Raw genomic sequence first — 64,481 nt, forward strand, 5'->3', positions numbered from 1 at the left:
CTCCTTTTCTATTCTCTCTCTCATTAGAAGTATTTTGCATTTCTCTATTTTCAGGGCATTGATTTCTAGTCTCCACAATGCTGAAAGAAAAATGGCAAAATGGATCTCTGCCTTGGTGTCAAATGAGTAATGTTAAACCTTTCGGTCATCATGCAGGAGGGATTTCTGTCATTTTGTCCCAAAAGAGATAATAACCACTGGGTAAGACAGATTTTCCAGCCATTACAGCCTCCACCTCAGCATCTGGTCTTAGCTACAAATCAAAGTCTTCTGGCAGGTAGAGCTTAGCAGTTTCCTGAGCCTGCGTTCACCAGTGATTTTCTTTTTCCTATCCTTACCGTCATGTATTGAAACTAGCTGTGGTGTCAAACGTTGCTGGCTAATGTATTGTGAATATACACATGCGTGTTGATCATATCCCCTCATATTCTTGCAGAGGGCCTCCTGAGACTGTGTTCTATCTCCAATCCTTAAATAGCTCCATCTACGTAGATAGTGTATCTCAATCAGTGGGTCACTGCTCTAAAGTGGGTCATAGGGCTGTTCTGACAAACCTGCCCGCATGTACCCAGAGCACTTAAATACATGTCAGCTTTTAAAGACTTCAGCTGTGTTTTCAGGTAATTATGAAAAAAGCTTGGGGAGCATCTTACCACTGCCAGTTAAAAAAATAGTCCAACATTTTTCGAAATACGCTTATTTGGTTTTCTTGCTTAAAGTCAAAAGAGAAGATCAATACCACTCACAAACTCATACGTTTGGAGGAAGTGCTATGCTATGTTTTGTTCAAAGGTAACAAAATCCACCTACTAGCATTTCTTAGGCTCATTGATTAACGTGTTTTATTACACAGCTTTGTTGAATACTCGATTCTGATTGGTCGTGTAATAAGCGGGATAATGTACAACTAGCAGGTCATTGTTGTGAAATAAACCCCTTCAGGGCGATGCAACGATGACCGACTCGCTGTACATTATCGCTTACATATCTCATTTGTTTAGTCTGTGCAAAAAACAAAGTGTAAAAACTAAAATTTGACGTTTTACTAAGAGTTACAGTATGTGTGGGACTATAACTTGGCCGTGAGGACTGACTTCTGGTCTCCTCTGGTTGCCTTAAGCTGCCTTCACGTGATAAGAAATTTCCTCTTGGCTCACCATGAGGTAGGGCGTAGAGTCTCACAGAGGCAAAGCGTAGTGCAGGTATAATATGACATCAAAAAGTGTGCAAGGAACGCCATTTACTGCAACAACAACAGTTGCAGCTGTAATCTCATTGCTTGTGCTTTGAAAGGTCAGCGGCAACCAAGGTCAGAGTTGAAATAATTTGAACTTTGAGCGAAGTGCTCAGTAGCAATTTTGAGCGGTGCCCCACGCCAAGTGTAGCACTTTCACCTAGTCGGGCAGCACCGCTCTCCACGTTGGAAAACAATGGCACAGCCAGAGCAGAGCGATTTTACCGCTGATCATGTGTGGTCGTCTTTAGAGGGGCTGGTAGGTGGATTTTGATACCTTGTTTCTTGTCTTTATACTAAGATAAGCTGATATCTGACTCCTGGCATTCTCTGCTCAGGTAGACATTACTCCTCTATATCTTTACATTGCAAATAGTTGTTTGATGCTATATTAACGCTCTGATCGTCGTATATAGAACCTTTAAGGCTCAAAATACAGTACTTTCTTTCATGAAATAAAAAAGAAGAAATAAGGGGAGTGAGTATTTTTTTATAAACGGAGCAGCTTACTGTGACCATTACAAATGAATACCTTCAGGGCTCTAAGATTTCACATCAGGTGTGACGCAGTTGTATTGTCAATTGTGTGTCAGTTGGAAATCTATGGCTACATCTGAACAGAATGTCATTAGTACTGTTCAGCCACATTAACCATCTGTGTAATGATGTGGCTGAACTTTACTTAGCCTCTGTGTTGTTTTTCCTCAGGAAAAGCTGCTGACCAAAGTACTGGATTTTAGATCTGCTCAGTTATGCAGCGGGTTTCAGTGTGTCATATAAAGTATTCAGGCAGCAGCCGACACTCTTTTAGTTATGCACTGATCCAAACAACGTAGCTGTGTTAAATATACGCTTCCTCTTTTATTTGCATTAGCTGATTTTCTTCATGCACTTTTAAACGATGCTTGTGTGACATAAGGTCAACAGTGACAAGGAGGATCTAACAAATGCACTCTGTTTTCTATACTACCCTCAGTTATCTGTAAACAATAAAGTGGTAACCTTTTGGCCATGTGGATGTCATTGTGGTGACAGTATCACCCCAATAACAGCCAAATGCTGGGCCAGCTCTACCAAATGTTCCAACAGAGAAGTCCACAGGGGAACAGTGCCAGGAGAAACACCGGATGGTGAGTTAATTAAGAAGAAAGGAGCCTGTGCTACTAAATTAATACGCTTAACATTTAAGGGAGGAAGAATAAGGAAACCAGGCATTTTAGATAGAGACGACTCACTTCAAAACACACTTAAATGGATGTTTGAATGAGGAAAAATGAAGAAATGATTCAAGTTCGATTTCCTGCTGTGACAATATGTCAAACACTGCCGTCACACCACTTAAAGCCTCGGGGGACAGCGCTGTCCATTTCAGAGGACTAGTGATCTCTCTTTGCAGTGATGTTACTGTACTTTCATGGAGTGAAACGATGCAAATTCTTTCATTAGGGGCTTTTCCACAGGGCTCCCAATTAGCAGCGCCTTCTGAACAATTTGAGACTGTTCGTGGAGGTCTCCTCTGGGAAACAAAGAGCAGTTTAGACCCAATTAAACTCGGGGGTTTGTTGGTGGCCCAGGCTCTTTGCTCTGGCTACAGTACAGAGACAGTGAGAGAAAATCTTTAGAGGTCTAGAAAATGGAAAGAGACGAGTTCCAGGCAAGTCTGAAAAAAAAAAACCTTTACTAGTAACATATGTGGTTCAAAGGGCTTTAAAAATTAAAGGGGCAATCAAAGAGGTTAAAGAAGTAATTTAGCTTTGCTTGAAAGGGAGTAACATGCAGTCGAGCTTTCGTCACAGCAAGTGACATGTTGGCTAAGGTCTGTTGAGGTTGGCTTCAAAATGTGCGTGTTACATTTACAGGCCAGTAAAAATCCACGGAACTGGGTCAATTTTACTTTAAACCTGCAGAAGGCAGAATGTTTTCGGCATCATTGGGGAAAAAATCCATAATAACCTTTCAGCATATTGTAATTCAAGTGTTCTGAGAGACTTCTGCAGCTCCTCATGGCTCTGTTTTCAGGCTTTAAAAAATCTGACCAATCACAGGTCATTTCAGAGAGAGAGCGTTCCTATTGGCTGTGCTCCGGCTGGTGGGCGATGCTTGGTATTTCCTCAACAGATCTCAACATGGCTGCCAGGTTACAAACTTTCTCATTTTACAGCTAAACAGTACACTACAAGATGTTTCTGAAAACATTTGAGGTGAGAAATAGGCATTACAGTAACAGAATATTGATTCATATTTGATCAGCGCTGCCTAGTTTGACCGTTTTATCGGAGTACACGAGTGATTGACAGCTGCTCAGAGACGGCAAGGCTCCAGCTTGGCTCTGATTGGTTGTTTTCCTCCGGTGTGTGAAATCTTGCAGATGCCATTAGGAGCACCGGAGGACACAGAGTCACATGATTTTTTTTCAGATTATGCACTACTATCAGGATATAGTGACCATTTTATAAAAATAACTTTTTAAAATTATATTTGCTCCAATTCTGCCTACAGCTGCTTTAAAGCATGTTTTTGATCCCTTGTTGTTAAATGTATATGTAGCTGAATGATGCTTCATTAGAACAATAATAGACCGATCTATGTGGATTGTATGGTCACAGTTAGTTTCCCTCCATAAGCTCAGATGTGTAGTGGTGCCAGCACTGCGTCACTGCTGTGTATCAGTATGATTGTTCAGCTTATCACCTCGGCTGTCTGTACAGGCTATGACCCCCTGAATACCAACAGTCATATTGTGATCTGCAGGCAGATAATAGTGAGCGGTTCAAAACAGCCCCCCCCCCCGTCGCCCCCCCGACCCTGCGAACACACACCGTCACAGACTGGAACAACTTCTGGAAACTATTAAGCCTCACAGTCCCACTCACGCGCTCCTCTGTTTGGTAAGAAAGGAAAAGGGCGTTATCAAAGGGGGAGACAGATTTGTTAAATTCTTTGCAGGTGAAAAGGGGAATGTGAGCTTATTATTGTTTGCAGAGGTTAAATGCTTCTCATTCATCTGGGGAATGTCGGACTTCTGTCAATGAACACTTCTACTGCAAGAAAATGTCTCCAATAAGGAGTACTAGTCACTGCTGTAAAGATAATCAGGTTTCTAAATTTGACATTTCATTAAATTCAGTACGACTTTAACACGCATGACTGACTCAAACCACAAGCTGCATTTTGTGAGATTCATCGTCGAGCCATAAAGGCTTCCCTCTAGCCTTTGAAGTCATTTTGTTGCACTTGGCGATCCAGTGCTGTGAGGTTCTTAGGGAGTAAAATCCACATAAATTACCACCTTGAAGATAGACTTGGATAGCCTGCAATCACCTGCAGTTTCTCCCTCCTCCTCCTCCTCCTCCACCTTCTCCTCCTCCTCCTCCTCCTCCTTGGTCTACAGCAACAGCTGAGAAATGCTGCGTTAAAACAAACTGTGCTTTGACACACTGTTATTGTTTTAGTGAAATTTTCCTCTGCGTTGATTTGATGAGTCAGCCTTGTGCAGTATACCAGAGGAGAGCTTAGCTTTACTTGAAAACCCAGTGGGATGCAGAGGCTGCTGTGCTTGACAGAGCCTCTCAAGGAAACATATTGAAATTTGTATTAGACTTAAAGCAGCAGTAGGTAGAAATGGAGAAAATATGATTCAAAAAAAGTTATTTATATAAAACGTTCACTTTATACTGACAGTAGTGCATGAGACAGGTAATCTGAAAAAAATCATATGCCCTTTGTGTCCTCCGGTGCTCCTAATAGCATCTGCAAGATTTCACACACACCGGAGGAAAACAACCGATCAGAGCCGAGCTGGAGCCTTGCCGTCTCCGAGCAGCTGTCAATCACTCGCGAACGCCGATCAAACGGTCAAACTAGGCAGCGCTGATCAAATATGAATCAATATTCTGTTACTGTAATTCCTATTTATCGCATAAAATGTTTTCAGAAACATCTTGTAGTGTAATGTTTAGCTGTAAAATTAGAAAGTTTGTGACCTGACAGCCATGTTGAGATCAGTTGAGGAAATACCAAGCACCGCCCACCAGCCGGAGCAAACTTTCTCATTTCACAGCTAAACAGTACACTACAAGATGTTTCTGAAAACATTTGAAGCGAGAAATAGACATTACAGTAACAGAATACTACTGTAATTCCTAGTCTGACCGTTTGATCGGAGTTCGCAAGTGATTGACAGCTACCTCCGTTGAATGAACAGCCAATAGGAACGCTCTCTTTCTGAAATGACCTGTGATTGGCCTCCTGTCTCCTGTCACGGGCTAAATATTTTAAAGCCTGAAAACAGAGCCATGAGGAGGTGCAGAAGTCTAGTTTTCTCTCAGAACACTTGAATTACAATATGCTTAAAAGGTTATTAAGGATTTTTTTTTACCCAATGATGCCAAAAAATATTCTGCCTACTGCAGCTTTAATTGAACTAATAGAAATACAACAGTGTTGTCATCACAACCAGACACATTATATATACACACTACAGCTCAGCAGAAGGCTCCAGAAGCTGACATGACACCCATCATGCCTCTCTCTCTGTCACTGAAAAGGTAATGTATCTGATTGCTTTTAAATTGATGCACTGATGTGTAAACAAGTGGTTTAATAAGCAGGTATACTGGGGCCTATATATGCTACAGTTTCCATCACTGAATGTGAGTGTGTACATCCAGAAGAGAGCATGGAGGAAATGTGCTGCTGTGACATTGCATATAATCTTCCCATGTGGCAGTATAAAACTGGGAGACAGAAACAAAAGAGCGCTTTAATTGTCTCTCCTCGGTTTCATCTCCTCCACGTTGCTTCATTCCTCCAGGGCTCAGACTAAACAGCTCTCATGCAGACACACAACAACACAATACATCCTGCTGATCACCAGCATCACACACTTGTTATAGTTTGTTTTATATCTGCTTACCGTCAATAGCTCTGGTCGGAGGAGCGAATACTTCCAAACTGTGCAACAATCCCAAGAAAAGCAATCCTGTTGCCAACATGTTGGCCGCGGTGCGCAACATTGTTACGTCTTTATCTTGGGAGATTATTAGTCATCAATCGGCTCTGTTGGTTGCTGTCAAAGCTGGAGGAGGTTTGCAGACAACAAGGCGACGATCAGGCGGTGATGCTCCTCACTGGAAACCCGCTTTCTGGCTGCGCAGTGACAGACAGGGATGCTGCTGTGTGTGAAGGGTTTTTTTCCTGCAGACTGTCAATGCAAAAAAAAAAAAAAAAAAAGGCTTCTCCCAGCCCTGTGTTTGCTGCTGCTGCTGCTGCTGCTGCTGCTGCTTTCAGGGGCTCCTCGGATGCATGCACAGCCCTGCCACAAAGGCTACTAGCAGCAGGCTGAACTAGAGCATCAAGCTAGCCTGCCTGGCTCGCAGTCGAGATGAAGGAGGAGGTGCTGCTGCTGCTGCTGCTGCTGGCGCCTCCAATCATGCAGTTTGTCCGCCTTTTGTTCTCCCCAGCCTCAGAGAAAGAAGAAGCCACAGGAGGACATAAAGTAAAATGTTGCTCTTCTCTCCTCCCCACCACCTCTGCTGCTGCTGCTGCTGCTGCTGCTGCTGGCTGCAGATTGAGCCTGAAGCCTCCAGGAGCTCAGTCAGTCAGTCAGTCAGTGTGGCTGAGTGACGTCGCAGCAGCAGCTCGGCTGGCCCTCCCCTCTCTCCACCCCATCATCCACACCATCCATCCACCATACACCCCACATCATACACCAGCCACCTCCACCATATTAAATCACACTGTTATTTTACTGCAACAATGCTCTGGATGTTCTGTCTCAGCACCCAGGCTTCATTATTTCAGTGCATAGCCCTATGCCATGATTCTTTTATGTATTTATTTTACTTTCTTTTTCATTTAAACCTGCAGTAGGCAGAAAGTTGTTGGCATCATTGGGCATCATCTGTCTCCCAGTTTTATACTGCCACATGGGAAGATTTGCAATGTCACAGCAGCACATTTCCTCCAAGCCCCTCTGCTGGATATGTACACTTTTACACTCACACATCCAGTGATGGAAACTGTAGCATATATAGGCCCCAGTATACCTGCTTAAACCACTTGTTTACACATCAGTGCATCAATTTAAAAGCAATCAGATACATTACCTTTAGATGCTTCAGTGACAGAGAGGCGTGATGGGTGTCATGTCTTTAAATAATGTCAGCTTCTGGAGCCTCCTGCTGAGCTGTAGTGTCTATATAATGTGTCTGGTTGTGATGACAACACTGTTGTATTTCTATTAGTTCGATGAAACCTGCAGTAGGCAGAATATTTTTGGTATCATTGGGTAAAATAATTTCATAATAACCTTTCAGCATATTGTAATTCAAGTGTTCTGAGAGAAAACTAGACTTCTGCACCTCCTCATGGCTCTGTTTTCAGGCTTTAAAAAGTCTAGCCCGTGACGGGAGACTTTGACCAATCACAGGTAATTTCAGAGAGAGAGAGAGCGTTCCTATTGAGTGTTCCTATTGGCTGTGCTCCGGCTGGTGGGCGGGGCTTGGTATTTCTTCAACTGATCTCAACATGGTTGCCGGGTCACAAACTTTCTCATTTTATAGTCAAACATTTGAGGTGAGAAATAGGCATTACAGTAACAGAATATTGATTCATATTTTATCAGCGCTGCCTAGTTTGACCGTTTAATCGGAGTTTGCAAGTGATTGACAGCTGCTCAGGGACGGCAGGCTCCAGCACGACTCTGATTGGTTGTTTTCTTCCAGTCCAGGCCAAAGGGAGTTACTCTCCCCCAAAGAAACACTGAACTGCCTGAAACGCCTTGATTGAAGTTTCGCCTTTTCTTCCGTAACGTGGTGATGTCACAAGTAACTAATCTGCATAATACCCCTGTAGCGGCTAGTTTTGCACGCCCTCAAACAAAGCTAGTTAGAGCGGAGCTGGAGCGGAGTCTGAAGAGTTTGGTTCGGTCGACCAATAACAACAGAGTTGGCCAGCTGACCAATCAGAGCAGACTGGGCTTTTGAAACAGAGCGTTTCAGACAGAGGGTGACAAGAGGTGCTGCAGCACAGCTGGTATGAGAAAAATTAAGCGTTTTTTTAAACATTAAAGCATGTAAACATGTTCTAGTAGAAACCCAAAATACAAGTAAGCACCTGAAAATGAGCATAATAGGTCCTCTTTAACTTACAAGTAGGCTACTTTGAAACTTTGTTTGTGGTGCTAATGTTGATCATGGTTATATGTGGGCCTATCATGATTACCGAAACAACAACAATAACAATGATGACAATGATAACAATAACTAATGACAATTGCTTCTCCCCTCCAGAGCTTAGCTAATGGTTATAGAGCAGCTAAGCAACTCTAATCAGTATTTAATTAGACACTAGAAATTGGGAATAATTAGAGCACGTTACAAATGAAAAAACAAACAAACAAGTAATCAAATTAGGTATCCATCAGACTGGTCAATAATTAGATGGTTTAAAGGTTATATTGATAACATTTTTACGTAGACATATATATTTTTTTAAATAATACATCCACAGAGCTTTTAAAAAGGTGCTGAAGAATAGCAAGGCTTTTTCTAAAAAAAAGTCATAATGACTGTAAATTAATCATTTAAAAAATTTTGAGGGGTGCAAAATGAATATTTTGTTTATCTCCATGGAAGATATCTGACGTTTGGTTCCCTCTTCTAACAAGGCATGTCGGTATCTCAGGGTCATAAGCGATCAAGTTGCCCGTTAGTGTGGGGAAAAAAAATGGATAAATGGCATCTAGTGGCTGAACGTTATCAATGTTATCAATTGCACCTTTAATAAAAGGTCTCTTAAAATAGATACATTTAACAGTTTATGTGTGAATAGCAAATAATTACAATATGAAGAAAACTTAAATGTATATTAATTGATACAGTGACAACTTTAAATCAAGATTAATCGAGAAGATTTTATTGCTCCCCGCAAAATCAATTTGAGTGCACAGCCTAAAAATCTGGAAATCATTTCCTGTATTCAAAAGTAATTAAAACACCATTTTAAAATGTAAAGTGAAAGGTGCATACTTAATCCAATACACATTTGCCACCTGGATCCCCATTTATGTTTCCATTTGGCAGTAATACTGCAGGTAGTGGTGGATCCATTAAGCTTAAATTACTTATGAATTCATGATAGGGCACTATAATGTGAAGCGGCAATCTGGATTCATTAGGCTTCCTTTTCCAGCCCTCCAAGGATGCAGCCTTCATGTGAGCTTCAGAGGACAGAAATTTGACAAAATCATCATCACAAAATCCTGCCCTCAGTCTCTGGAGGACCAAAACTAGTGACTAACATGCAAATTAATTTTCGGATATTGATGACCATAACTAGGTATGTCTTTCAAATTCTGCCAAAAGAAGGCTACATTAAGTGACATTTGGAGGAGCCTTAGGAATAGTTGTGTTAACCCATCATGATGAATATAATCTTGAAATGAGGACGCCATATCACCCACTTCTACTTGTAAGTGATCTACTCAAAATTTTCAAAACTGCTGCATTGTCAAAAGGTGCCAGATGCAAATGGTTTCATAGAGAAGAAATTAAACAAGGCAAGTTTATTTGAAATCAACAACAAGGCAATTCAAAGTGCTTTACATAAGACATAAAATAAAAGCATCAAGACAAGATATAAAATAATCCAGCACTTCTCCTCCCAACTCATCACATACTGACGTTTTGTTTAGACCTCTCGGCGTCACTTTTCGGTCGCAGTAAACACATGCTTAACGTTGTGTATTAAACAAAAACTTGCTTAGGTTTAGGCACCAAACCCACCTAGTTAGGTTTAGGAAAAAACAACATGGTTGGGCTTAAAACTACTATGTTTGTACGGTGAAATTATGACTTGTTGTTACATTGGTTTCACACGCCAACGGCCATGACAAAGCCTTTGTATTTGACACCCTGGGAATGAGAACAGGCTTAAGAATCAAGACAAAATGTTCATGGAAGAACTCATATAGATGTGTGCTGCCTCCTCCTGCTTCATGGAAGGCATAATGAGAAAGAGATCAACCTAGACTAATGCATGCAACGACTGACCGCAATGATCCCTCACTGGTTTCCCAGCCCCGAATACTGCAGATTGTGTTTTTTTGGAATGTACTATATGATCAAGTCAGCGATACCACAAAAGCATCTTATCACCCTCCTCACCTTCTTTAACGACAAAATGACAGTTTACAAACTTTACTTCCTGTCTATCCTTCATGGATTATCTCTACTGCTATACTGATGACACCCAAGTGTACATATAAGCTACAAAGAGGTACAGATACTTCCAACTGAACAGCTTTAAGGGTTAGTTCAGGTGTTTTGAAGTGGGGTTGTACAAGGTACTTATCCATGTGTGTTACTTACAGTAGATGATGGTTCCCCCAGGAAGTGCTGGAAAACGTTGCTGGGGAGAGGGACGTCTGGAATTCTCTGCTAAGCCTGCTTCCCCCCCCCACCCCCACCCCCCGACCTGGCCCCGGATAAGCGGAAGAAAATGGATGGATGGATAGATGATGGTCGGCACGCCCCCAGCATCGTGAAACAGACAGGAGTACCGACACAGGAGCAAAGCAATACAGTACTGTGGACGGGGCCGGCATTAAAACATATTTTAACCACCTAAAATAAAGGCACTCCTAAAAAAATGATATCTAATATATATATATTTAATTGTATGCTATATTTAGAATATTTACCTACAGCAAACTAAACTGAAAGTGAAACGTATCTATACTGTTTTTGTAATTTGAGTCTACTGGCTTTGGAGAGAGCATAGGTAATTTTCAGAAAGGAGAAGGGATGGGCTGTCTGATGGCAAGATAAAGCGGAGAAAATATTCTAAATAATAAAAAAAAGCACTGCATTACTTTGCTCCGGTGTCAGTACTCCTCTCTGTTTCTCCAAGCTGGGGGCGCACCGACCATCATCTACTGTAAGTAATACACCTACTATGGATAAATACCTCATACAACCCCACTTCAAAACACCCGAACTATCCCTTTAAAGACTTAGGCTCTCTAGTTTGTACAAAACAGTAGGTGCAACATTTTGTCCCATAACCCACATACCTGAACAGCTCTCCAAATCGGTCACAAATCCTGGCATAAGGTTTGGCTCTTTACTAAGTCTCCCGAAAGACATTGCCAGAAATACTTTTCACAAAACAGAAAAGCTTCTCCGCTCTATCTTATCAAGTCTGCTGCAGTGCACTGTTAAGATTCATGGCAGGAGGCTGCAGACACTTCAGGGCCCTATTGATATTATTATAGATTCACCATCACTTTACATTTACCCTGTACGCTGCTTGTTGCTGTAGGTAAAGAAAAAGTCCAATCCAGTAAGAAATGACATGGAATATACTGTAGTCACTGCTGTGCAAAGAGTAGAGCATGGTAGGTAACATATAACTTCATTTGAGGACCACAAATTCGCAAAAAAATCCACATTTTATTTCATTAAAGAGCCCCCTGGGGAGCAGAAGCTATTCCACCAAAAAATACATATCATCTTGTGCTAGAAATGGTGCTAGATCTTCAAATGTACATAAATGTCTTTGACAAAAAAAAAAATGGTTTTGAATGATACAACATAGTGTGCAGTAAAGCATATGAAGTTATCGCTATAAAAGTGGAATCTTACAATGCTTTGATTAATATAATTGCTTTGATTATAGTTTTATATACAGCATATTATCCATCTGAGCATAAGTGGGGATGTGAGCTGAAGCCAAACCATGAATCTCAGAGTAAAACAGTGCTGGATCAGAGCAGCAGAGACCAAATTATGTCTTTCCACACAAATTGTTTGTTTGCACATAAGGCCAAAGTGAGATCATATTTCTCTAGAAGCTCAGATACATGAAACCTAATAATGAAAGCCTTGGCAAACAGCTCGTAAGAGAAAAGGCCAAGGTCACATTCTGCTGGTTTTTAGAGTACTTATCACAAACAGCAGACACTTATCCTCATGTTGTATTATTTTTTTGACATTATATAACAAGACTGTGCTATAATCGTAAACAAGCTATCTGAAAGAAGACTGTTTCAAATCATCCTGGAGATGGAGGAACTGCATTGATAATACGCCCGTTGTATTGTTTTTTTGTCATTTCTTTGATAAGTCTCGACACCCAAGTCACAAGTCATGTCCAAATTTCGTGGCCTTGACTTTCAAAATTGTCATAATGTGTTTTCACCACATGGAATGTCCTTTCAAAGTGTAAATACTAACAAAGTATTGGGAGTGACCTTCAGCCGTTAAGTTCTCTGAATATTTTGTTGCTCTTTGGGAGAGAAATAAGTCATTCAAGGCTCAAGTCCAAGTCAAGTCACAAGTCAACGGTGTCAAAGTCTGATTTGTGATTAGAGTTTAATCCAAGTCATATGACTCATCCATACCTTTGGTGACATTTATCTTTGAGTCTTCACATCTCCTCATATCCTGGTGAGGTTAATTTTGTGCCCACGATACGAAACAAAATACTTTATTAATTATTAGGAGGGAAACTGAGTGCCACCATACATAGAGGACAGACATATGCATTTCAAAACAGGACAAAATAAGGGGATAGCACAGCACTGTAATAAATAGTGTAAACATCAACATCATGTGACTGCATGACATCATCACCCACATATTCATAGACACCGACATTACTACAATCCCCAGTGCAACCACCTAGTCATCAACATTAGATCATCATCATTATCATCAACAGTACGAATGAAAAGAAAAAACATTTATACATTCAAGAAACATCTGATATAACCCATCAGAGATGGAAGGAACATGGTGGCAGGTTAATGAACAGGGATTTTAATCAAATCCTATTTACATGTTCAAGAAAGCACAAGTGATTTTTTTTTATTTAAAGACAGCAACACATATGCATACAGAAGCATCCTTATCATGCAGATTTTTTTTACACTTTTATAATTTATACAACAGTGTAGAGTGATTATACCACCACAGCCACCCAGACATGTCTGAGAAATGCTGCCCAGCACTGACACCTAGTGGGTCTACACTGCCAGTGTTACATTTCCAAGAACAATAGGCTCTTTGTGTGTCAAAAGAAAAAGAAAAAACACCTATATTTAACATAGCACCAAAGTGACTTTTGGTCTTAAGTATTCTTTTCTGTCTCCCAAGCCAAAGTGTGCCTCTTTCAGAGATTTTTTTTTACAGTGATACAATTGAATAGAGAAATATGAGTCATGATCTAAATATTATCCAGCAAACCACTTCACAGAGCTGTTTAGAGAATGATAATGTTATTCCCACTTGTCAGTATAATGGCAACAATCGCCACCATTATATATCTATTGAGCTCACACTGTGCAGACGGCGTGAAGGGAAACGGATTTTCATTTTCTGAAATGAGGCTGTGGCAGACAAGACGCCACTTTAGACAAGCTTTGTTCTGTGTTGATTCAATCAGGATTGTGGTTATGTCCCCCAATTCACTCTTCATCCTTTAATGTTTTTATTTGTACTGAGGTGATTGGCAAACCTTGAGCAATTCTTTACCAATCAAATGTTGACTTCCAGTCCAAAAATGTCCTCATACCAAAAGCTTTTACGCAATCCTGACTTAACTAAAAACAGACATTCAGTGGAAGAAAAAGGAAAAACAACTACAAAGACTTTCAAAATAAAGACATCACCACACACACACACACACACACACACACACACACACACACACACACACACACTACAGGCATGCACATGTGTGATGCACACACATTTCCACAGAAGCATTTTACATAATTCTTTGATCAGTTTGCCACAAGCCGGCACTGTTTTCCCAATTTCTATAGAAATTTGTAACAACAAAATGTTTGTCGAAAAGCATTTCTGTTTTGTTTGTCTTTATCTCTGTTTTCTCTCATCACGTCCACCATTCAGTGAGAATGTCATCATGCTTATTTCATTAGTGGTCAGTTTTCATCACCGGCTTCACACATTTCTTTGCATTTTGAGCATTTATCTGGGTAGTTTGTTCAGATGGAGGAGGAGAGACGTCACAGTGAAAGCGAGAGATGACATGCAGTAAAGATAAAATGAAATGCATCTGGATTTTTGTTTGTCCCATACTTTATGTCTTTCACTCACCCCCTTATCAATGTCAGTATCAAGTTCAGTCAATTTATATAGCCCAATATCACAAATCACACATTTGCCTCAAGGGGCTTCACAATGTACAGCATTCAACACACCCTCTGTATTCTTACACCCTTGTTTCGGATAAGGAAAAACTTCCCCCAAAAATGACTCTAACGGGGAAAAAATGGAAGAAACCTTAAGAAAAGTAACTGAGAAAGGATCCTTCTGCCTGGATTGACAGACATGCAATAGATGTCCATAACTCTGATGTTGAGTGTGTATGATTTGTCCTTTATCTGGCATAAAGGTTTGTTACTTAATGTAACGGTTCCCAACCTGGGAGTCGGGAAGCCCCACAAAAGGGGTGACAGATGAATCTAAGGGGTCACAGTATGAATATCGAGGTAGAAAATAATGAAATACAAAATTCTTTCACACAAATCATTATTCTTTTAAAAACCTTTCTCTAGTCTTTGCTTTTTTTCTTGTAAAAAAAACCCATCTTTTTATCTTTTCTCATGTCCAAAAATTATTAAAATGAAACAAACCTGGGAAGGGAAAATCACTCTTTGACTGAACAGTCCAAACCTCATGGACATGCAACACCTGTGTCGAGGAGTCACAATTAGACATGACTTCATGTTAAGGACTCACAAACAAAAGGAGTTGGGAACCACTGACTTAAAGCATTGTTTAATTGTTAGAAGACACATATACTTAGCTTTTACTGAGCACAGAACTACTCAATGATACTGCTGTTTTTACAAATATTCTTTTGGCTCATTGAAAGGGAAATGTTGCTCTGTGATTAATGTTTAATATCATCTACCAGCAGGTGGAAGCATAACACAGAGGACAGACATCCTGATGGAGAGCCATCCAGAGCCCCTACAAACATCACTTTCATTTTAATCTTATTTACAAAGGTCAGATCTCAGACTTGTGCGTATTCAACAACAATATGAAACTGAATTAGCGTCTCTGTTTGATATATTTTCGAAAACAGAATCTCTTTGCGTCACAAAATGTATAAAGCAATAAAAGAGAAAAAATAAAGAAATGAAAACAAATGTATGTACATCTGTAAGAATGTTAACCATTATATGCAATGTCTTCTATCACTGGCAATATTTCCATTCATTTCTCATTATAATTCTGTCTATAGCCTCTTCACAGTGAGAGTTGAGCATGTTAAAAGATTGCCATCATTTGTGGCTATCTCATGTTACACATCAGACTTGATGTATCACGACTACTCTACTTTTACGTCATCTTTTCTCCTCTCTTTACTAACTAGTCAGGTGTGTGTATGTGTGTGAAATAGAGACATAGAGAGAGAGATCAGCTCTAATGGCTTATGCTGATATTTGACCCTGCAGTCATTAGGATGTGACTCACCGATACTGTATAAACACTCATTATTCTGACATTTTGCGCAGCATTAAATGCCTCACCTCATCCATCTCTGAGCAATTTTCTTTTTCCATCTGTAGCCCTGACGTATTGATCTGGGCCTCTGCAGCATCATGGTGTAACATCATACTCTATCTGTTGAATGACTCACGTGTTACGCTGTAGTTTAGAAAGTTCTCAAAGATTCAGTCATGCTTCTTTGGTGAAAACTCATTCTCTTTTTCAGGATTACTGTCTCGATTGCCAGCTAAATCATTATATCCTGATTACCTTGCCTTGTTTGATAGCAGAGAACTTTCAAATTATGGTATGATAGTAAATGAAAATGCTGAATAGAGAATGTGAAAGGTGAAGGAAAGAACTTTTAAAATAAAGCCAGTTGTGAGATGTTAGTAGGTCCCCAATATGTTGCAAGAGAAGATGTGTTAAAGGAACAGTGTGTCACATTTCGAGGGATCTATTAGCAGAATGGAATATAATATTAATAACTATGTTTTCATTAGTGTATAATCACCTGGAACTAAGAATCATTGTGTTTTTGTTGGCTTAGAATGAGCCCTTCATATCTACATAGGGAGCGGGTCCTCTTCGGGGAGTCGACCATGTTGCTCCGCCATTTTTCTACAGTAGTCCAGAACGGACAAACCAAACACTGGCTCTAGAGAGAGACTTTCACGTTTTTACGTTACCTGAAGGCCACCGTAATTCTCCGACATGCGCCTGAAACTGTGAGCCACAGAGTCAAAACCGTGTTACCGCCAGCCACCGTCTGACTCATTGCTCCTAAAAGTAGTGTTATTATGGTAAGGATGGCCTCTGAGCGAGGCGAACGGCGTTACCGCGGTTTTGCACTCGACAGCTCACATCTGCAACCACACCACTAGATGCAACCAAATCCTGCACACGGTACCTTTAAAGTGAGGCGTCAATGAGCAAAAGTGCAGCAGCAAAAGCACTTCCTCTTTACAAGTCTATCTCAAAAGTCTGACACTGCCCGAGTTATTCCTCTCCTTGTGAGATTGATTTTCACGTCATTAAATATCAGAGAGCTGCTGGTTATTAGTCTCGGGATAAAAAAGACCACTCCTGAGCTGCTGGGGAGTTTCTTTCCAGGGCGATTTTTATTGTCGGAGTAAGTGAAAACACCATTCATCTGGTTTGTGTCATGACTGGAGTAGAAGTATTTCATGCGTCATTCTTTCATCCACAGCTAAGGCCCATGATGCACCTCCGCCCAGCTCGCTGCAGCTGTGATGGAAGCCAGGTCGAAAGAAGCCCAGAGAGGGGAAACAGGTCGGTGCTGGTTCTCACACTGCGTTACTGTTACGATACATGACGTTTCTACTAATCCAACTAACCGAGTACGGACAGTTTAAAGAAGTAATATCAATATGTGGTATTTTCAGATGAAACTCACCCTCCTGTCTGCCTACACACATTCATAAATCTCTAAACTGCATCATGATTTGGGCCTACATCATCACTCATCTTCCACACTCCTTCTCTCTCCCTCCCTTCGCCGGTGCTCTCGTCCTCCCCTCCCTTGCTTCAGAGCCAGATGGATTACCTCATCAATCAAAGTTCCCAGAATCACGTCCTCTGTGTGTGTGTGTGTGTGTCCCACCAATGCAGTGTCTCCATTCAGTAGGAAAACAGTGTGAGGTATACTCACTGCAGCCATTTTGTAATGACAAAAACAAGATATTTCAAGTAATTACTTTATTATTCCTCTCTATTCAAATGCTCATTCTGTGGGGGAGTCGCACAGGAAACTGCTAATCTCGCCCAAAGCCTTTTTAACGAGAAATTGCATTATCAAAATGTCTTGGGGTGGCCGTGACATATTACGGATGTCAGTAACCTTTTACGGTTGCTGAGAAGGACACACTAGAAGAAATCTAAAATCAGAAAAATAATCCAAGACATCACATGGCAGGGAGGAAGAGCAAGACAGGGGCTTTTACTTTGACAAATAAAAGTACATTTTAAATAAGTTGTTGCAAGTATATGTCCAGTCATAAGAAAAAAAATACTTTTAGAAGACTTTTTAAAGTCATAATATTATATTATGTTTTTATTTTTTTTAAAGGGTGACCAGCGCCCCTCAGAAGGTGGTGCCCTAGGCAACCGCCTATATGGCCCATGCCTTAAGCCGGCCCTATTACAATTTTAACAATGCATTAGTGATACAAATTGATTTTAAAAAAAAAAAACAGACATATTCATTGATTTTAATCAAGAATAGCAAAGTCAAAAATGGCGCTATCAGAGTTCAAAGATCTTGCCCCCCCCCTTTAGGTTTTCTAACAGAGAGGAAGCTTCACAATGTCGTACAGTCTCTGTAATTTTCTTTCCTCCTCGAAAGGAACAATTATGGAGCGGGCGATGCTGATAACACCTAAGGAATTCGAGGCATGCACAAACAGCCCTTCCCCCATCCGCTCAGCTCTCTCTCCCCTTCCCCCTTACCCTCGTCCCCTTCTCTCCTTCCCTCCTACTCCATCACCGGGCTTCGCTTTCTGCCTCTTTACACTCAAATCTGTTGCTCGGATTACTTCCAGCTGGAACATAGAGTAAATAGAACACTCAAGAGATTCTTGAAAAGTAATTTACAAAAAGAAAACAAAAAAAGACGTAGAAGAAAATCTGAGTTTTTTTTCAATCAGGTTCTGCTGGACTCGATAGAAATAGTTGTGATATTGTGCCAGAAGACGTGTTAGGGCCAGAATTGTTATGCCTTTTAATCACAAATACAAAGTTTCTCTATGTGTTCTATTTGTTTTTGAGGGAGACCCTTACACAATGGATGCATATAGATCTCATAAACAAAAGTCATTAAACTGGATGTATAAACTTTATAGGCTCTGTAGGTTCAGCTCTAATTTGAAGAACCTATATACTGGGGATGAATTAAAAAAGTTTGAGGCTTTTGGCAGTCAGGGGTGCGATGCACGTCTTTGCCAAGGGCCCCCAAAAACCTCGACCACACTGCTTTTGTTTGAGCTATAAAAAAAGGAGACAAAAGTAATGGTATGGACATGATCTCACTACACATATACATATATTTACCATGAAAATACAAGAGGGATTTATCCGTGTGGACACATGCTACTGACATTTATTTGCTTTTTGTTCCCCTCAAGCCTTTCTCACCAAAACTTCCTCTTTCACACTCTCCCTCAAAAACACATTCCAACCACAGGGAATGCTTGACTGATTGTCTGAGTGTGTGTGAGGGTGTGTATGTGTGTGTGTGTGTGTGTGTGTGGTCTGTTCAGCAGACGTGTAAAGTAACTTCTCTCACGTGAAGCCAGCCCATACACCCATCTGTTTGTCTGTGCTGAAGAACACATCATTTTACTGTTTCTGACTGTATTTACTACGACAGGGATATAAATAGCGCCAAAATATCCTGCTGATTTTTTCCCTGTTGAGTGAAAGCACAATTATAATTGAACATATGCAGGTAATAAAAAGTCATTAAAAAAAATGCTGTTTGTGAGCTCAATATGTGGTATTTTATTGTATGTTCATTATAGCCTGAAAAAATAGTTTATTTTGAAATTCACATCATTATTTCTGACACTAACCAGTCGAGCAAATGCCAAACGAAAACTGCTGCTGCTGGATGAATTATGTGAGATGTATATATGGTTTATGTCTTATGATAACTACCATGGATAACATTTATAGTTTGTTTAACTTGAGCTACATGCATGTGCAGAGATTCCTTCTAGATGTAGTTTCTGATGAAGTCCAGGTCCGCTTTGTAAGAGTGTGTATTATTTTCTGCCCTTCTCACACAACTTCCAAGTGCAAACTTTTAAAACTGAACATTTCCCTTTATCCTCTTTTCTTTTTTTTGCCCGCTCCTTTATGTTCAACCGCTGTGAGCTGTCCTTCCCCCTCTGTTAGCCATTCTGACCTTGAACCCCACACTGACGGTCTCAATGACCGAGCCCCTCTCTCACACATGAACTCCCTGAACCCGTCCACGCCATTCATATCCACTTTCCTAAACACACACAAAGGCTCTCCTTCCTCCCAAACAACAGCCCACTTTGATGACAGAGGTTCACCCCCACGCCATTGATGCTGTTGTGTGTGTGTGTGTGTGTGTGTGTATGTGTGTGTGTTGGTTGTTCACGTAGGCAAAGGGTGGAAGGGTGGAAGGGTGGTATTTCCTCAACGGTGTTGTTCTTAAATAGGTTGTATATACGGGTGGTAACGGTTTTGTTGTTTTTTATGCTAAAGTTGCCCATTAAGATAGGATAAGATAAGATTATTTTAGATAACCCAACCGGTTGAGACAGATGGCTGCCCACCCAGACCCTTATTCTACCCAAGGTTTCTATCTGTCACACCTAGTGCATGCTCATGGGGGAACTCTTGTTGGTACTCTAGATCAGCGGTCCCCAACCTTTTTAGCGCCAAGGACCGGTTTAACGTCAGACAATATTTTCACGGACAGGCCTTCAAGGTGTGGCGGATAAATACAACAAAATAAAATGATACGACCGGCATAAAAACAGTGGTATATTGTAAATATAATAATAAACGTGAATGCACTGTGTACTCATATGCAACTTTATTAGCAGCGTCCTCTTAACATCGCGCCAACAACATAACATGAGTATCATCCTCTCTGCTCCCTAACGCTCTCTGGTCGCTATGGTAACGTTTAAACATGCCTACAAAAATAAGATACAGATACACCACAAAAACGAATATAAAGTGCATGAAAAAATTAACTCACCATAACGCTAAATCAATGTGAGCCCTGAGCTTGTTTCTCTGCAACGAGACGGTCCCATCTAGGGGTAATAGGAGACAGTGACACCCGAAGTGTGTTGCTTATGTCCAGTCTACTCCGTAATTTAGTTTTGGTTGCTGTCACTGCAGAAAACCCCGCTTCACACAGATAGGATGTCGGAAATGGCAACAGGGTTTTCAGTGCTGTTGTGGCGATCTCAGGGTATTCTGCCGAGACTTTAATCCAGAACACCGGCAGAGTTGTTGTCTCGAACACACTTTTAAGGCCGCCGTCATTTGCGATCTCCAGCAGCTGATCTTCTTCTTGCACAGACATGCTGGATTCTCCTGGTTTGTTGACAAATGGGTCGCGGATCCATTCCTTGGCAGTTCGTGGGTCTTTTGTGGTTGGGAAGTAGCGCTCGAACTCTTTTAAAAGCAAAGACAGGTGATCGTGCACCAGCTGGGAGAATGAAGGCTCGGGCTCAGTCTCACCCAAAATCCCCGCTAATGTTTGAAACATGTCCAATATGCCTCTGTTCACGCGCCGTCCCCACAAATCCAGTTTGGCTTTAAATGCAGCTACTTTATTAACGTATCACTACGATGTAACGGAGAGAATCCGGTCATTTTTCAAAATAAAACATCATTCAGATTCAGATAATAAATAAAACGGAAATAATGTAAGTTATTTATTCTTTCTGTGCGGCCCGGTACCAAATGACCCACGGACCGGTACCGGTCCGCGGCCCGGGGGTTGGGGACCGCTGCTCTAGATTATAGATATACGGTCTAGACCTGCTAAATATGAAAAGCGTCTTGAGATAACTTCTGTTGTGATTTGACGCTATATAAAAATAAATTGAATTGAACTGAATTGCATTGAATAACGACAAAAAGAGGGACCATGTTTCAGCACAAATCTGGACCAGATGAAGCCAAGGTTTTATGGAATGACCTTTGACCTGTGTTTTGAAACACGGGAATGTTAGAGTTCTCCCCCACATCGAGGTAAATTAAACTGAAAGAAATTAGGCACCACCTCTTCTATCCCCAATGCAGATCATTAGGCAGTTCAGCAACTTGCACACACACTCCCACACACACACACACACACACACTCACACTCTCCCACACACACACACACACACACACACACACACACTGCTTAGCTACCCTAGAGGTAATAAGTATGGATTCACAGGCCAGAACACTTGGGATGGAGGGGGCCGGGTTACTTAGCAACGAGCCTGTTGACTTCCAAACAATGTTCATGTCGTCAAAGCGGCTGGTCGAGCCAGACGGAGGTTCTGCTGAGTGCAACAATGTCACTGGTGTGTTCCTAAAGGCAGACAGAGGAACAGCCAGCAGACGGGCTGCCGGACTGAATGACACAGAGACCAGCGCAAAGTGCTTACGACGCTAATTCCTAGAAATGCTGCTCACGCCGCTGTGTTCGTCATGTTTACGGTGCATGTAGAGGGCATCCCAGCTAGAGTTGTCTGTGAAGAAAAGAGAAAGATGTGCTCTCCCAACACGTTCTCATCTTAACTCGTCACATACTGACGCTCTGTCCGATCCCTCTGCGTCACTTTTCGGTCGCAGTAAACACGTGCTTAATGTTGGGAATTAAACAAAAACACTTACTTTGGTTCAGGCAGTAAAACCACTATAGTTAGGTTTAGGATAAAACAACATGGTTGGGATTAAAACTACTACGTTTGGACAGTGAAAATGACTATGAATGTTGTGAATACGGGAAATGAACGAACAGCTGATTAACGTGATGCACGGGACACGAACAATCACCTCCCTGTGTTTGTTGGACCCATCCACCTCCCCTTCCCTCCGCCCTGTGTGTCTCTTTTGCTCTATAAACTACATCACCACACTCCCGGCGCACTTTCCCTGAGCGTTAATATTGGGTGGGGATGGGTTTACATTGTAGTTAATAGAAAGCCCGGTACGTCTCATACCAACTCCAAAATGTGCCTTGTGCGTTGGTATTGAACGGCGACGGCAATTGTTGGTATTTGGCGCCCTGGGAATGAGAACGGGCTTGCTCACCAGAAGACTGGGCAGGGACCTGCAAATTTGACAAATCCTGCAACTGTTTCAGGTCTTTCATGAAAGCTAATTAATGTACAAATGTAGAATATGATACTTCTTTTGTCAACTTTTTAACTTAAATTATAGTTTGCATTTATCTGAAAAAAGAAATGTGGACAAATGCTGTTCGGCATCACTTTTCCTTTGATGAGTTTTGAGGCTTGGCAAAGTCGCTCAGCTCCCTCATTTGAATAACAGGCATTCTGAGGAGAAGTGTAGACTGCCCACAAAAAATACGATTCATGTTTTTTTTTCTTGCAGGGGTTTCTGCATATATCACGAAATTACATTTGCAGTACTGAGCAGTCTGTCAGTGCATTGATGGAGCATTTGTAAGTTGCATAATTCAGGCTACATCCTGAGATATTGAAAGTGGCAGAAATGCTTTGTAGTGTAATCAATACCCGCTGCTGTGTTGATTATTTTGAATGCCTCTGCATTTTGGGCATCAGGTTTCAGCTGCCATCTGTGTTGGGAATTCATCGCTATTTATACAGCAGAAGAAGTAGATAAGAAGGCTCAAAAGGCAGCCGTGGATAAGATGTGAAAGGTGACTTCAGGACGCCGTTCATTCACACTCTGATGGCAAATGTTTAGGTTTAGTACCCTGTCTGTGTGTGTGTGTCTGCTGTTTAACAACCTTCGTCTGTGACCTTCACAGGAAACTGCAGGACAGTGTTAGCGTGGGCACCAGATGCACTGTGGCAGCTGCATTACACCAGGAGTCCAGTCCACGTCCCAGGATCATGCAGATGTTTCTATTTTGGGCCATTTACAAGAAATTATCTCCGTAATGGGCTGTGCTTAGCTGATGGTTGCCTCCGACTACACCCTCAAGACTTTTCACTTAGTCTGAGTCAATATGTCTGTGTGTGAAGCTGCTTTGCATCAGTGTTGTGCTGCATAATTAATCATCATGTTAATGGGAGGAATAATGGGTTGCACGGGAGGAAGGCAGCAGCAGTTTAAGTCAGATGTAGGGCAGCACAAACCAAACCATAGGATGGACCTTTGATCATCGGCTGCTCCTGTGCATTACGTAAGACGGGGAAAAAGTCCAAACTACAGTGTTATTCTACTTAAAATCCCAAATTAGTTCTTTTACAAGTGTATTTACATAGATACATGTAAATACTATACACAGGTATATAATTGAAGAGTTTTAGATTAAAAAAATACAGCTTTTTGAGTTTTTCTTTATACTGTATTGCAGGAAGTGCCGGGGTTAACATGAATTTACATTCGCTTACATATGATGTTGTTCATACTTATTTCATTTCTACAATGTTTATATAGTTCATAGTGAAAAAGTAAAATTGATAGTAAGTTAGAAAAAATAAAAAAAATAAAGGAAATAACAGGAATAAAAACAAGGGAGAGATTAAAGGATAAAAATTAGACTAAAAAATAATAAAATAATATAAGATAAAATAAAATAAAACAGATAAAGATAGATAGAATAAAGAAATAAAATAAAGTTAAATAATAATAAATAAATGTATAATTAAATAATGATAAATAATAAGCTTGTATGATTGTGTGCATACATATACATATACTGTATTTATACAGGCTTTTTGAGTTTTTCAACAGATCTAATAAGAATATAGGCTGTTTCAGTCCTGTTATCACAGACATCACTGACGTCAACAAGCTGTGTCATCTATTGCAAGGCAAGTTGGCCATGACGAGGTGGTTCACGACACAAACAAGAAGTAGATCATATCTCCCCACATACTTTCTCCACACATGACCAACATTGCTCAACATCTCTAAACCTTGATCTGTGTACAAGATACTCTGCTGGATGTGTTTTTTTCGCAGCTTGCTTTATTTTCATGTAAAAAGTACTGTTGATGTGACGACTGGAGCAGAAGTGGCCGTGGTGAAGAAAAACCTTAATAATGACATTATTTCTATGAAGCTCTTCTTTTGGCCCGTTTGCCAATGTGAACATATTTTAAAGGCTGAGTACAATGTGCTACCTCCTAGGTCTTAAAAGTGAAGCCAATGAGGAAGTGCCTTAACCTTGCATTCTTTCTAATAGCCAGCAGGGGGCGACTCCTCCGGTTGCAAAAAGAAGGCTGATTGTATAGAAGTCTATGAGAAAATGACCCTACTTCTCACTTGATTTATTACCTCAGTAAACATTTTAAACATGAGTTTATGATCTCAATCGCTAGTTTCAAGTCTTCTTCAATACAGCATGATGTTCATTTAGTAAATTATGGTCCCATATAGAGTGAAATAGGCCTGGGAGTTGTCCGTGTTTTCGTCTTACAACTTTAACCCTTTCACAGTGTGCTTTCAGTTCATGAAAGTTAATTATAACCTTTTTGGTCGCCTAAAAATGTCTTATTCAGCATTTGGTTGTACTTAGCTCCACCCTCTCGTTTAACTTCTGGTTGCAAATAACCAAGATGGTGACGGCCAAAAACCAAGATGGCCAAAATGCTGAACTCGAGGCTTCAAAACGGCAGTCCACAAACCAATGGGTGACGTCACGGGGACTATGTCAACTGGTTTAGTAGGTCTGGGACACAATCTAATTTTTTTCTATTATGGAGGTGCTTTCTCATTGACATTCATCATAGAAACATCTGGTATGTATGCTATCTTTTGAAGCACTGAAGTGTTTCATAACCACACTGACAAGTAGAATCCAAACATTTACAATATGTTTGTTGAATAAAGAAGATTTGGATAAAAAATGAGTCAAACCTCAAGCTGACACAGATGATTTGTGACATAAACATCGGCAATCAGAGCTCATTGGAAAAGTTTGATTAAAACAGAGAAAGAATGTTCATAGATGTTATTTTGCTTTTTATTAAGCGCTTTAATAGAAAGCAGAGAATTGTTACTGTAATATGAGATGTTATCTTTGTACTGGAGGTGCTCTATATGCAATAAATACTGGTTTTGCTTTTATTAACTGTATGTTTACCAAGGGATTTATAATCATACTGAATTCCTAACGACGACGTGTTATAACTTTTATGTGGATGATATTGTTTGCGTAGCATATTTCTACAACAAAGTTTAAAGAGTGCATTGCAATCAATACAAACAAACATGAGAGAAGGTTACACAAGCAGAGAAGAGGACAGCGGCACAACCAAAAAGGGTGCACGTTCTCTAGTTGGGTTAAAGGGTGCTACAGTTGTTATAGTATGCCCTTATCGCAGATAAGGAGGCCAAATGCTGCCATCAGCAGTTTTAGCACCATAGACCTGCGTTGATTTAATATCAGGAGGCAAAGCAAAAACATGTTGTTGTCCTACTTAGATCCTTGAATGCCCTTACATTCTCAAAGCTTTTTATTTTTTTTAATTTATCCTTTATTTAATCAGAAAGGTGTCAATGAGATACTATATCTCTTCTGACAGGGATTTCATATACGAGTACAAACAGGGACAGATAACATCCTAAAGAAAAACACACCAGAACACAAGACACAAAACATACAGGAATCAAAGACTAAAATAATCAAAGCAAAATAATGGCCCTTGTTTGGTTTAATCTTATTTTATTTTGGCTGTGAATTTGTTTTTTGAAAAGATCTCCTCAAACTCAGCTGTTTTTGATACACATACAATCATGTCCAGTAACTCCAGTAATTATTTGTAAATACACTATTATTTGTATTTTTATTCTATTTTATCTTTTGCTACTTAACTTACTTAATGAAGCTTCCCAGCAAAAAGTATTTCAGCAGTCCTAGTTTTGTCTTAAAAGAGTCACAGTTTTTATATATACATGTTTTTTCTAGTTATTCTCCCCTGGTGAGAGAACTAGCAGTGGGTGGTGAAGCTAATCTCCTCTCTGTAGTGTGGACCCCCCTGTAGCCGGTGTGAATTAAGGACCCCTGAAAGCAGCCCCAGGGGGGCACCAGTGATGGCCCCACTGTGGCCCCATGTCTGTCTGTGCGTCCTGCAGCAGCAGCAGCAGCAGCAGCACCACCCCAGTCTAGCAGCAGCACCACCTCAGTCTAGCAGCAGCACCACCACCTCAGTCTAGCAGCAGCAGCACAACCACAGTCTAGCAGCAGCAGCACAACCACAGTCTAGCAGCAGCAGCACCACCTGAGTCTAGCAGCAGCAGCACCTCAGTCTAGCAGCAGCAGCACCTCAGTCTAGCAACAGCAGCAGCAGCACCTCAGTCTAGCAGCAGCAGCACCACCTCAGTCTAGCAGCAGCAGCACAACCACAGTCTAGCAGCAGCAGCACAACCACAGTCTAGCAGCAGCAGCACCACCTGAGTCTAGCAGCAGCAGCAGCACCACCTCAGTCTAGCAGCAGCAGCAGCACCACCTCAGTCTAGCAGCAGCAGCACAACCACAGTCTAGCAGCAGCAGCACCACCTGAGTCTAGCAGCAGCAGCAGCACCACCTGAGTCTAGCAGCAGCAGCACCTCAGTCTAGCAGCAGCAGCAGCAGCACCTCAGTCTAGCAGCAGCAGCACCACCACAGCCTAGCAGCAGCAGCAGCACCACCTCAGTCTAGCAGCAGCAGCACCACCACAGCCTAGCAGCAGCAGCAGCACCACCTCAGTCTAGCAGCAGCAGCAGCACCACCTCAGTCTAGCAGCAGCAGCAGCAGCACCACCTCAGTCTAGCAGCAGCAGCACCACCACAGTCTAGCAGCAGCAGCAGCATCAACTCAGTCTAGCAGCAGCAGCACCACCTCAGTCTAGCAGCAGCAGCAGCACCACCTCAGTCTAGCAGCAGCAGCATCAACTCAGTCTAGCAGCAGCAGCACCACCACCTCAGTCTAGCAGCAGCAGCAACTCAGTCTAGCAGCAGCAGCAGCACAACCACAGTCTAGCAGCAGCAGCACCACCTCAGTCTAGCAGCAGCAGCAGCAGCACCTCAGTCTAGCAGCAGCAGCAGCACCACCTCAGTCTAGCAGCAGCACCACCTCAGTCTAGCAGCAGCAGCAGCAGCACCACAGTCTAGCAGCAGCAGCAGCACCACCTCAGTCTAGCAGCAGCAGCAGCACCACCACCTCAGTCTAGCAGCAGCAGCAGCACCACCCCAGGTTAGCATTGGGACTCCAGCCTCTCTCACTTCCCCAGCTGCTGACGTCAGCTGGCAGCCTGGGCTGAGCTCGCCGCTCCGGACATAGCGCCGAGGAAAAATGCTGCTCTCCGTACCGCCAAGGGCAGGAATCAACCCATACAACGGCTACAACAGCAGAAACAGCAAAAAGGTAAAAACAGTTTTCTGCCTATCCTCCTCCTCTCCTCTCTCTCTCTCTCTCTCTTGTTATTAGTACCAGCTTGCTCTCTCCTGCAGGGCAACACGCCCGCAGTCTGTCTCGGCAGTAGGAGCTTTGCTGGTGACAGCAGAGCTGCAGTGTCCTTGAGAAGCGAAACGGGACTGAATTTAACTTCAGACTTGGTGGAGTGGAAACGAGCTCCAGAGAGCCAGAGAGGAGCTGTGTGCGGAGAGAGGATATGTAGACACTGCTCGGTGCTGTCATGTTGGACATGGTGGCTTTATTTCCTAGTATTTGTTGTGTTTACAGTGAAAGGATGTCTGCTCACTCATTTGAGGGGAAAAAGTCAAATGGTGGAGAGAGCAACTTTTCTGTGCCGTGTTGGGACATAAAGCGCGTCTGAGGCTGGATGTGTTTGTGGAAGTGGGGGTAGGGAGAGAGAGAGAGAGGAGGCAACATGCTACTAAATCATTCCTACATTTATATATCTAGTGTTAAATCTCGTGTCTTCATTTTGCCTCCGCTGCCGCCTAAGTTTGCAAAGTTTTTTTTTTTTTTTTTTTTTTTTCCTGGTTTCCCATCTGAAAGCCTGAATATGCCCCACCCCTAGAAAACCCACCAGACCATCAGGATCAGGACTACATTCATACTGGTGTGAAGGCGCGCTCCTCGTTACATTCAATGTTGTCACTTATTGTAACCAGGGAGGGACACTGTAGGCCTACAGCCCACACGATCAGGAAAACAAAGATAATACCTGAAGTACAACATTTGCTTAAAAATGCAAGTATATCATGTCTTCTCTCTATGGGCCATAAGTGATGGTAAAAGCTCTTTCAAATCCCACCAGACCATCATGACTACATTCCCACTATTATGAATGTTGACATGAGATTTAATGCAGGCCTACAGCCTACAAGATCAGGGAAACAAATGTAATACCTAAAAATACAAAAATTACTTAAAAATGCAAAATTATTCTGATGACTGATTGCAGAGCTGCATTTCAAGATTCAAGATTCAAAATTCAAGATTCAAGCCCTTTATTGTCATTGTGTAGTACAACGAAATTAGATTGTGACAATCCCATAAGTGCTAATGAAAAGATAATACAATAATAAAAAAAAGAGATAGTGCAATATAAATATAAAAAATATAAAAGATAATACAACATAAAATATAAAAATACAATATGTGTATTGATGAGATGACATTTTATGCATTAATTTCCTGAGTAGTATATCATGTGTTTTCTCTCTATGGGCCATAAGTGATGGTAAAAGCTCTTTTAAATCCCACCAGACCATCATGACTACATTCACACTGTTGTGAAGGCGCGCTCCTCGTTACATTCAATATTGTCACTTATTGTAACCAGGGAGGGACACTCTAAACAAGGCAGGCCTACAGCCTACAAGATCAGGAAAACAAATTTAATACCTAAAGCACAAAAACGATTTAAAAATGCAAAGTTATTCTGATTACTGATTGCAGAGCTGCATTTTATGCATTTAAAAAAATAATTTCCTGAGTAGTATATCATGTGTCTTCTCTCTATGGGCCATAAAGTGATGGTAAAAGCTCTTTCAAATTCCACCAGAGCATCATTACTACATTCCCACTATTATGAATGTGTGCTCGTCGTTACATTAAATGTTGTCACTTATTGTAACCAGGGAAGGATACTCTAAACGAGATCTGATGCAGGCCTGGAGCCTACAAGTGCAGGAAAACAAATTTAATACATAAGGTACAAAATTTGCTTAAAAATGCAAAATTATTTAGATTACTGATTGCAGAGCTGCATTTTATGCATTTAAAAAAATATTGTTATTATATTTCCTGAGTAGTATATCATGTGTCTTCTCTCTACGGGCCATAAAGTGATGGTAAAAGCTCTTTCAAACCCCACCAGACCATCACGACTACATTCCCACTATTATGAATGCTCGTTACATTCAATGTTGACATTGTCATTTATTGTAACCAGGGAGGGATACTCTAAGCAAGATTTAACTCAGGCCTACAAGATTAGGAAAACAAATTTAATACCTAAAGTACAAAATTTGCTTAAAAATGCAAATTTATTGTGATTACTGAGTGCAGAGCTGCATTTTATGCATTTAAAAAAATAATTTCCTGAGTAGTATATCATGTGTCTTCTCTCTAAGTTATGGTAAAAGCTCTTTCCAATCCCACCAGACTATCATGACTACATTCCCACTATTATGAATGCATACAAAATTTGCTTATAAATGCAAAATGATTCTAATAGCGGATTACAGAGCTGAAGTTTATGCATTTAAAAACATAAACAGGACAGTACAACTGTTTAATAATGACTTATTAATTGATTTAATCCCACCATATCGAAGGACAGACTGATGATCCATGAACTGTAAGCTAGTGATGTTAACTTATTTAACAGTTTTTCACCAAAATCTTTGGGAAAAGAAAAAATATTGTAACGTTAACTTAACGTTACTCCTCGTGGATCATAAACGTTTGAATATAATAGACATTATAGTGCTTTTTATCCTCAAAAAATGGAAGCTCCCCCATTCACTTGTATGTGTTTTCAGGCCAGTCTTACCCGGTCCAATATGGTGCCCACGTTGAAGTACGCTCCAGGAGTCAGTGTGTGGTCTACGTATATATATCTATGATCATGACTACATGGCCTACAGCCTGCAAGATTAGGAAAACAAATTTAATACCTAAAGTACAAAATTTGCTTAAAAATGCAAAATAATTCTGATTACTGATTGCAGAGCTGCATTTCATGCATTTAAAAAAATTAATTCCTGAATAGTATATCATGTGTCTTCTCTCTCTGGGCCTTAAGTGGTGGTAAAAGCTCTTTCATTATACATAGGGACATGATGTTGTGATTTCACATCCTCTGGATTCACAGCAGCTCCTCCTCTCCTTCTGCTCCGGTTGCTTTCAGCAGTCTGGGTTTACTGTGTGCTCCTGAACTCTAAATGGCATCTGGAAAATGTATATTGACATATTGTCTTTCTGTGATCTTGGGCACCGCCTGGCTGCTCATCCCTCCCAGATATCTGATGTCAACACTAGTGCCTGTTTGAGGAAAACAGGCAGCATTGTGTGCAGCATCGTTTGTTCTACACACACACAAAATCTATTTTAATGAACTTGTCAGCTATTAAATTAATCGGCAATTATTTTGATAATCGATTAATCGGTTTGTGTAATTTTTTTAAGTAAAGAAAGTCAAAATTCTCTGATTCCAGCTTCTTAAATGTGAATATTTTCTGGTTTCTTTACTCCTCTATGACAGTAAACTGAATATCTTTGAGTTGTTGACAAAACAAGACATTTGAGGACCTCATCTTTGGCTTTGGGAAACACTGAGCAACACTTTTCACCATTTTCTGCCATTTAACAGATCAAACAACTAATCGATTAATTGAGAAAGCGATCGACAGATTAATCGACAATGAAAATAATGTTTAGTTGCAGCCCAAAGTCTTAAGGAGGTAATGTTTTCTCCTCCATTTGTGTTAGTGGTCCCAAGCTTCTTGATTTTGTGAACTAAAGTTCACAAAAAGGTCAAGTTCCTGTGTTGTGATTTTTATCATTTCCTCCTCCCACATCTTCCTCCTCCTCCTCCTCCTCCCTCTTTTTATCTCTTGCTCACATTCTGCCATACCTGAGCTGCACGAGTACACAAAATAAAAGCCCGATCACAAAATAAACACGGCGAGCGGTGAGAAAAGCGCTCTTTGTGTGTGCTAGGTGATTACCGAGGCGTTGGGTTTCTGTTGTGCTTAAAGCCAGCTGCTCTTGCCCTAACTCAGCACCTCATTTCCTCCCTCAAATAAATAGAATTAATGTTCTCAAATCAAATTTGGTCGGTTTCCGTGTAAAGCTTCCTGGGTGGAAAAATAACAGGAGGCTTGTCGCTTCTCAAGGTATCATACGTCTCGCTTGGAGGCTCATCGAATGGCTTGTTTTTATACTCGTCAATCACATTTTTGTTCTTGGGTTGGCGCGAGTCCTTTTCAATGTCAACTCACGGCTGTGATTTATAGATCTGGATGCTCTATTGGATCGAAACACGACTAGATATGAAAAGAGATGAAAGAAAAACTAACTGGAGCAATAAACTGTCACACAGGTTTCACTAAAAAGGCCATTCAGACATGCCAGAATAGCAGAAGTGAAGTCTCCCATGTTTCTTTAAATCAGCAACTTCACCCTTTCACTTTCAACTCCACAAGCTTTCAGGCGTCACCCGTGTTTCCTACTTCTTGCCAATGCTGAGTATCCTTAACTTTTGTGACATTACTCTGTGACAACACTCAGGGGCGAATTCATACAAAGTATTGCGTGGCTTCTGCATCCGTTAAACCGGCACAAATAAGACAAAAATTAACCCTGTAATTGTCAAAGCATGTGTAAAGGGTGAAATGCACCCCTTACTGTGCTGCAAAGCAAATAGCGTCTCGGTGCTCCTGTGCTGGTTGCATGTATTTAAGTGAGGTAGAGTGCAGACATTTGGTGCAAAATTGGCCCCTTTCTAAGCAAATGAGCCAATGCAAAAATGCAAAAACAGTCCAATTCACAAATATCAGCACCAACGGCGAATTCACACCAGGCAGCGGCGAAGCATGGCTCGACGCAATAATTACATTTTTCTGCAGCTGGGAGGCGTTTTCATGTGTTTCAGCCGGGAAGAAATTCTTTGTAACACAGGTCAACATGTAACAGAAGTCATAGGATCTGTTTACTGATTGGTTGTGGGTCCTCTCTGGCTGCACTTTACTGCAGAATCAAACGGCCGCAGCTCGCTGAGCTCGGGAGCCGCTGCAGCTTTTTATAGACATTGCATGGCATATCGACGCAGGCTGAGCTTCGCCGCTGCTCTGGTGTGAATTCGCCGTAATCGTCACTAGGGCTGTGTATTGGCAAGAATACGCGATATGATACGTATCATGATACAGGGGTTCCGTGATTTTGAGAATCGATACAGTATTACAAAACAATATTTTCGGTATTTTCTTACACCCCTAATTGCCACATGCAGTTACAGTGAAATTATCAGTGTCTTGAGAGAGTTAGTGGTGACTGAAGCGCATTTCATGCCCAGACTTTCCAGTGATCATCGCAGCATTGAATTACATTTTTCTTTTGTCCTATGCTTCAAATCATCTTCTTTTACAGTCTGAATGTGTTCATTTGAAAACACCAACAGCACCGACAGACTGGGATATTAAATCCCAAATACGCTTTCTTTCTGTCACGTTTAAATTCCCTACCTAAAGTTTTGATGAATGCCTCTGCACCTCATCGGTCAGGACCTGTTTTTCTTTTTCTCTCTGCCGTTGTTCTGCTCACAAAGGCAACATTTATACTTCACCACATGGATAGTTGCAATCAGATGCAAAAAAGGGCAAACTACACTCAGCTGCAAAACTTTATGTTTGCGTTTGTGCTGTAATATCTTTTGTGAGTCAAACCTTGAAGACGAAGCAGATGGCGCTTGCAAGTGATGCGCGGATCACGGCGCTATCAGCGGCTGCAATTCATTCTATGTGAATTCGCCCGTCAGAGTTTGACTGCTGTGTGTGGTCACAGTGGAATTTATTGATTTTAAAACAATGCTTCCAAACAAAAGAGGCTTGTTAAAAAGCTCACGCACGTCGACATACAGGCACATAAAACATCTAGGAAAGATTGATTTGTATTTTGTGACATAGAATCCTGGTTAATAGACACCTCGTTAACACCTTGATCACAATAAGCAGAGTGTGTTCGGTAACTGATCCTGTGCTTGTGGCTGATTAACATGAAGTCATACAGAGAATCCGGTTCGTTCACTGGCCCCCAAAAAAATCCAGAATAATTTTACAAAGAAATTGCAATAATGATTTGTTACGTATATTATTAATATATACTGTATATATGTTATAATATATGTTACTGTGAAAAAGTCCATTGAAATTGAATGACCCTCTCAGTAATTTCAGGAGAAAAAGGCCCAGGGTTAGATAGGATTAGCCCAGATTCAGATAATAAGTAACAGTTACTGTTACGGGTTCAACATTGACAGTTTGTGTTTAGTTTTCCTGCTTTAATGAATGAAATAATCATAAACTTTAACAATTCACATGTAAACTGTCCAGTCACAAGGGTTTATTTGGATCAGGCAGCGATTAATCACACAGAGCATTTTAACTACACAAGCATATTCATAAATCCTTTTTATTTGGTTAACTTGTATTTATATGTAGCTTTAAAAAGACTGTAAATGCAAGAATTCAGACTTCAGAAGCATATTTTAATGTGATATACAGTAATGTTGAAGTGAAGTGACCTTTATTAGTGGTATAACAATTTCCATTTTATATCAACGTTCAATTAGCATTCAGTTTCACTTGATGAACACAGGATCATCTTAAGGAAATTAAAATGAACTTAAGGGAGTGGTGGCAACGACATCACTGTGGCAATATTTATCCCCTATTTTTCCTTTTTCTTGTATTCTCATGTTGTTTTTTTTGTCTCAACAATGAGACTTGAGAGTTCGCAAAGTTCACATCTTTTCAATGATGACCTCGTGTGCTTATAGTTGTACTTCTGAATTAGATTTTCTCACAGGATAGTGCTTATGTCAGCCACTGTCTACTGTTCAAACAAGATTCAAGTCTGTGCAAGTATATTTTCTTATCACGACATGAACTGAAACCAGCCGATGTCCGGGAGGTAGAAAATCAGTCTAAAAGCATCTCTTTACTTTGTTCAACTGTCACCAGTAATGTGAATTATACATGGTGAGTAGTAAATGGGGCAAAAACACGTAAAACCACCTGTATTGTCCTTAGAACTTACAAAGCATCGGAGCTAAGCATGCATTTAAAACATTTATCATTTGGCATCACTCATTCATCACACCTTGTTAACATTCCACCTATAATGTGTATTTACTAAAGATTAAAGTAACAAGTGTTATTTTCAATTGATAAGTGCTTTCCATTAAAAATTGAAGCGTGTTTGAACCACCAATACCTCAACAATGATTGAATCATTGAAAAGAGAAGACACGACTTCCCTAACAAGTGGAGCAAGATGTTATAATGATAGGAGAATAAGGAAACAGTTAATTTTGAAAGATGTGTGTTTCAACACATTCCCCTCTGAAAGTGAAATGTTTCCTTAAGAAAGATGAATATTCCATCAGTTACAAGTTCCACCTTGAATCTTTAAAGCCTCATCAGTCATAACATTGAATCAAATGACTACGTGTACACATGTGAAATTCTCCTTGCAGTGACAAGTCTGCAGCTCTACAAAACGTTTTAGCCTTTTAGCTTGTTTTTTTCGGTTTTACAGCCCGCACGTTTATAGCGTGGTTGAGTCTCACAGCTCTCATTAATCCTATTTGCAGCTGCAACAGCCAGCTGTTTTCAGCAAACAACAGAGTGACTGCCAGCAGTAACATCAAGTACAAGTAACCTAAAACTAACGATTATTTTCATTGTTGATTGATGTGTCGATTATTTTCTCGATTAATCGATTCGTTGTTTGGTCTATAAAATGTCAGAAAATTGTGAAAAAAATGCCGATCAGTGTTTCCCAAAGCCCAAGATGACGTCCACAACTCAAAGATATTCAGTTTACTGTCATAGAGGAGTAAAGAAACCAGAAAATATTCACATTTAAGAAGCTGGAATCAGAGAATCTTCAAAAAAGATAAAAAAAATACTCAAACCGATTAATCGATTATCAAAATAGTTGGCGATTAATTCAATAGTTGACAACTAATCGATTAATCATTGCAGCGCTACCTACAAGCCTACAAATAACATCTTAATCCCTAATTTGGCTTTTAGAGTTTGTCCAATAATGTTAAATCTTGTCAGTCGATAAGTAACAAGAAACTGCAAAACAGAAATGTCAATGATATGTCTGAGGTCATTTAGAAACAGTGTCTCCATTACGTCAAACAGAGAGCACAGACAAGATGATTTTTACACTGTAAAATGTCCCACTCACTGTGTATCTTGGTCATAATAAAAAAAAAACATCTAAGGGAAGATTATTTGAAAAAAAATGACTATCCACCAATATATCATTGTCAGATTCTTTAAGCTATGTATATATATATATATATATATATATATATACTAGGGCGTATTAGGGAGTAAGTATCGCCTCAAAAATCCAGTATTAGTGGGGCTGAAATAACAACATGATAATCTTGCTTTAGTTACATTTTTTTTTTATGCCAAAGATAATTGCTGTGTATAAAAGGCACTGAACACATAACACATGCTCGTAAATGCATGTTTGCAACAACTTCATAACAGGAAATACATTACATACACAAATAACTGCTGTCTACAAGGCTACTTTATTCGTTTGTATGTATTAAAGCAGCTGCTCTGCTGCTGCAGTGACTCCTCTGTCCTCACTGAACTCTCCAGTACAGTCACCTTCGTTCTTCTGGCCGTCCGCCAGTTAAATGTTTATCTATCTTTTTTGTTTAATGTGTCAAATGTGTTGGATCGTTCCCCGGCTTCAGTGCCAGCTGAATGAACCGGTTAAGGTGAGCAGGTAGAGAGGGAGACAGAGTCCTTGGAGAAAGCACAGTTGTCAGAAACCCGATGCCAAGTACCGCAGTGATGCCAGACACTCGGTGTGCCTCACATTTTGTTAGATCTCTAGCTGAGCCGAGGGCCAGTGTTTGGAGGTATCCGTTTCCAAGCTCCCCGGCTTTGGCCACCTGACCCGGCTTGAAAGCCATGCATGCATGTGCATTTGCACTGTGCATGTGCGTCAACGTGTGATCGTCAAAATTTTAAGAGACAGACAGTTTTTGAAGACTAATTGGTGCCTATAAAAATGACAAAAGGAAGTGGGAGGTTTAGAGACGGAAAGGAAGGCAGATTCAGGAACGAGTCTGGACGTGAGCTCGGTGTCCCTGTCACCTGGTTGGAATGCAGCGCTTCTCATTCAAATGGCTGTGTGATAAGATCAGGAGCAGATAGAGAGGATTTCCTGCCTGCCGCCATACTGCAGCTTGACGAGACACACAGTCCTCACCTAACTCTCGGCTAAAAAAGACATTTTTCCATAAATCTAGTGACAAATTAGTAGTTAAAAACATTTAGTCTGTATAATTTGTATCCACATGGCAAACAGGAAATGATTTGTATCAAATAGCAATACCAAAATGTTTGTCGATGCGTCAGAAGCGAAGATTTACAGTATCATATTAGTTTTCCCATGACTCATTTTCCTAGTTGGTCCTAAAGTGGAGCCGGTGCAAAGCGGCAGCTCAGCGTTGTAACTCTATACCAGCCGGAAGCTGCGCCCTCATTCAGCAAGGCTATAAATCTGTGCATTAGCATGTAAGTCGGTCAGCTGGTCAGACAGCCACAGCTCTTTCCTGCCTGAGGAGAAGACAGGCAGCCAGGACATGGGAAGGCGGGCAGACCCCCCAACAGCCAGGAAATCCATGGAATTCTGCGGGTCAAACTGGGGTCGACTGGAGAAGCCCCCACAGGGAGACGGAGATAAAAACAGAGGTGGAGCGAGGCTAAAACAGGGCTGGATGTGTATACAGATTTGTGCAGAGATACAGTAGCGGGCCTTTAAAGTGGTCATATGAATGAATGGCTTATTTTGATGTCATATTGTGTGCAAATTTTTGATATAGTAAGAGATTAAAGTCCGTCAGCACCAACAACATGCAGTATTTGAGAGAGACACCTCCTGGCAGCTTCAGAGGATGGATGTAAGTTTACATCAAGGTAGAGGAAATGGTTTTATTTATAGACGTGTTCTTGATTTTTATCTTCAGTTTGGTCCTAAAAATATCCAGTGGTATTTATTTAAGCCTTTTGTTATTATGAATTTGGAGCGGTTGAGCAGAGGAAGAGAAATGCAAACCCATCAAAACATGTTGTTTCCTGAGGTTCAGGTTTCAAATGGGTCTTGAGCAGTGGGCTACCTCCGCGGGGTCTGAGAAGTGAAGCCAATGCGGAAGTGCCTTAAACCTGCAACCTTTCTAATAGCCAGCAGGGGGCGACTCCTCTGGTTGCAAAAAGAAGTCAGATAGTATAGAAGTCTATGAGAAAATGAGCCTACTTCTCACTTGATTTATTACCTCAGTAAACATTGTAAACATGAGTTTATGGTCTCAATCTCTAGTTTCAAGTCTTCTTCAATACAGAATGATGTTCATTTAGTAAATTATGTTTCCATTTAGAGTCAAATAGACCATAAAGCAGGGTATGCTTTAGGGCGTGGCTACCTTGTGATTGACAGGTCGCTACCACGGAGATGTCCGGTCTGGGGGTTGTCCGTGTTTTTTTCTTACAACTTAACCCTTTCACAGTGTGTTTTCAGTTCATGAAAGTTGATTATAATCTTTTTGGTTACCTAAAATATCTCATTCAGTCTTTAGCTGTACTTAGCTCCGCCTTCTCGTGTCACTTCTGGTTGCAAATAACCAAGATGGCGACGCCGAAAAAGCCTAACTGGAGGCTTCAAAACGGCAGTCCACAAACCAATGGGTGACGTTGAGGTGACTACGTCCACTTCTGATATACAGTCTATGGTCTAGGGTCATGTCAGTGGTAGGAACAATTGTAATGGTTAATTGATTGTATTGCTTGGACTATCAAGATTAGAAAGTCCTTTATCAACTGTCATTAAAATAAAGAATTCATGGAACTAATCTGATTTTCTTACTTTTAGTATAATGAAGTTTGAAGCTGGCTCATTTCTGAGAGGACTGAATGTTTGATTAATGATCCACTCATCTGTTTAATAGGAGCAAAGGATTGGAGTAGTGCTTAAATGATTAGTGGTTTAATAGATCAATCCGTCATTTATACAGCAAAGCTACTAAACTTTCATTGTTTCTATTTTCTCCAGTGTGAGGATTTGCCGCTCTGTGTTTTCTGCCACAGTAAATTGAATATTCTTGGGATTTTGGACTGTTGGTCGAAACCAAACAATGAATTTGAAGACATCACCTTGCTCGGCCCGTCATAATTTCCCAGAGGTGGCAACTTGGTTTGTTACAGTGCTAGATTGGATACATGATTTATTTGTTTCTAAGCTATTGCTACTCTCTCAGCAACTACTGATCAACGAATCAAAAACAAAATTAAGATAGTGGTGTTTCAGCATAGGTCTTCAACAGAACAACATGCAAATCAATTGCATAAGGACGCTGAAATAGCCTGAAATGTAATCAGCAACCAGCAGGGCAGCAAAGACCATTTCATTTTGTGTGTTTTAAATTTGATTAGTTCAGTTTGGGATGTTTATGATTGTATTTCATAAGCAGTTTAAAGATGATAAATCATATATTTTGACTCAAGATCCTATGCAGCTCTTCAAGATCAATAAAGCATGCTATAGGAGTAGGCTGTGAGTGTGTATGCGTGGGTGTGTGAGTGGTGTGTGTGGTTGCAGACTGGTGGTTTTGTTGCGATGGTGTGCTGCTCCCGGTCCGGTCTGGAGCTTGATTGGGACTTGGCTCTCTGGTAAAGAGTGTGTGAATGAGATTACAGGTCTCTGCTGTCCTGCTCTTTCATTCACAAATTAGCTGCCTCCAAAAATGTATTCATCATGAACTACACTGTGACAAGATAGATAAACTCTTGTGGGCAGGCTCGTACTGTGTTTGTACGTTTCCCCACTGGCCCTGAGAATGTTCTGGTCTGACAGAGATGAACGAACCCTTTTTGGAAATAAATGGATTGTGCTTTTTTATTATTCAAATTTTCAAGCAGTGGACAATTGACATGATAAAAGAAACATTGGTACAAGATAATGCAGCTCAACTAACTATCAAAAAGATTTTTAGGCTATAGTTTGTTGTGTTTTGAATTTCCATCCATCCAGACTATCACAGGGCTGACACATGGAGACAAACAACCATTCCATTGTTTGAATTAAGTGCAAAATTTCATTCTGGATCTTTCTTATATTAAAGGAACAGTGTGTAGGATTTAGCGCCGTCTAGGGGTGAGGTTGCAGATCGAAGCCTCTTCCGTGGGCCAAGTGTGTAGGAGAACTACGGTGGCTGACGTGAAAACCTGAATGGCCCTTTTTAGAGCCAGTTGTTTTAAGAGTAGCGTAGGTCATTTGGAGATTAGCAAAGCCAGAGTGTGTGTGCGTAATTGGGAAGTGAGTGGTGAAGCAAGAGAGAGAGAGCGGCGGCGAATGTCTCTGAGTGAACAAGTGAGCTAGTGGAGCAGAAGACAGAGTTAGATTAGCTCTGAGAATATCAGTGAATGTTCAGTGGAAGTGGCAGTTTGTGCAGAAATAAATGCTGCAGCTCCTCAAGACCAACAGAGGTTTCCCGTTTCTTGTTTCCCGGAGGCGTACTGGAGTGACGGGGGTTAACTCCAGAGCGAGTAACTTTATCGACTCCGGCCCGAGCAGGAAAAGTTAACACCGTGGTTTGTCCGTTCTGGGTTACTGTAGAAACATGGCGGTCAGCTCTGTGAAGAGTGGATCTGCTCCCTATGTAGATATAATCCGCTCATTCTAAGGTAACGGAAACACAACGATTCTTATTTTCAGGTGATTATACACTGAAGAACACATACTTATTAATATTATATTCCATTCCTGCCAGTAGATCCCCCTCATTGTTACACACTGATCCTTTAAGCAACAACGAGAACACAAAGTTTGGGTGGTCCTTGTAGCCTGATAGTTAACATGCATACTGTATAACCTACATCTCTGGTTTGATTTCAGCAAATAAAGACAAAAATACCAAATCTAATATATATTTATCATCTTTAAAAAAAGAACTCCTAGACTACATATTTAAGTTGACAGTTTAAAAATTAAAAATTTAATTTTGGTTTCTTGACATGACACGTTACTACATATATCACAGTGAGTGTAACTGAAAATGCCTTTAATTTGACGTTCGAATCTGTGTACATCCGGCTGTTTGTGCCTTTTTACTGGTGGACATGTATAAAATATGTCTGGAATGAAACGGATGAAAGGAAAGAACGCACACACCTTTTTTCTTTGTTTGGAGGATGTGTCTCCATCTCACCTAACCCGAACAAGCACATGCAAACTTTTCAAGTTTCTTCAGCAGCAGAGGAGGAGAGGATTATCTTTAGAGAAACGAGCCTCTCGTTGAATCGGCCGCCATGCTGCTGCTGGCTGAATAGAGGTCAGAGGGGCTGTCGGAGAGGGGCTCCGTGCCTTATGGATGGCGTCTAATTAGCGGGATTGGTTGGGCGTTGCTGGTGGTCCTGGTGTGACCGTGACTTCCTGCTGGGCTTTTCCTAAACACCACCAGTCTGATCAGTGACCCTCTCCTCCCTCCTCAAATTAACCCATTGTCCTCTTGTCGCCTCCGTCCAATCGCTCTCTCAAATGAGACGCTCCCTTCCTCGCGGCGCTGGGCTCAGTCAGAAAGTCCTTCGTATGCAACACTGAATGAAAACATTTGGCTGTAAGATTAATGTGATTAAAGTTTCTCACAGCAGACAGAGATTTGCCAATTCTGGCGAGCCTGGTCTGCACTCAAGTGTTGCTATTTATTGCCTCAGTCTTATTTGGAAAACAGCCAGTCGAGCTATTCCTGGAAAGAGAGGTCTTTTTTTTTTCAAAGTGATAATGAAACCGCATTTATCCCAATAAAAAAATATTCCTCCGCATGGTTACACAATCTTTTGTTTGATTTCTCCAAGGAGGGCCACAATCCCATAGTGAGAGGAGGTTGTTGCACAACAGCCTTTCATGTTCCTAGTGGTGGTGAGTCATCGACTAGTTGACTGTGGTTTACGACTTTAATTCACCGGCTCTTAGTCCTCGTGGACTGATGAAACAAAACGACATAAGAAGGAGGTTCAGTAGTAGTATGAGCATGTTACTATGTATTGTCATGTAGCAACAAACACTTGGTGTGCTGTTGTCACTCATCTCTTTGAATTCTCCTTGTTTGGATCAATGGACTTTGTGGACTGAACCCTGTTTTTCCATCTTGCTTCTCACAGTCCTGTTAACTGTTACCCTGTTTGAGAGGGAAACGTCAGAAGAACCTGAGGCTTCTGCGAGTTTAGGAAGATTGAAATTCAATCTTGAACAGATGGCAGTGATTCATTTAGAAATACCTGCCTTCATAAGTAGAAGTAAAAAAGAGAGAAAAAAGTCGAGTCTATTTGATTCCGCATCATCAGACTGACTAAATGTTAGTTTTAGATCTTTAGAGCTTTGGTTTTGATATGCACCGCAAGATTTTTTTGTGGTTCCACAAGTAAAAAAGAAGTTACTGAACACAGGGAAAGCATAAGAGGCCCCTTTTCCCTATATGGAGCAGGCAGCCAAGAGGCCCCGCATTCCCCTCAGAAAGCACTATTGCTGAGTGTTGACATGAGGGCTGTATGATATTATTATTCGCAGCTCCCACATATTCATCTGTCTCATACCAGATTACTTTCTGTGTCTCAAAATCTCCGCTGTGCTTGTCCAATGTTTGCTGGTGTTGAAGAATATTATTCACGGTGACTTTTTCTGTGTGTTCACGCACACAGCCATCAAATTCTTTCTTGTTCCAGCAGACCTATGTGTCCTCCGGCCACCAGATGGCGCCCCCCAGTCCCAACCACAACAGTAGCAACAACAGCAGCGGGGGAGGGGAACAGCTGAGTAAAACTAACCTGTACATCCGCGGCCTCCATCCGGGGACCACGGACCAAGACCTGGTCAAGCTCTGCCAACCGTGAGTGACTTTTTTTTTCGTTTTGATGTACTTCAGATGGACTGACAATATTGAAACTGGAAAGGATGTAACGTGACTCAGACATGTTTTATTATGCAGATTGAGCCTCAAGAATTCCACGTCATGAGTCTCATCTGTAAAGGAAAAGTGTGACATTTTGGAAAAGACGCTTATTCGCTATCTCATCTTGTCTTGTCAAGATTGATATCCCTCATTGATGTCCGTGCATTAGGACTGCAACTAACGATTATTTTCATTGTTGATTATTTTCTCGATTAATCGAGGAAGTTCAAGATGACGTCTTCAAATGTCTTGTTTTGTCCACAACTCAAAGGTATTCAGTTTACTGTCATAGAGGAGTAAAGAAACCAGAAATTATTCACTTTTGAGAAGCTGGAATCAGAGAATTTAGACTTTTGTTTTCTCTAAAAAATTCTCAAAACGATGAATCGATTATCAGAATAGTTGGCGATTTATTTAATAGTAAACAAGTAATCGATTAATCGATTAATCGTTGCAGCTCTACTGTGCATGACGATAGAGCCAGGAGACAATTATCTTAGCATAAAGATTGGAACCAGAGGAAAAATCTAAGGTTGAAAATAAACCTGCCAACAACTGTAAAGCTCAGTAGTTAACATGTTATGTCTTGTTTGTTTAATCTGGTCACATACAGAAATCAGAAAATCTGCATTTTATTATTTTATGTGGATTACGTGCTGTAAGCCTTTCTTTAAAAACACAACCTCACAGCGAGAAAAATGCTGTGTCTCAATTTGCACACTTCTGTACTGCTCAGTGTACTACATAGAAGTGTACTAATGGAAGTATCTGATTTGAGACACAGCAAAAGACTCTGGGAAGTCACTGCTCCTGGCTGTTATACGCCATACAGTCAGCGTAACGTCACGGCTTAACGTCACGCAACATAACGCTGCGCAACGTAATGTTGCGCAACGTAACGTTGCGCAACGCAACGTCCCGCAACGCGACACCCCACAACGCGACGTCCCACAACCTGACGTCCCACAACCTGACGTCCCACAACCTGACGTCCCACAACGCAACGTCCCACAACGCAACGTCCCACAACGTAACGTCATGCGTCCCACAATGTAACGTCCCAAAATGTAACGTCCCAAAATGTAACGTCCCAAAATGTAACGTCCCACAATGTAACGTCCCAAAATGTAACGTCCCAAAATGTAACGTCCCACAATGTAACGTCCCACAATGTAACGTCCCACAATGTAACGTCCCACAACGTAACGTCCCACAACGTAACGTCCCACAACGTAACGTCACACGGCGTAACGTCACACGGCGTAACGTCACACGACGTAACGTCAGCAAATAAACATATTTTCCAAGATGTCAAACTATTCCTTTCATGACGATATCTCATGGAGAACGGCCCGCTCTATGTTCTGTTTGTTAATCGATTACAAACTCAAAATGATAATGTAACAAACAGTTAATGATATGCAGGTATGTAGGCCAATGGTAAAATATGACTTAGAGGAAAAAAAGAATAGGGCTTGTAGTTGTATTTGAGCTTCAGATGAGTGCTGCAAAGATGTAGCAGGTTTAGTAGTTGTTTGTAATACAGTGTATTAAACACGTAAAAGGCATTTGTCAGTGTCAGGATTGTCACAGACTTGTTGTGTAACGTTAACGGTTCAAACAGGCGAAGATATTGGCCCCACTGTGAGTTATTATCCTTCATATTGAGTCAGACTGTAGTCTGACTATAGTACATTCCAGTCCACCACAACTGGAACAAGTTTTCTTTAGATCGTTATCTTTGATGCTGCATCGGAGAAAGAGTCGTGTAGAAACTTAACCTCTTGCGAGCGGATAACATCTGCGCTGTCTGGAGCTATGCTCTTCATCTGTTGGACACATGAAATTAAATTGTTTAAAGCCATAATTTTATGCTCAGAAAAAAGAGCTGTTTCGACAGGAAGGAGGGAAAAGTGGTTTGTGAATAAGGATGCTGAATTACCACAACTAAAGTCAGTTTGATTAAATCTTAACAATCAACAGTAGAAAACTAGAAGTTGTCAGCAAAACGGTAGAGCCTTAGAGGGAAATGGAGAACGAATGCAGAGAGTCGGTGGGAAAAGGACAGGACGGGGGTGAAGGAGGAGAGAAGGGGCCAGAGAAGGGTACAGCATGTTGCCTCCTCATGTCCTGATCTAACCTTTCACTTTGTGTGAGGCCGGATCGGCTCCACGGCAGTGAATTAAGATTTACACATCCTTAGACAAACAGACAGTCAACCCTCTATAGTATGTCGGCCTTACAAAACACACACCTACACACACACACGGATAAAACCCAGGAATAAAGCAACCAAACTGGTTTTGGCTGCTGCAGGTCAGGGCTACGCTGTATGTCACAGAAGTGATTTGTGAACCTTAGCCGTGCATCCGTCATCTCTGCGGGTCATTCCCAGTAACAACACGCCTCCCTGAACAAGCACTGGCCTACGCTAATAAAAACCTGGCTAGATAATAGGAACACCACAGCCCCTCCCTCAGTAATACAGCTGTGTCATCCTCCAGTTTAACCACTCTGACCCTACATAAGGAAGCATCAAATCCACAGTGCAAATTTACACACAGCTCGTATTCTGATAATCATATTTGAGTGTGCACACACACAAACACACACACACACACACACACACACACACACACACACACAAGTCAAAGCTTGAACAATGAAAGAAAATCTGAAATCAGCGGTTGGTATGTGAAGCACAGGGACTGACAGAGAAGTCATTGTGGGGTTGTTAGAGGAGTAGAGAGAGGCTTTAGGAGTGGGTGGGAGGGCTACCTCTGAAGGGGAAACTTAAATGAGTGGGAAAAGAGTAGCATGGCCTGCTGGGAAAGAATGTCAGACAGCCGTATATGGGTCAGAGCTGTCTTTTAAGTCCCCGTGGCCTCCACGGTGAGATGGGCTGCTGCTCGGAGGTAAGCGGAGGGTCACACAGTCAACGCGTTCAGACCTTTGAACTGTCCCGGTGTATGTTGGGGAAAAACATGAAACACAGCTTTTGTTTTTCTACGTTATGCTTGTAGTGAAAACACAAACCGATCAATAGGCCTTCAGTGTTTTCAGAGAGGGGCATGGCATGCAACAGATCGTCCCGAGGCCACAATCGAACCCATGAAATTGCGGTTGTATGGCATGTGCTGTACCACCCGCTCCCCTTTTTTTTTAATATTTTCTTTTTTCTATTCAGCCATTTTCTTACCAAACCAGTAATAGGTCTCGAAGGAACAGTGTTTCTAAAAACAGAGAAAATGATTTCAAATGTGTCTCTGAGGGCTGCGTGCGTGAGTACAGAACAAGGTCTTCCAAATTACTGTGTTCTGAGGCTTAATATCAGTGAAGAGAGTTTGTTCCTGAAATGCACTGCAAATGAAACCAGTGGAGTTGTGCAAGTCAGTTTCACTTAAGTTATGCCTCATATTAGTCAAGATGAACTTATTTTGCTATGGTTCATCCATTTGAGCCCCACACATATGAACACTATATTACTTCGTTTTAACTACAAAACATTTGATTGGGGTGGGGGGAAAAATCGATACAGCATAGTATCGTGATATTTTGCATCGATACACAGACGTCAAGTATTTATCTCTTATGATATAAATTGTAACCTCTTAACAATCCGACGGCTATGCTGTCTTTTAGATGTTGTAGTGGGCTCTGTCTTAAAAGCTAGAGTGAAGATACTGGTATTATGTGAAACTAGAAAAACCTAAGGAATCCATTGGTACCATGTTATGTTAGCTTTTTGGGAAGAACGCTAAATAACGCTCCAAAGTTACACTAAATTTTGGTGAGGAAAACTGGCATGGCCATTTTCAAATGGGTCCCTTGACCTCTGACCTCAAGATATGTGAATGAAAACTCTGAGATGAATTAGAGTGAAAACTGTATATCGTATTAGATAAAACAGATGTTGACAAACTGCATAATTTACAGTTGAAAAAAGGTAATAAATTGCAATATATCTTATCGCAATACCATTTTGTACTTATGTTTCTTCATTTGTGCTCGAAAAAGCTCAGAGATATGACCAAAAGAAATGTCAAATTTCAGTTGGGCTTGAACGGGTTAAATTATATCAAGGTTGTGTGTATATATCTTCATGCCTAATGACCACTTTGCAGCTGTTAGATGGCGGTGGGAAACTGTAAACATAGCCAATGCAAAGGTCATCTGGCTCTGTGGCAGTGGATGATGAATTATTAATTCCTGCAGAGGAAGTGTCCTTTATAATGGATCTAAGGATTAACGCACACATCCAGCTGTGGCCTGTAGCTGATATCAAGAGAGTTCACAAGACTGTTTTTGTTTCCTAAAAAGATGCATATGCGTGGTACATGTTAGAAACTCGGAGGAGATAAGGTCACGACATTTTAGCATAAATGCGTTGGACTCTGGTGTCAGTCGTGACACAGCTCTCGGCCGTGACCGTCCAGTTAGGACTGAGTCATCTGGCCGAATGTCCGCTGAAACTAGGCAGGAGTGTAGGACCCAGCGGTGCTCTGCGATGCGAGGGTGGAAAAACAGAGCGAGGGAGAGGGATGTGGTGGGAAGGAAGGCGAACCGGAGGGGTGAAGCATCAGGTTACAGTGTACATTCCGCCCAGACGCCATGTCGCCCAAACAGAGCAACTCACTGGCTAAATCCACCAGACAAGGGCAGGTCTATTATACTGTAGTGCTGCTGATGCACCGTCTTATAACACTGCATTCCATTAGTCTCCACATCTCTTACATAACACTTCTCATTTACTGCTTTCAGAGCATGAATGTTTTATGATACTGCATCAATGCATTAATTGATTGTCCTCTTTGTGGACTGAAATAACAGGTGAGGACACTAGCGTACGTCTCGTACACCGTTTGACTTTGGCTTTGTGTGTAATTAAATGAGTAAAGCATACAGTCGGTCCCCTTTTAAAGTCAATATTTTCTATTTGCGAGTCAGACTTTGCTTGTGACAGCACTTTAAAGCTTCATTTGAGCCAAAAATACCCGAGAGCGAGGAGCTGTATTTAGTAGAGAGGTGTGTGTTTGTGTGCGTAGAAAAAGATAGGCCTGGAACAAATCTCTTTTGGCCCCGGGGTGCTGTCTACTCTCTGTCAAAAACAACGCCAGGGAACAGAGTTACTGTACATCATTCAACCAGCAGACAAAGACAGAAGGGTGGAGGCAGATACAGTTTTGTGTCACCTAAGATTTCATTTTAAAAAGACACAATTGATTGCACGAAGGAGTATGTGTTCATGTTTACACCTGTAGTCAGGCAGCCTGAGGAAGTGCGGCAGGATCGGTATGCAGAGGTAGCAGCAGATTCCTCGTGTTGCCCTATAGTCACCTCATCTGTCATTGATCCTGTTTCCTGTCTGTCTCTTTGTCCCGGCAGGTATGGAAAGATTGTGTCGACCAAGGCCATCTTGGATAAAACCACCAACAAATGTAAAGGTGAGTTAAACTGTCATTTTAACATTTTATTTTTTTTAATCTGAGAGTTGACATCATGATTTTTCATTACTTTTGCTTTCACTTTTACCAAAGGGTTCTTTTTTCCTTATATGGTGGTCCTTTTAATATAGCTTCTATTGTGTAAGGTGTTAAATGTGTTTTAATGTGTCCTGTCTGGAAGTGATATGTTGTGTTATAATGTCCCTTTTTGGGTTCAAGTTTTTTTATTTGTCATATTGTCAATTCAAGCAAAGCAGTCATTGGCAATGAAAATCTTTGGTCTCAGGTTGCTTCAACAATACTCATAAAATATGTGTATAAAAGGGGGAATCTCACAAGTAAATGTAAAAACAAAATGATATTCTAAGGCATGAAATAAACATATAGGGCTTAAATATAAACATAAGTGAATATAAAATAGTATATATATATTTTGTTGAAGACAGATGGGAATAGTGAATGTAAACAGGATGTAGTATGTATATGCATGATAAGAAGTAATATACTGTATATACACAAAGGTGTAGACAGGAATGTAGTATGTATTATAGTATGTATATAAAAGTAATAGCAGGTTTTGCACATGCAAACCAAAGACAAATTTCTGTCTTTTGCACGCAAAAAATAGACAATAAAGTATATTTTTATTCTATTCTATGTCAACATTTTGGTAAATTCACTTACTTCTTCACTTTCTTGATGAGTTAGAGGAGAAGATCGTCGTCTCCTGTCTTAGGTTAGCTTCAAAATTGGAAACAGGGGGAAACAGCTAGTCTAGCTCTGTCAAAAGTTACAACATATCCACCTACCAGCACCTCTAAAGCTCTTAAATGAACATGTAATAATGTGTTTGTTTAATCTGTACACAAATCTTTGGACAGAGTCAGGCTAGCTGTTTGCCCCCGCTCATTCTGGGCACACACTACATGAGAATCAAGCCTATTTGGGGCATATTTCTGGACAGATATTCCTGTGGTGTGAGGTATATTAAGAGTGTTATTTACATCCCCCGATCAGCTTGGAAGTCCATCCTGGCTGCACCGATTTTCGCAAATATTAAACATGTTCAATATTTATTCGGATATCCTGTTGTGTGTGGGGAACCCCGAAGACAGCCGATGACTCAGTCACGTGGGAAAGAACGATAGCCAATTAAGTACAACAACCGCCGTCATAGCAGCCATGGCTAATGCAAACAAGAAGCATAAAGTAGTAGTAAGACAGACCTCAGAAATGGAGGACCAACTTGTTATTTACAGCAACAACATGAGTGTTTACGTGTCTCCATGACTTCATCCATATTTTTTTCTTTTTTCTTCGTCAATTTTCAGTAAAAAGTAGTGCAAAGACTAACATAGCTAATTCTCCCTGGCCGTCGTCCTCCATGTTCGCACATTGTTCGCTGAAATATGCTCCGAAATGCCAGGAGGCGTAAAAACAAAATATTCTGTGGATAAGCAAGAAGTCAACGAGTGGTGCTATATTTACATATTGCGTTTGTACACATAGTTGCATTTGTCTACTGTTATTATAATTTTTTTAATAATATTTTTTTCAGCATATAGATATAAAACAGACAAAACAGAAACAGTACACAGCCTGCAGCAGAAAGCCTCTTCTTTCTCCGGTGTGTTGCCTATTTCTTTCCAAGAATCTAATGTCATCTGACATGTCTCAATGAACAGTTGTAGAGATGTCTGTAGAGGTGAACCTGCCCGGCCAGTCTTCCCTCGAAGGCATCCATGTTGAAATGAAAGGCGCATCGCGTGCAGTCGGCGAGTAGTTACAAAAATTCAGAGGTGCAAGACCAAGCGCCGCAAGAACGCGGAGCCTTCGCGCAACACGCGAAAACCGTGATGACGTAATTTTCTGGCGCGTGCAGGTCATTAACAGGTCGTTATATGTGAGGTCTGTTAAGATTTGAAAAATCCTTTAGTGTGGGTCAGCCTTCAGCTTACCGTTGCCTGGCGTTAGCTTCATATTTAATAGACAGATATGACAGTGGTATTGATCCTCTTATCTAACTCTCAGCGAGAAAGCACATAACTCCAAAACAAAATAACACCACAGTGATTTTAATATGTGTTTGTCTGTTTTACAGGATATGGCTTTGTGGATTTTGACAGTCCAGCAGCAGCACAGAAAGCTGTTACAGCTCTGAAGTCCAGCGGGGTCCAGGCTCAGATGGCCAAAGTAAGAAACACTTGATCATCTCTGTTACACAGATACCACTTCTTTTACCTCCCCCAGTCACCATTAGGTTATCAAGTTCATCTTATGATCCAGTCTTGGCTGGCCCTTTTTTAAAAATCGATTGATCTCCAGAGAGCCTCCTGCTAAACTTTGACCGCCGTGAGTCCCTTTCTCCACAAGCACGCACTCGCCCTCTCTGCCATGTAGAAGGTTAAATGCGGTGGCCTGATTGGTAGCGAGTGTCCTGTTGGCAACGGTGCAAGATAAACTCTGGTTTATAGGGAGGCGTGTGTTATACTTCGCTGGCTGAACCTGTGCCAAGAAGGATAAAGTCTGGCTCGATGCAGACTAGATTTGTTACAAAATGACTCCCATCTTTCAATCAGCTTTTGTTAATTCACCGCTCTCGTCGCTTCGCTAATCCTTCCCTTTCATCCTCGTTTTGTCTCCTCTTTCTTCATCGCCCTCCTCACCACCTTCTCTCCCCTCACGCCCTCGTCTCTGTTGGTTGTGTATGTTGCTAACCTGCTCCTGTTGTAGCGCTTGTTCCGAGACCTTTGTCCAAGTGTCTGCAGTCAAAGCAACTCTTGTCGGCCCATTAAGCTGATCCCTCTGGCTCTCAGGCTCCCCATTGAGGGAGCCCAGGGGAGGGTGCCACTACACCCACTGTCAATGGGACCGGCACAATGGGCTGGCATTGTCCATCGTCTGGGCCCAGGCCTGGGGCTGACACCAGCACTTAATACACTCCACCCCAGTGTCCCTGCCCTCCCACCCCTCTCCCCATGTCCTGCACCCAAACATACCCACTGCAATGTAACACCAGGGTCTCCCTCAGCCCAGCTCCGGAAAACTGTAAGAGATCCACGCTGACCTGAACCAGTCCAGTGCAACTAAACCCGGAGTCTAAGTTCTCTGTAAGAGCGCCACACAATCCTGTGTATCTCAATACCCGACAAGTGCAACCGGACACCAAGAGTCGACTCCCCCAGACGACATGTGCTCAGTCAGAGGTGTTGATAACCACTATAAAAACCTAAATATACACAGCTGCTCCAGAGTCACTGGGTTACCTCAGGTCAGATTAAAACAAGCGTTCAGTCTAAAATTAGTTTCGATATCGCACTCTTAAGTGCAGTGTCACCTGTTTGCACCTTCACCATGGCTGCTGCAGAGTGTTGTTCACAAACAGAACGAGCCACACCTTGCACTCGCCGTCCTCGAGAGTACGCTCTAGTCCCAGAACGGGCCACCCCAGCTCTGAAGCCGTGGGCCCGGAGGAGCAGCGTGCATACGGGGCAGGAGAACCATGGCAGAGTTAAAAATAGATCCTTTACTTTCCAGCACCTCCCTGTTCAAACTCAGACGCACGGTGCTCCACACACACAAAGCAGGCAAATATACAGAGACACACCTCAACATACAGGGCTCACCTAGGAAAAAAAAGCACTATGACGTCTCAGCAAATCCCATTCACATGTGCCTGGGCTCGGTCCAGCTGCATTTTCATATCCACAACAGGAGGAATATTTGTTTGAATATGAAATGGGATATTGTGTGTACCAGCGGAGGTAAATAAAAGGATAAAAAGGGAGGGAGTTTTGCCTTTGTTAGTCTCATCTGGCCCATGACCTCCTGCAGAGTGCCACCGTGTTACGTGATGGCTGTATTGCCTCACCCAGAATGACGTCAATCACAGAAAAATCTCGTCGCCAGGTGGCTCAGAGAACAGAGGCTACTCATATAAGCAGTAAATCTTCATTTGAGATAGCTTGTTTGTCGTTACATCTGACAGTTTTCTTTCATGCACAAGTGACAAACTGGTTTGCAGAGCTATCTGATAGCAGCGAGTGTTTCGGAAGAGATGACGAAATGGAAAATGATAGTGATAAAAGATATTTTGATGGAAAAGAAGAGCCTGTTAATCAGCAGGCGCTCATTTATCCTCTTCTCCTTTCTCGCTCTTTTTTTATGTCATCCTCCTCTTTCATTACCCAAATTACACGAGACTCCCACTACTTCCTATCTTGTCAGTTCCCTCCTTCTGTACAAAATATCAGCCTTTTTAAGCTCCTCGTTTCTCCCGCCCTCCCTCCGCTCTATATCCCCCTTCTTTCGCTCTCTGTTTTCCCTTCCCCTTTTTTTTAGCCCAGCCTCTTCTCTCCCGGTTGCCAGGCTCCTGTTGCTCTCTGAACTCCTTAACTTCATGCCTGACTTCCTGTCTGCTTCTGCGCAGTCACATAAGGTTTCACTTTCAAGCTAATGCCACAAAATAAGTCTCTGAATAATCTTTTTACTTGCAGCTATCCACAGCTCTTAAATAGGCAACATCCCTCTTAAATATGTGACTTAATCTTTGCAGACAAATTCATATACGTGTGTGTGATTTTTTAAAAAGCAGGCAGCATTAGTCGTGGCAATGACAGATGCACCACTTAATCAGGGTTTCAGTTTATTGCTACTAATTGCTTAAAAACATTTTATCCGTATCGGGTCCCATTACAGAATGATGCTTGACATGGTGCACGCATATGATGAAGTATTAATGTGCCAAGATTGATGGCAGGTGTTGATGGAAAGACAGGTCACACTGCTGCCTACACAAGAATTTCTGCAGTGTGAAAAAGATTTTTTGAAAGTGATGAGAGAAATTTTCCATTTGCAAATGCAAATGCATCTGCAGAGACCTTTGAAAGTGTTATGCTTAAATAAATGTTACGCCTTTTTTTTTTTTGTACTAATAAAGCAATGGTTTCGGAAGTGAGATGCAACTGCTGCACCAACATGTATTAGTATTGCAATGGAACTGAAAGAATCACATCTTTTCATGTAGTAATCTGTTTGTGAACTGATTTTCATGTCCCCTTGTTTGTACAGCAACAAGAGCAGGACCCCACCAACCTCTACATCTCCAACCTGCCAGTGTCCATGGATGAGCAAGAGCTGGAGAGCATGCTCAAGTCCTTTGGCCAGGTCATCTCCACACGCATCCTCCGGGATGCTAACGGGACCAGCCGCGGTGTGGGATTTGCTAGGTCAGACATAAAGACATAATACACTACTCCACGGTGGTGTAGGATGATTTGAGGCGAAGTGCTGTAATTAAAAAGTAGTCTGTGTTAGGGGTGTAAGAAAATATAGAATATCACGATATTATGTTTTGCGATACTTTATCGATTCTCAGAAACACTATTGATTTTTAATTAACCTCTTGAAAATCCGAGGGCCCGCCGTCGCTATTCTGTCTTTTTGGGAGGTTGTAGGGCTCAGTTTTAAAGCTGGAATGAGTGGTAACATATGCAACTATAAAACCTAAGGAATCCATTGGTACCAACCGTGTCCTACTTGCATTCTGGGAAGAACGCTATAACGCTACGATGTTACGCTAAATTTTGGCGAGGAAAAACTGGCATGGCCATTTTCAAAGGGGTCCCTTGACCTCTGACCTCAAGATATGTGAATAAAAATGGGTTCTATGAGTACCCACGAGTCTCCCCTTTACAGACATGCCCACTTTTTAATAATCACATACAGTTTTGGGCAAAAAGCAATGCATTTTTTTGCATGCAGTATAAATGTGTTATTTTCATCCATTCTACAAAATTGTGTATTTGAATATTTCTGCATACTGGGGTCCATAAACAGTCTTGGAATTACATAAATTGGGTATCACTGGAAAGCTGAGACTCTTGTGTATCCATGAGTCCAATTATATTCATGCGTAATGATGTTAGTCTCCATAGCAGCCATTTCACATGACTTTTTTTACTAATACATATGGTGGTGTGTCTTTGTACTATGACAGTTTTACTAAAATTAGATTTTGATATATATACATATATATATACTGTATATATATAAGTATATATATACAGTATATATACTGTATATATATTGCGTTGTTTACAGTATCACAGTATATCGCAATATATTGAATCGTAACCCCTGTATTGTGATATGTATCGTATCGCCAGATTCTTGCCAATACACAGCCCTAGTCTGTGTCCAATCCTAATGTAAACAGCGCTCCACCAGCAGGATTAAATTTGACTTTTGACTGTTTTTCAGAATGGAGTCCACGGAGAAGTGCGAGGCCATCATTCAGCATTTCAACGGCAAATTCATCAAAACTCCACCAGGAGTGCCTGGTGCGTGGAATGTTTGTTGTTGGTATTATAGGAACCTGAGATTGTTGTTGTTGGTGCCAGAGCTTGCTGTTTTTGTTCCCCGCTGTGACCGTTGAATTCCCTCTCTTGTTTGATCTGTTGCTTTCACAGTGCCCACAGAGCCCTTATTATGTAAGTTTGCAGACGGAGGTCAGAAGAAGAGGCAGAACCAGGGGAAGTACCTCCACAATGGACGGCCCTGGGCTAGAGACGGAGATACGGTAACTCACGGTTCTTAAAGGGAACTTCCTGTGTTCATATGTTGCATTTCCTGTTGGAAATTAAAGCAAGACCATCGTTCTCGCTCTGTGCTAGATGACTGTTTTAGCACAGGCCACACCGGTGTTTGCATGACCTCACTGTTTCTGAATCCTGTGTATTGTTTTCCCAGGGAGGAATGACGCTTGCGTATGACCCCACAGCCTTACAAAATGGGTGAGTGGTATGCACGGACTGACTGAAAACAGTCCCAACCCTCCAGGAAAATAACAAACTGTAGTAAAGTGCTGCCCTCTGCTGGTCATGGCAGGAACACAGAAATGCTGTTAATGTAGTTGGCGACATACTGCAGATTGTTGACACGGTGTAGCTGTCTTCATGTTTTCTTCTCGCTTTGCTCCATCTGTTCGGCAGCTTCTACTCCTCGCCCTACAGTCTGGCTCCAAACCGAATGATCGCCCAGACGTCTCTCTCACCCTACATGCATTCTCCTGTCTCATCCTACCAGGTGGGACATTTCATCATGTTTATGATTCAAATACTGACTGTTTAAATCCCAAGACTTCATTTTCTGGCACTGTTTTGTGCCAAACTCCTCCTTATGTCCACATTATGTAAGTTAACAGACACTCAGGGAGGAACACAGCCCACAAAACTGATGATATTTCTTCAGGTTCTCATGACCTCTCTCTGCAAACTTAATAACATACTTACATAATAACTCAACAACTCTTTACAAATGAGTTTCACAACCTGTTTCCTGATCTGTAGGTACACAGCCCGTCCTGGATGCACCATCAGTCATACCTCATGCAGCCAACTGTGAGTATCACCAACATCTCCTCCCCTCATATACCTCATTTACTCTCGGCCACTCAATGTACCTTAGGTAGATCAGATAGCTATCCATTAACAAAGAAGTGTAAACCAAGGTTATAATAGTTTCAAATTTTCAATTTTTTATTTTATTTTAGTTTTGACTTTTCAATTTAATTTTAGTTTCAGTTTTTCAGAAAGGTTTAGTTTTTATATTTAGTTTTAGATATAATGTCTCAGAACATATACATACAAAATACATGGTTGGAGAACTGTGTTGGAACGGCCATAATATTTAATCCTTACACTAATTTAGCGTCCGATGTGAAGCAATAGCAAATAGATCAATGCCACGAGGGTTGACGGACATTCATGCTGTCTCCTTTTTTCGGTAGTGATATATTATAGCTTAAAAATACAAATTGAAATCAATTTACGTTCATTTTGATTTTATTTGTATTCGTTTTTTGCCCAGGCAAAACCCAGTTTGGGTATCGTTTTTTTTTAAAGGATTTAGGATTTATTTAGTTTCAGTTTACTTACAATATTTTCCACTTCTTATTAATGTTTTAGGGCGTTTTCATATTAGGTACGATTGATCCGTACCGTGCTTGAGTACGATTGCCGGCCAGCCCACTCCTCCACCGCTCAGCTTTCCCATTACTAAAGTCGTTCCGTACCCGAGTACACTTGCATCATCATCCATGTGTATTTGTTTATTTTGAGATCAGCTGTTCTGGTGGTGGAGCATCGTAAAACACTTCATTCAAACTTGACAGAAACAAAATAAAACCCACCAAAACCATCGTCGTTAGTCTTTCCAACAATCACCAACTCTGGTTTGGTCAAAATAAACTCTTATTTCACCGAGTTTGATGTGAAAAAATGGCGACTCTACACGTTCGACACCTTGGGAGGTGGTCTGAGATACATTCTAGCCAAATGTTGAGATGTTAATCTTTCCCTATAGCCTAACTGTAGTTCACAACATATTTGTTTGTTTCACTTGTGATGGATTTTAAACACATCCCATCAGTGATTTAGACTCTGACATGTGTCTGTGTGTGTCTCTATGTGTCAACAGGGTACAGTTCTTACCCCAACAATGGATCACGCCATGTCCATCCAGCCCACGTCCATGATGGGACCTCTCGCCCAGCAGCTAAGCCACCTGTCCATGGGCAGCACGGGCACAGTCAGTACAAATCACACACACATTCGTGAACACACACACACACACGATGCACAAGGCAGAAAATTATCCCCATAGCTAACTGTCCTGAACTTTATGAGATGAATCATTAATGTCAAATACTACACGCAATTTGTGTTTTCCTCTCTGCCTTCCCTACAGTATATTCCGGCCAACTCAGCTATGCAGGGGACCTACATCCCCCAGTACACCCCAGTGCCTCCCTCCAGTGTCCCAGTAGAGGTATGAAGCTAGCCTCAACCTCAGCTGTTTATATTTGATATTTCCATGAAGGGGATGACTAATAATTCAAACTTTTATACGGACGTATTTACTAAAACTTGACACATCTGTGTGCTTAAAAAAAGTGGCTGCTTTTAGCACACCAGGTTTAATTTGTGTGTGTTTTAAGGAGTGGCAGAGTTGAGTACGGGAGTTGAGCATTAAAACTGCCAACTGACTGATTTACTGAGCTGGATAGTGTCCATGTGCCCTGAAGTTGTGTGTGGTATTTTATGACGGGTAGAAGCCGGCGTAGTGGCTTTGATGGCTCCTGTAGTATTCTATAAATACACAAAAATAATACTACATCAGATATTTAGTCTTTTTCAGGTGCCAGAAAGAGATGTGGTGTAAAAACAGTATTGGTTCATGTCCTATTTTGAAAAGATGAAACGGAAACAAATGACAAGCAAGAGTCACGGCATACCTGAGTTTGTCCCCGCAGAAACTTGATGGGACAGACTCTATGAAGGATTTTCTAAAAACATTACGTTGTTGTTGATGATGATGATGACCGGGTGCTCACCATCCATCCAATCCTCAGATTTGACTGTTGATGTTAATCAAATAATTCTTACTGGCACAGTTATTTCATGATAAGCCAGTGAGGTAGAGAGTCGGCCTAAATTAACAGTTTGCTTATTTCTCTTCTGTAATAGCAGGCGTAGGTCTCAGAAAACATTCAAATAACACTACAGTATTTTAAAATTATTTTTTAAAATATTTGTATTATAGAAAGTTTAACATATTTACATTGCACTTTAGCACTTTCTGATGTGCAGAATTCAATTGTGTAAATAATTTATTTCTGTCTTTCTCACTTTATCTTTGAATAATTTACGGCTGCAGCTATCGATTATTTTAGTAATCGAGTATTATTACATCGATTAATGGAGTAATCAGATAAAAAACACTTTTGTTTTATTAAGGAGCAATAGTAAATATAAAAAAGAGAAAATAAGACAGGTCTCTTAAAATTAACAGCTAATTGGTTTCTTTTTTTTAAAAAATCTACATTTTTATAGCTTAGAATTGTATTCAATAATATAATTTGTCAAAACTACACTCATTTTGGGCATTTAAGTGTCATATTATATTCTGGGTTTTAAATAAACATGTTCTGAAATGCAAACAATTAAATTCTTTGCATCGATGATTTTTAGGACATGAGGAATCGTTTCAGCCCTAGAATAATTAATGATAATTTATTATTTCATGAATTTATCTATATATATTACTTAAATTTGTGTCTTGAGAAATATCAATGTGCTGTCCAAACAATGGCTCTATATTAGCTCCTCCATTATCCAACCAGAAGAGCCTTCGTCATTCATGAATGAGAGTCGTTTCATGGGGACGTTTGGCTCAGACACACTCCCGTGCTGCTGCAGCAGGTTCCTGGCTGAGCGCTCTGCAGGAGGGCGGCTCAGCCTGCAGGGAGTCCTGACTCATTTGTTGGAAGGTGGAGCTCAGTGATCGTGGTGGGAGCCGGCAGGATGAGCAACACAGTGAATGAGACAGAAGGGCCGGTTTATGAATGGAAAGAGGCGCTGTAGTAAGCCAGGAGAACTCAGGCTGTGATTGGATGGATGAGGTCACGTGGGAGGAGGTAGATGAGGACAGGGTGGAGTAGAGTGACAGGTGTGAAGGTAGAATTGGGTCACCATAGCTTCAGGTAAATGTCAAGCATGCCTTTTAGTAAATACGTCTTGCAGTACGCACTGGCTTCAAGTTAACTGTAAAATCTGACTGTTGTACTTTGGTTCATCCACTCCAAGACATTATTATAATGTCTTTGATTCGGTGGGGAGGGCAGTGGGAAAATACAGGCTGTCCTCTTCTTTGTATCTTTAATAAATTAAATAAATAATAAATTAATAAATACTTAATTGACACATTATCATTAATAATCAAGTATCGAGTATTCTTTGAACGAGCTGTCCTCTTTTGTTTTTTTTAGGAGAATGGTGGTCAACAGCAACAGGTTGGCATGGAGACTCCCGCGGAACACACAAACTACTCATACCAACACACCAAGTGAAGCTAAGGTAGGACAGTGAAGGTTTCCGTCCCAAATTCCACACTAACATGTTATTTAGTACACTAAAACAGTATGTGAGATTTATTAATACGTCCGAAACCTCAGTGTAAAACGCGAGTTGCATACTATTTCCGGTGAAATATTACAGTATAAAACGCTGACACTATGGCGGCATAAATATCCTACAATGCAATGCGGTAGTAACGACAACCTTCATAACGGACGTTGACGGACAGCTCTGTAACATCAATAACACTTCAGTTTAACTGTAAGATTTCACTTTGCGTAATATATATTTAAAATGAATTCAGACTTTGATTCTCGCAAACCGTCGTTTTGGTCACATGAGGTTGGCATAGGTTACCATGGTTACATGTCTCCAACCAGCAAGGAGGCTCTCAGGAAGTGACTATGTGAATTACTGCTCAGTGCCCGTTTATTGCTGCTGTTTATTCACACAAAAGTACGTTGAACGATAGCACACATATTGGGCATGTAGTGCATAGTATGACATTTCGGACGAAGCCAGGTTTTCTCTGCTCTGTCCTGCAAATTACACAAATGTAGGCTGATGTTTCTAAAGTATCTAAACTGCAAAGTCCTATTAAGGTAAGTTAACGTGAGTGTGTGTATGCCTGATAGCACATGAAGGCACAATTGTCTCAAAAGGACATATTGTAAGTGTTAAAGGAACAGTGTGTAACTTTTAGGGGTTATCTATTGGCAGAAATGGAATATAATATTCATAACTATGTTTTCATTAGTGTATAATCACCTGAAACTAAGAACCGTTGTGTTTTAGCTTAGAATGAGCCCTTCATGTCTACATAGGGAGCTGGTCCTCTTCACGTCCACCATGTTGCTCCGCCATGTTGGTTGCAATCTGCAACCACACCACTAGATGCCAAATCCTACACACTGTACCTTTTCAAATTAATAGTTTGACATTTTAATTCTGCTTATTCACCTTCTTGCTTAGATTTAGTTACCTTTGGTCAGAGCCAGGCTAGCTGTTTCCCCCTGTTTCCAGTCTTTATGCTAAGCTAAGCTAACTGGCTGTTGGCTCCAGCTTCACATTGAAAGGACAGATGTGAGAGTGGTTTGGATCTTCTAATCTAACTCTCGAAAGCGAATAAGCACACAAGTACTACTTATGGAATAAGAAAGTAACAGTACAGTTGTGGTATAAATACATCTGAACGGTGTTTGAGCAGGTTCAGCGTATCAATAATGAGCTGTGTGTGTGTGTGTTGTAGCTCGCAGCAGGTTGGGGCCGAGAGCACGAGATGAATCCAACCAGACAGGATTCAGCTGGAAGAGAACTGTGCTTCGTACCATCACCAAGCACCCGGACTTGAACATGGATAACAAAAGGAACATGTGTGTGTGTGTGTGCGTGTGCGTGTGTTTGTTTGTGTGTGTGCGTGTGTTTGTTTGTGTGTGTGTGTCTGTATTTTTTTTTTTTTTAAAGAAAAAAGGACAACACTTGCATCATTGGACTTTCCTGCTCACATCCTCAAGAGTTGATCAACCAAAGGTGGGAATCTTCTTCACAGAAGCTTTGATCTATTTTGATAACTGAAAAAAAAAGGAAAATAACAAGAAGTTTAAAAAGAAAATTATGAAAAAAGAGAGGAGGAAAAGACACAGAGCATTATTTTTGTGCACGTAATATAACAAATTCTTATTTTTAAAAAAAAGCATTCTGGACGTTTCAGGGTGATTCAAGGAAAAGTTGAAACACAATGTGTCTTTTATTTTTTTGTAAAATATGCAAACTTTTTATTTTTATTTCCTGATGTCTGTTGTTTGACGTTCTATTTGCAGCAGCGGGGGCAACAATTTGTACAGATTCAAGAACTTAAAAAACACTTTTGCTGGTCTGATGTGTCGAGTCATTGTAACCGTGGGGAGGCGAACCGTTTAAAGCTACTTCTTCCTGTAACTGCTGCACAGACGATAATAACATTGTTTATAGTTTATAGTCAAATTCTTCTTTTTTAACATTCTTCCATACGTGAACAAAAGACAATCAATTATTTCTATTTATATTTGAATCATAGTTCTATTTTTTAGAGTTTTTAGATCATTGGAACATACATTTATAGAGAAGAAGTTATTTAATACTGTAGTCTATAAAGACGTGATGAATTTACCCCTCGCATTAATGATGAGCTCTAATATTTGGCTCATGAAAATTCTTCCTTAAAGTGACGCCTGATCATACTAACAGTCATCTTGTTTTGTTATAATGTAACTCTACGTTACATCCGTGTCCATGAGAAGTGGTTTTAAGCGGTTTCGCTGTGGCAAACCTTCAGGTATCATTAAATTCATCCTCTGTCGAAGGGATGAAGTGAACGTGCTTTAGATCTGAGCAGTTAGATTACTGAAAAGATTATGTGTTCAAAGAACAATGCAGTTACTAAATTAAGATATAGTTAGCAAAAGCAAAGAGGGAAATCAAATAGAAGACTAACACGATCCCTGAGAATAATTAGTTTGAAAGGAAGGGGAGCTGTAAGTCTTTTTTTTTCAATGCTGCTGTTGTCACCTGAGTTTGATTCTCTGTCAGTGATTTTTAGTTTGTAGAAAGTTAAATGTTTTTTCTTTTGTCTGTCACTTGAAAACCTTTTGTGCTAATTTGCCTTATTTTTTGATGAATTTATCTTTGAAGTAGGTTAGATTTTTAGCTGTAGATTTTAGCTTTTTACAGAGAGTAGTTTCTTTTTTTTCTCTGCGTAGGGATTGATGCTGTTTTCTTGTGCACATCAAGTTTTCTCTTTTGTTTTGTTTTCACACAAACTTCCGTTCCAAACCTTGTGTCGTCTGTCCTCATATTGTGTTGGGCCTGTTATGTAGAAAGCCTTTCAGAGTGGAGAGTTGAACCAAACAATGACTTCATTTAGAGGTGATCATAGACTGTATATAATCATCCCACTGTACAGAAGTGAAGCCAAAATATCCCTGATATAGGAGCTGTCATCTTGAGATTTTGACGTCGTTTGGAGCCAGAGTCTGCGCAGTAGTGAATCGGGGGGTGGAGCCGCGGTATCAAGGTCACCTGCCCGAACCAATCGCGAGCCGCAGAACGGCCGCAGCTTGTCAGCGAAAGAGACTCACAGCTGTCAATCATGATGTCTCACCCCCTTCATATAGCATCAAATAACTAATTAAAACCAAACTTATCAGAAAAATGAACACTTGAACAAACAGCAGCGTGATGAGAACTACCTAAAATGACAGAAACCATCTTTGGTAAAAATGTATTTGACGTGTAGTTTGACTTTTTAGTTTGGCCCATGTCCCATCTGCTAACATGGAGGAGGTTGGGTTTATGACCTATACTGCAACCAGTCACCAGGGGGTGATCAAGATCCTTTGGCTTCACTTTTGGGGTGCTGTCATGTCGTCCATCTTTATATACAGTCTATGGTGGTGATCCAAAAAGATTCATACTGATGCTGCGTCAGTTTTGCGGCTCAAAGAGGCCTCGTATATGTTTCAGTCTATCGAGTGGAGCTCATGTCACAGTGCATTCAAATATGTTGAACTTTAATTTATGCAGACATCAAAAGCTGTAGATATGTAGATAATAGAAATAATGGTTTTGACTGCTCCATGGAAGTGCCATTAAAAGATGATCCTTACAGCCTTTAGTGAGACAGCAAGTCTGAATGAATTTGGGGAGTGATCCAAAATTCTGCAAAAATGATTTTTAGCTAAGCCTTAATGTTTTCCTCTGGATGAACTGCCTGATCTCTCATAGGATTGACACTAAGTTGTATATACTATGGAAATGGCAACAGGCTCGTTTGAATGCCATCGAGTTAGTCAAGTTAGCTGTAGGGTCACGAGGAGCTTTTCTTCCCGCTCTTCAACCATCCACATTTGAGTCCAGTGATAAACGCAGCGTGAAAACGTCTTTCTTAAGGCTCGCAGTTTGATGATTCTGTTTCTAACTCTTTACATTTTTTTCACATCAACTTTTTTTGCTGTGTGTTTCTATTGTTATTATTTCCGCAACCAAAGATGTTGTAGTCACCCATCTGTTAGCTCTCTGTCACAGATAAAGTGCACTCATTCGCAGACGATCATGTGTTGTGTGTTGCTGGATGAAAATACCCTTTTTCTGCTTCCGACAGATTCAGAAAGAGAACGTTTTGCAATATTCCACTTTATGACTACAGTTTAAAGTGATAGCTCAGGTGTTTTGAAGTGGGGTTGTATGAGGTACTTATCCATAGTTGTCCATAGTATTACTTACATTAGATGACGGTCGGCGTGCCCCCAGCATTGAGAAACAGACAGGAGCACCGGCACCGGAGCAAAGCACGTATTTTAGCCACCTAAAAGAATCAATATCCATTTGCGTGTACGCTATATGTGGAATACTTTTTGAAAGTGAAACGTATCTATACTGTTTTGATCATCTGGGCCTGCTGGCTTTGGAGAGAGCATAGATAAGTTTCACCTTCAGTTCAGTTCCCCGTCAGAAAGGAGAAGGAAAGGGCTGTCTGATGGCAAGATAAAGCGGTGAAAATATTCTACATATAGCGTACACTTAAAGGGATATCAATTTTTTTAAGGTGAACCTTTCTTTTAGTTGGTAAAATACATTTTTCTGCCGTCCCCTTCCACAGTAGTATATTGCTTAGCTCCTGTGTCGGTACTCCTATCCAAGCTGGGGGCGTGGCGACCGTCATCTACTGTAGGTAATACACCGACTATGGATAAGCACCTCATACAACCCCGCTTCAAAACACCCGAACTATCCCTTTAAGGTTTGGTGAGAACTCTTTTGCCACTACTGTATCTGTCATATAGTAAAGTACACACGCAAATTATGTGGTTTTGTGTTTCCCTCAGTATACGTAATGGAGTGTTGGTGCGCATGCAAACAGACTCATTATGAACTTTATTGGAGGAATCCAGAGCTTTTATGATGGTGACTGTTTTCAGACACGAGAGCTAATTTTGTAAATAGTCTTTTTTTCCCCCTTCCACTTCCTCTGTACACCATTTTGTTTGTTTCTTCTTGTGTGTGCTTGTGTGTGTGTTATTTTTTTTTAATGATTTCTAACCTATACAGATAACACAGTGACTAGCAAGGTTTTCAGATTCAGTGCCCATGAAGGAAAATGTCATGGATATTGTTTATATGTTCAGAGAAATGATATTCCATGTATTAGCCATCACTTTTAATACAAAAACAGGATTTTGAAACTATGAAATGACCACTTGTTACAATGCAGTGTTTATTTATTTTTATTTTTATTTTTACAAACTTGTCAGCAGAGATAATATCACTGCAAGTCATGATGCTCCAAAATGAATTTGCATCATTAAAATGAATCTTAAGTTACTTTTAATTAGTAGGAATACTGAGATCAACAGTGTGCTTATTTGAATAACAATATTTGAAAGGAAAAAAAAACTCCTTGCACTTATTATTTTTAGTCCACACCAATTTGAAAATGC

General features: G+C 40.9%; 2 protein-coding genes and 1 long non-coding RNA gene across 14 annotated transcripts in view; 2 read left to right on the top strand and 1 right to left on the bottom strand.

Moving 5' to 3' along the window:
* The window catches only part of LOC119490457 (low-density lipoprotein receptor-related protein 1-like), a 115,820-nt gene extending 109,010 nt beyond the window's left edge, over positions 1-6,810 (bottom strand). For all 7 annotated transcript variants that reach the window (XM_037773911.1, XM_037773885.1, XM_037773905.1 and 4 more), the window contains exon 1: positions 6,150-6,810. In XM_037773911.1, the coding sequence (XP_037629839.1) occupies positions 6,150-6,249 (100 nt within the window). In that variant the 5' untranslated portion in view covers positions 6,250-6,810. The remainder of the gene's footprint in view (positions 1-6,149) is intronic.
* LOC119490500 overlaps positions 1-20,162 on the top strand; it is a 25,387-nt gene extending 5,225 nt beyond the window's left edge. The window contains exons 2-3 of the long non-coding RNA XR_005207419.1: positions 16,973-17,055; positions 17,315-20,162. This is a non-coding gene — a long non-coding RNA (uncharacterized LOC119490500). The remainder of the gene's footprint in view (positions 1-16,972; positions 17,056-17,314) is intronic.
* Positions 20,163-27,640: 7,478 nt separating this feature from the next.
* On the top strand, positions 27,641-60,643 carry LOC119491430 (RNA-binding motif, single-stranded-interacting protein 2-like). Of its 6 annotated transcripts, none has more exons than XM_037775478.1 (14): positions 27,644-27,832; positions 42,397-42,584; positions 48,033-48,091; positions 50,193-50,284; positions 53,162-53,319; positions 54,353-54,432; positions 54,562-54,671; positions 54,842-54,885; positions 55,084-55,177; positions 55,441-55,491; positions 56,570-56,680; positions 56,840-56,920; positions 58,920-59,007; positions 60,257-60,643. In XM_037775478.1, exons 1-13 carry the CDS (start codon positions 27,761-27,763, stop codon positions 58,998-59,000), a joined length of 1,221 nt encoding a protein of 406 aa, XP_037631406.1. In that variant the 5' UTR covers positions 27,644-27,760; the 3' UTR covers positions 59,001-59,007; positions 60,257-60,643. The 6 variants fall into 6 exon arrangements, with proteins under 6 accessions (XP_037631442.1, XP_037631406.1, XP_037631415.1 ...); XM_037775487.1 differs by having other exon boundaries at positions 42,421-42,584; XM_037775496.1 differs by having other exon boundaries at positions 27,645-27,832; positions 42,424-42,584.
* Positions 60,644-64,481: the final 3,838 nt, after the last annotated feature.

This window comes from Sebastes umbrosus, chromosome 1, assembly GCF_015220745.1.
Source record: "Sebastes umbrosus isolate fSebUmb1 chromosome 1, fSebUmb1.pri, whole genome shotgun sequence".
Classification (NCBI taxonomy): domain Eukaryota; kingdom Metazoa; phylum Chordata; class Actinopteri; order Perciformes; family Sebastidae; genus Sebastes; species Sebastes umbrosus.

What these genes read in the sequence shown, in the direction of transcription:
- LOC119491430 (XM_037775478.1), top strand. Translation starts at nt 27,761, where the DNA reads ATGCTGCTCTCCGTACCGCCAAGGGCAGGAATCAACCCATACAACGGC. An exon ending in AACTCCACCAGGAGTGCCTG is followed by an intron (nt 54,433 to 54,561) that starts GTGCGTGGAATG and finishes TTGCTTTCACAG; the next exon opens with TGCCCACAGAGCCCTTATTA. An exon ending in CATACCTCATGCAGCCAACT is followed by an intron (nt 55,492 to 56,569) that starts GTGAGTATCACC and finishes ATGTGTCAACAG; the next exon opens with GGTACAGTTCTTACCCCAAC.